At 37.1% G+C, this 63392-nt stretch overlaps 2 protein-coding genes across 3 annotated transcripts; both read right to left on the reverse strand.

The window, feature by feature from the left end:
• Positions 1–19193: 19193 nt before the first annotated feature.
• Positions 19194–24595, reverse strand: LOC132626846 (uncharacterized). Of its 2 annotated transcripts, none has more exons than XM_060341855.1 (5): positions 24269–24595; positions 23472–23626; positions 19831–19889; positions 19641–19739; positions 19194–19394 (listed from the first exon to the last, which is right to left on the reverse strand). In XM_060341855.1, exons 1-5 carry the CDS (start codon positions 24352–24354, stop codon positions 19323–19325), a joined length of 471 nt encoding a protein of 156 aa, XP_060197838.1. In that variant the 5' UTR covers positions 24355–24595; the 3' UTR covers positions 19194–19322. The 2 variants fall into 2 exon arrangements, with proteins under 2 accessions (XP_060197838.1, XP_060197839.1); XM_060341856.1 differs by having other exon boundaries at positions 19194–19564; positions 24269–24592.
• A 4432-nt stretch (positions 24596–29027) lies between these two features.
• Positions 29028–38666, reverse strand: LOC132626847 (sucrose nonfermenting 4-like protein). Its single transcript, XM_060341857.1, has 13 exons — positions 38052–38666; positions 37878–37962; positions 35849–36031; positions 35599–35733; positions 35446–35505; positions 34882–34971; positions 32655–32789; positions 31899–32043; positions 31654–31827; positions 31380–31443; positions 31209–31278; positions 29548–29662; positions 29028–29407 (listed from the first exon to the last, which is right to left on the reverse strand). Exons 1-13 carry the CDS (start codon positions 38150–38152, stop codon positions 29316–29318), a joined length of 1449 nt encoding a protein of 482 aa, XP_060197840.1. The 5' UTR covers positions 38153–38666; the 3' UTR covers positions 29028–29315.
• Between the last annotated feature and the right edge of the window lie 24726 nt (positions 38667–63392).

Consider the following 63392-nt stretch of genomic DNA (forward strand, 5'->3'; position numbering starts at 1 on the left):
CCTACATATGTGATTGCCCTTGAAATTTCACACAATCTTTTTATCGATTACACGTCACATGCTTTTGTTAAGCTGAGTGCTTTACCATGGAGACCTCCCGTTATCCCGTTGTTTTCTAGGTTTGAAAAAGACTGGGATGAGGAAGAGGAGCTTCGTAGTTGCGCACGTAGTGTGTCTACAACTGATTACATGAATGATCCATATCATAACTACTGTGCTGATGTGCTCGAGTATATCGACGCGTTAAGGGAATATACTGGTGAAGCTGGAATTTGCCCAACTAAACCACCTATTGCTGCAGATGTACCAAAAGGACTTGTGGAACTCAGAACCGCTCCTACGCTCCTACACTACCAACTCAATGAAGATAGCAGAGATCTAATGGACGAAACTTGCCCCGATTGCTATCAAGATTTTAAAGAAAAGAATCAGGTGATTACAACTAATTGTTTGCACGAATTTCATGCTAAGTGTCTACTATCATGGCTATCAAAGAAAAATACGTGCCCAACTTGTCGAGCTGTTTATCCTTTGCATTATTCGCCCTCTTCCAGCTGCCGTAAACGTCCTGACCACAACATATTGGAGGTTAGCAATAAACGTCATAAGCACGACATGTTGGAGGCTGGCATTTAAAGATTGTACTCTTCCAAGTCATTTAAACTATAAGAAAGGAAAAAAAAAGTCTTTCGGAACTTACTTATGTTCTTAATCAAATCATGAGATTTCTGTGGCTGTAAAATCAACCAATTGAAAAGGAAAGAGTGTTACATAAGATGTTCTATCTTTTTTATATTTTCTTGAATTCTTTGTTCTTTTATGGTATCATATTGCTTTCATGTGCTAGATAACATCTTGGAGATTGCGCTGGCTAATGTTTAGAATTTGCTGTCTTTTTAATTTCTCTTGTATAATTATTGCAGTTTGTGTTGGCTAGCCTTTAAAAATAACATCTTTTCCAATTTTTCTTGTATGCTTATTGCAGATTCTCTATAATGTCATCAAATATCAATTTCAATTTGAAAACGAAGTAATTTTTCATGTGCTGGAAAGCATTCAGTTGCTGGCTGTTTTGTTTCCCTGAAATTCTTAACTAGACAGTAGGGACAATGTCCGCACAGAATAATGGTATAAGCATTCTTCTTTACCTTTTCTCAAGTTCTAGTGAAGTTCTTCTCTACGTGTATCATAGGGGCCTGTGGATGTTATGAACATGAGCTGCAGTCTCCCATCTCCACGATTGCTCCGTACATAATGTACTCAATATTTTTTGTTTTGTACTCGACAGCTGCAAATACTTAAGACGTCCAATAGTAGGGTTGCATGAGTAATCTGAATTGTCTTGTCGTCAAGCGCTTTTATACTCAATTTTCTATTTGTACTTAGTAAAATGACGTCTCACAAAACAATAGTAGGAAAGGAGAAGGATTTTTTTAAAAGGAGAGAACATAGTTCCTAGATTTTGCTAGAGGAATTCATATATCCTTTAGCAATAATATGACAATTATGTTCTCTTTAATAAGTATTGCGCATCTATTCTGTTGTAACTAACAGTTTGACACATTTTTATCGTTGATTGAGTTTCCTTACTGTGGCTTATTCTGATATCATCCTCTTCTTCTCTCTCTCTCTCTCTCTCTCTATCTGTTTGGGCAGTTTCCAGATTCCATTGCCCTGCTTTTCTTTTTTCCTTCTCTGTGTCATGTCAACCAGCTTAGTTCGACTGTTGGTGCTACTTTATTTTCCTCTTCTGGATCCTAATATGGAACATTGCAATCCCGTGGGTAACTGATATTTCTTGAAAAGATTTGTATCAAAGCTGAGCCTCAGATTTATAAATCTGCATTTATTAGTTGGTAAAATGATTTGTTCATTTTCTTTTTGATGCCATTATGTTGCATTAATGCAGTGAAACAGCCCTCCATATTCCATCATTGTGCATTAAACAGAAGACTTGTCATTTCCTGGTGGATGTCACTTAGAGCGATTCTTTGTGGAGAGAAAACCAATCATCTTTTGGACTATCCTTTGGTGTTTAAAAAAAAAAGTAATCACTTCACTCGCGATTATTTTACCTCTTACATGGTTATTGATGGGTGGGTAGCAAGATGAATAAACAAAGAAATCAAAATAAGAAAGAGATGAGAAGATAGAGATAGAAACTAGACACAATATGGAATTTACTAGGCAATAATTGGTAAATAGAAACCAAACACCTCCTATTAAGAAATCCAATAAACCTATATGGAATCCTCAAAGAGGCATAAAATCCTCAAGCAAGCACCATTGAAGTTTGAAAGTCAACAAAGGCTTTCCACCTTTAATCTCACAAAGAGAAAAATAATTCATCAAAGTTAAATTGTAATGAAGAAAGACCTAATAAGACTATTTATACTAAGCATCTGAATGGGTTCAAACAAAGGCACAGAGGCGGATGGAGCACTATAACTTGGGGTTCAATTGAACCCCAAACTTTCAATGCGTGGTATAAATTTACTAAAATTATAATAAATAGTAGATGTGAATCCATAACTTTAGAAATATAATGGTTTAGTGCTAAAAATTTAAGCTGTTGAACCCTTAGAATTTAAATCCTAGATCCGTCTCTAGGGCATCCTATCCTACCCTCCCCAAACCTCATTTGTTGGATTACACTGAATATGTTGTTGTATCCTTAAAGTAGGGCCTAGAAACTAAATGGACCGAGTTGGAAAACACTAACAGAAATCTGGACATTCCGCAGAACCGCCGTCGCAATTCTGGGCTGGCACTTCCCTCTTAGGCTCTTTGAGCTTCTTGAACTCTTGAGTTTGACTTCCTTCTCTTGAACTTCCAATGTAGCATGTTGTCAACAGTAAAGCTTCATGGCTTCTTTCCTTAATCTTCTATCCCAATCTCTTTATGGACTTTATCAAAAAATCATCATAAATCATCGTCTTGTGATCTTAGCCAGTAACAGGTCAGCGACAATTTGATATTGTTTCGGGGATGATATTAGTTTAGTTTTTAAATGTTAGAACAACAATCGATACTGAGTAATTAATCAACATTGAATATATTTTTAAGTCTACAAACTGATGAAAATCCTTATATACTTCATTCTACTGTATTTTTAGGCCTATTTATCTCTTCTGGAGGGGATTGCATCTGTAGTTGGGCTGATTGCCATGATGACTGATCATTACTGCAACTCAATACGTAAGACTTAAGATATACTGAATAGAGTATACGAGGAATGTGGTGTACTAAATGTTTTTCCTTCTGGTTGTTACTACTTTTGTACTTGACAATTCTAAACAATATGAAAACTTGAAGAGAAAAACAATTTATGTGTCATTCTTAGGGACCACATAATGCGAAATTTGAAAACATATATATATATAAGCCATGTCATTATTTTTCTGGTTAAAAACTATTTAAAAAAAATGTAAAGATGGTTCTCTTTTGCGAAAGTTGTGGCAGCAAATAAGGGAAATTCTTTCAACCTTTGGATATAAATGTAACACATCTCTTCAATTTTAATTTAATGGAAAAAAAAAAAGGAAGACTTTGCTGGCCGCTACCCTGTGGCATATAATATTTGGAATGAAGTAAAGGATATAAAGGCCATTCTAGATACCATCAATAAAATCATTATAAGGCCTTGCTCTAATACTTTTATATAACATCTTTCAATGGTGTTCTTCATCAGTAGTGTGCGTATCTTTATAATAGTTTGTCATTCAAAGTGGAATTCTAAAACACACCTAGGATAATCTTGCAACAAAATTCTCTTGAAGATAAAAGTTATAATTAGGTAGAGATAGACTTTGAATTTTTTTTTTATTACTAATTAAGGAGGCAACAATAGAGAATGAAGCATGCAAACTCGAGAATCCTACTGGGAGTTAATTCCTATCCATCATATGTTTAAATGGTTTATAAACCTAATTGGATTTAATTTTAGTTACGTTGATTGATATGTTTAATTAATAAAAGTTGTTTTATTATTTCATTAAACTATGTTTTGCCAATTATTTGTAAATAAAAGAGATTATTTAATTAAGAGATAATTATTGAATCGACAAAAAGTTGAAAATATTTAAAATTAGTAAAATATTTATTATTTTGTGCGAGCATACCTGCGGTGGATCATTTTTTCATGTGATGTTAAGCAAAATTTCTTTTATACAAACTTTGATCCTTTTTTGTCGTGGAGTTGTAAGTACTTCTTCATCCTTAATTAGAGGTCTCGGGTTCGAATCTTCTTGGTTAGGGAGCGCTTTACCCCCAATGTGGGACTTTTTTATGCGAATTTAGATTTAGTCTGGCCCTAATGCGAATACCGTAAAGATTGGTGTTTTGTTTGTAATGTAGGATAACCTTTCAAATTCGTTTAAAGACAATTTTCTGTATGTTTATGTTTTAAAGCATAGGACCAAATGATTTTAAAATGTAGACAGGGCAAGTGTCTTTGAGTATCTCACTTTGCTCACAAAATAATCGCCGTTACTTAGGTGTTATGCTCTGCAAGTTGTGGTGTACTTTACTAACAAATCTTAGCAAAGACGAAAGAAAACATGAGTGTTTGTCCATCTTCTTAAGTCTTGTTGGATAGAATTACACGGTACCTTTGTTGGCGGGAGGTAGCAATAGATGCTTTAATTGAGCACTTAAATTATGAAATCACTGTTGTGTCGTGGCAAGCCACTGCCTTGAAAGCGATTTCGAACCGACCACGGTGCAAATCGTTTAGCCCGGTACGCTCTCCAAGGTTCCACAACAACTCTCGAACACCTGCACTAGTGGTTGGAAGTAAAGAGTTTGCACAAATTATTGCCCAGAAACCAGAAGAATATTAACTTTTATGTAGAAGAGAAGAAGTTTTTTTTGATGTAATTCTAAGAAACCTCTTTTTATAGGTAGATGACAATAGAGTCAGAACAGAAATACCGGTTAACCAAAAAGTAAATACGCCAATAAATCTGAATGATGGAGGAAAATAAATATTGGCATTAACTCTAGAATAATGGGTTAGAGGTTACAAATCCGCACAATAAAATCTATGGAATGGAGTGAATTTAGTTTAGGCCTCACGTATACCTCACACGCAAGAGGGCAAGGGGGGCAAATTCATCACTTTTGCCTCCGAAGCCCAATTCTCATGTGGGCCAGACCCATCTTTTGTTCTAGCCCATTTATTAACCCAACAACACACAATTCAATATAAGAAGAAAGGAAAGACTTTCCACCACATATGTGGGTCATTTGCACTTCATATAGGAGAAAAGATAAGTAAGAAAAAGAACTCACAAAGAAACTTTGGCTTTGCATTACAAATAAAGAATTAAGTAGAATAGCAATATTGACTCTCACATCTTTTACTACATAATATACATGTTTGTTGCTTTATATTATGTTGGTTAACATTTTTCCAGGTCTAGAAATGTCACATTTTAATTTTTAGGTATCTATGCATGTAAAGCAAAGAAATTGTATGGTAGACCGACACATTAATCATTTATCTGTCTAAATGCACCTTCCGAGTTCCAATATTACCTGTGTCTGTTTCAGGTATTTGGTTATGATCCAATTATTCTCATTTATTACTTGCCATTCGGCAAAGGGGTAAAAGAATAAACCAACATCCATCCCATTGTTGATGGGACCTAGACTTGATCTTATCCAATATCAAAAACCGGTCCCAGAATAAAAACGGATCTAGGACAAGTTTCATAGCTTCTAACTCTAAACCTATTGCTTTCGACTTAAATTATATATGCATAAATAAAAAATATTATTGCACATATAATAAGAGTATCACACTCATTCTTAACCCATTAACTTTAAATGTTGAATTGGGACATGTAATCTTCAAGTTTTTTGAAAAATAATTTACATATTTGAAAATTACATAAAAATACTATAAGTCACGATGATAGACAATTCAAAATATTTAAAAGATATATAAAAAATACGGTCAAGAAACACTTGTTTGAATCTCGAAATTCGAACCATGTCAAATAAATTGGGACATAGGGAGTAATAATTAATTTTGGGTCGGTCAGGTTGAACCTTTTTAATTAATTTTTTATTTATTAGATTTTTTTTTAAAAAAAAAAAAAGAGAGAGTAAAAGATGAGTTATTCACCGTAAAGTTGTTTAGTAACACCGGAAAGTGGTTTAGTGACTTTTGTGTTAGTATACTCATAGTTAAGTGACTTTTGTAGTAGAAACGATAATTAAGTGACTTTTGTGAGAAAAAATGATAGTCAAGTGACCACCTGTGAAATTTACCCTACCTTGTTCGAACCATTTATCTATTGACTTTATCCAACAAGTGACAAAACTGGTTGCAATAAACAAATTTGTTGTAGCAACTAAGTTACTTGTTGGGGTTTGTCCAACAAGTGACACGACTTATTACAGCAACTAGGTTGGTTGTTTGAGTTTTTCCAACAAGTGGAATGACTTGTTGCAGAAATTAAGTAACTTGTTGTGTTTTATCCTACAAGTGACATGTCTTGTTCAACAACTATGTTACTTGCTGCAACAGATACTGCAATTGTTGCAACAACTATGATATGATTCACTCATATTTAGTGATCAACAAAGAGAATCAATGATATTTAGTGATAAACAGAGAAAATTAATTATATTTAGTGATCAATGTATATATACTTAATCAATTTGCTGGTATTTTGAGTCATGACAGATGATCAACTGAGTCACTGTGCACTAAATCGAGTGATTAGTAAAGTGGTTTGATTTGAACTATTGATTCACCCATAGTTAATGATGAACAAAGGAAATCAATGATATTTAGTGATTAATATGTATACATAATCAATTTGATGGTATTTTGAGTCAGGACAGATAATCAACTAAGTCATTATGCACTAAATCGAGTGATTATTAGAGTGATTTGACGTAAACTACTTGATTCACCCATATTTAGTCATAAACAAAGGAAATCAATGATATTTAGTGATCAATATATATACTTAATCAATTTGATGGTGTTTTAAGTCAAAAATAGATGATCAACTAAGTCACTATGCACTAAATCGAGTGATCATTAGAGTGATTTGATGTGAACTACTCGATTCACCCATATTTAGTCATAAACAAAGGAAATCAATGATATTTAGTGATCAATATATATACTTAATCAATTTGATGGTGTTTTGAGTCAAAAACAGATGATCAACTAAGTCACTATGTACTAAATCGAGTGATCATTAGAGTGATTTGATGTAAACTACTTGATTCACCCATATTTAGTCATAAACAAAGGAAATCAATGATATTTAGTGATCAATATATATACTTAATCAATTTGATGTTATTTTGAGTCAGGACAGATGATCAACTAAGTCACTATGCACTAAATCGAGTGATCATTAGAGTGATTTTATGTGAACTACTTGATTCACCCATATTTAGTCATAAACAAAGGAAATCAATGATATTTAGTGATCAATATATATACTTAATCAATTTGATGTTATTTTGAGTCGGGACAGATGATCAGCTAAGTCATTATGCACTAAATCGAGTGATCATTAGAGTGATTTGATGTGAACTAATTGATTCACCCATAGTTAGTGATGAACAAAGGAAATCAATGATATTTAGTGATCAATATATATATATATATATATATATACACACACACACACACACTTAATCAATTTGATGGTATTTTGAGTCAGGACAGATGATCAACCAAGTCATTATGCTCTAAATTGAGTGATCATTAGAGTGATTTGATGTGAACTACTTGGTTCACCCATATTTAGTGATGAACTAAGAAAATCAATGATATGTAGTGATCAATAGAGTGAATGTTTTACAACAACTAAGTAGATTGTTGAAACAGATGAGCCATCTGTTGTAATAGATAAATAACTTGTTGCAACATTTGAGCCATCTGTTACAACATATTAGTAACTTGTTGCCAAAGTTTCAGCAACTGTATGATTTGTTGCAACAGCTGAGCCATATGTTGCAACAAATTACTCAGCAGTTGCAACAATTTACTCAGTTGTTTGATTTTTACCAACAAGGTCAAGAATCTGTTGCAACAGATTACTCAGTTGTTATAACCATTTATTCAAAGCAACTCTTTGATTATTCGCAACAGTTGTTTAATCTGTTGCAGCAGATGGAAAATCTGTTGCGACATCTGCAGCAATTGTTTCATTATTACCAACAGATTTGAAATCTGTTGCAACAGATTTGTAATTTGTTTGTAACAACTGAACATAATGTGAAAATCTAATGACATACTGAAAACTGTTGATTTTTATCCAAAAGTTACAGAAGATCTTGCAACAGATTATCAGCGACAGTTGTTGATTTTTACCAACAGATTTGTGACTTGTTGCAACAACTCTATGACTTGTTGCAACAACTCTATGACTTGTTGTTGCAGCATTTGTTTAAATTATTGCAACAACTATTTAAATCTAATATTTGCTAGAAATATATCATAATCCACCAAGAACATAAAATACAAACTTACAAGTAATTGTTCGTCAGCCCCCATTAGGGCTCCAAAAAGTACAAATTAAACATAATTGTCTTACGACCCCAAACAACATTATTTTGAAAAAACAGTTCTCAAGCTCACTTTAGGCCTCCAACATCTTATCAATCACACCCATAGTCCATCCCCATTGAGTTGTCGTTCATTAGAGTGTTGGAAGTTGTCACGCCCCAAAACCCACCCTAGACGTGACCGGCATCCGACGTCATGAATAACATCGGAGGAACCTAAACAACATGATAATAATACTTGAACCCGCCAGGTTCAACATTCGCCTCCAACAGTTTATAAAATGAATGTAACAAATCATGAATATATGAATTAAATCAGCGGAAGTCTTTACAATTTAAATAATTCACCCAAAACATGATAGTGTGCCCGAAAGAGTTAAACGACAACTCTTCTTCTACCCACATTCTAATGTATACTAAGGAGCTTCTAAGAATAAGGAATAAATGTCTAACCCATCAGGACGTAGCCCGGAAACTAGAATAAATAAAGGGAATTAAATAAATAGAGTGTCCCACGAATGAATGTGTGGGCTCACCAAATCAGCAGCAACAACAAGTCCTTCCTAAACGCCTGGAGTATCAAGAACCTGCTCTTCTCCGTTACCTAACATACCATAAAAAACAACAATGGTATGCCGGAGTACTTCTTACTCAGTGAGTGCCTCGGGGACAGTAAGTAATAAGAAAATAGAGTACATAATACATAAAGAAATTAGTCCAAAAAATCATGTGAACCCAATGTAAGAATAGTTATTCAGTTTATGTATCTCAATAATAAGTATCAAAACCAATTATAAAGCCTCTTGTCGAGTTACAACTTCAAATATGCCTTTTAAATCAATTAAGATAGTCATCAACAATTCCATAAGAGAATAAGAATGTCACACATGCCAATACAGGCTCAAGAATCAAGCATACCGCGCATAGCGCACCACACCGGAACATATAATTCTCGGTGGCTATCCTTCCTCCCGAATAGCTAGGCATAAATCACACCGGACTATGTAGTACGCGGTGGCTATCCTTCCTCCCGAATAGCTAGGCATAAATCACACCCCGGGTAGCGAACCCAGCGGTGGCCACTCTTCCTCCCGAATGGCTAGGCATAAATCACACCCCGGGTGGCGAACTTAGCGGTGGCCACTCTTCCTCCCGAATGGCTAGGCATAAATCACACCCCGGGTAGCGAACCCAGCGGTGGCCACTCTTCCTCCCGAATGGCTAGGCATTAACACACTAGGATCCATAGTGGCTACCCTTCCTCCCGAGTAGTTAGGCCAAACACAACAACAAAGTTCATAGCATAGAAGTCGATTCACAATTTGTCTCAAAGTAGTCACACCATCAAATAGCATTAAAGCTCATTATGCCATTACGAAAATCCATAATTTCATAGATAATCATGAAAACATTTCCACTTCTTTAAACAAGATTACTTTGTAATAGTTCCTTTGTAAAATCATCAATACCAACAATTAACCATCATCACTAGCATCTCTCATAGAGGAAAACATTCATAATACCTTATACATAAATAGGTTTTGTTACAATCTAGGTTTAATGTGGGCTTGTCCCCTCACGCACATTAACCATTAATCAAAGCATGTAATATATTTCAAGAATGTAAAACCAATTCATCATATCATTCAAAACATGCTTTTTATAAAGAATCAATCTTTCAAGAGGGTTTGTAAAAGAGACATATGAATGACCTTTATATTCAAAAAGGGTTTTATTTTTAAAATGACATACCTTAATCCCACTAAAAAGATACTAAATTGAATTCCCAAGGTTCAACAATCATAGACGAATTCCACACGCTCCTATCTTCTTCTTCTTGAAAATACAAGAACTTAGGGTTTTAGAGAGATGATTTGCTATCAAGAGGGGATGAATATGGTGTGGGAATGATCAATATTGAGTGAGAACTCACCTTAGGGTTAGAGAGACTTTTCTAGGGTTCTTTTCCTCAGAAATATTGATTTGAAACGAAGTGGGAAATAACACAATGAATTAGGATTTAAAGGAAATTCGAAATCAGAAAATAATTCCCGATCCGTGCTGAGTCCGCTTCACGGGTTCAGCACCTGATCATGTTTTTATTTTGGTCCACAGTTGGTCCATAGCTGAGTTCTTCGAGCCCAGCACATTTTTTTTCTTTTTCGATAATTGACCATTGCTCAGTAAAACGATCATAACTTTTTGTACAAAACTTTTCTTGGCTGGGCGACCTACCATTGGAAAGCTATTTCAAAGATATACAACTTTCATCAAGGAAGCTTTTCGAAATTTGAAACACATTTTCATGAAAATCGCCCAGAAGACAGACCTACCAAAACTTAGGCGAATTTAAGAGCCCTTAAGAACTTCAATTGTTGGTTTCGCTTCAAAACGACCATCTTCCACCCGAATTCATCAAGAATGGATTCATATAGGTATAATATCATCTTAACACTAGATTTTTACACATTCACACCTACCTCAAATTTACGGGATGTTACAGAAGTTGTCACATTAGTTCCGGCAAGCAGGTGCTCGATGCAGTAGTTGATTTCTATCTCTCCACTTGATGCATAGTTGATTTCTGATCTTTTCTTTTGGTTGGAGCCATTTTATTTGCACACAAGAGACAAATAAAAATCATCAATTAATCTGTGCATCATTTAAAGTAAACAGGGGAAAAAACTACAGCATACAAGTATTGAAGATGTTGCAACAACTGATGAAGAAATTGTTACAACATCTGAGGAGTTGTTGCAACAGATTCCTCAGTTGTTGGAAAAAATCAAACAATTGCACCAACTTCCTCAGCAACTGTTTGATTTTCTCCAATAGCTGAGGAATATGTTGCAACAACTTCTTTAGCTGTTGCAACAACCTGAGCAACTGCTTTTGATTTTTTCCAACGGCTAAGGAATCTGTTACAATAACTTCTTTGGTAGTTGGAAAAAATCAAAACAAATGTAACTCTCTTTTTCTTATACTATCGATTGACAACAACAACAACAACAACAACAACAACAACAACAACAAAAATATCTATTTCACTACCAGTGTACGCTATTTACAAACACACAACCATAACAAGTTAAACAAATACACCAAATAAGAGTTTCTTTAAGCATGCATTCTGAGCAACTGTTTTGATTTTTTCCAACAACTGAGGTCCTGATGAATCTGTTGCAAAATTGCTCAAAAGTCACTAAACCAAATAAGGGTTTTTTAAGTATGAAACAACATTGAAGAGGAACCCATGTTCTTCTTGTTCATCTTTAACCAAACCACCATTTTCCATGCTTGATTTCAAAATCCTAACTTTTTGAGCCACTGCTAGACTACTGAAAAAGAGAAAGAAAATCACCTTAGAAGTTGCAGAAGCAGTGAAGAGAGAGAAGGACGAGACAAATGCTTCTTCTTCGAGCAGCAGCAAAAATAGCAAAATTTGAGAGGGGGAGTTGTGAAATTTTGATGAAGAACTGAGAGATGAAGAAGAGAGGAGAGACGGTTGAGGTCTTTTGATTTTGAAAAGAAGTGGGTCTCCAAACGTGGGGTTGTGTATTTGTATAATGTGGGTATTTTTGTATTTTATAAAAGATTAAGAAGTTTTTAAAATTACATTCAGACCCTATTTAACTTAATTAAAATTTTAAGTGGGCTTTGACCTTAGCTGGTCAAAGTTGTCACCTTTTCTAATTTGTAGACTTGAAAGGTACCTTTAGTTTATTTTTCTCCAACTCAACATCAAATAGAAAACTAACTAGATAAAATTTAATACTAAGTATAAACCTAGCATTTACCCCTAAATCTGCAAGGATAAGTAAGTTAAGGTCAACCAATAATGAAATAAACGATGCTATAACTCGTTGTATAGAAAGTAGTCTTAAATAAAATGCAAATAATTGAGAACTATATAATGGAATGAACAAAGTAAATAATGCTTATTGATATGGCTCAGGGATTGCTGACTGGCAACATCTCTGGGTTACGACTACTGAAAGAGAGCCTGAGGGCAAAAAGACTACAATGGAGCAAAAATTATAACTGTATTCTCTGATTGTATATCCAATGCTCACAAATGAGGGGAAGAGGTATTTTTATACCCTAAAAGTAACGTTACACCGGTCTTATCACCCCACTTCGTCAATCAGAAGAAGAAAAAAAAGAAAAAAAAAACCACCTTTAGGCGGAGCAGGTATGGGTTATTAGGTGGATCGGGGTTTTGGGTTGAGATTTACTTAGTTAGGTTAATTTTAACAATAACCAATAGGAATGTGCCACGTAATAAATAAAGGGAAAAGGGTCAAATTTACCCCCGTACTTTGAGTAAAGGTTTACATTTACCCCTCGTAAGTTATTCTAATAACCCGTATCCTTACCGTTAATATTTTATTAACATTTATCCTCAGCCCTAATGGCTCACCACTGTGGCATCGCTACATCATTAAAATTTTCCAAAATCCTAGTCACCATTTTTCATTAATTTACCAGTGAATTAAATTGACCCCACCCCACCCCCCACCCCCCAAAAAAAAACCCCATTACCCAGCAAATTAAACCCAAAACCCATCTCTCCGACCTTCATTGACATTAGGTGCAATTTATAGGCAAAAGGTAGACGGAGGGCATTTTTATACAAATTTAATAGTTCAAGGGCATTTTTGGTTCTTTTCCGTATTGAATTTTAGATATATACAAAGTGACACCAAGAGAATAAAAATTTGTCATTTTGATATGAGTTTTTAAACCATTGATGGAGAACATAGACATATAAACTATTTCATCCGTTCCATTTTATATGAGGGCGTTTGACTGGGCACGAAGTTTAAGAAATAAATGAAGACTTTTAAATCTTTGTGGTCTAAAGAAATTTGTGTGGCTAGAAATCATTTCATTTAGGGTAAAACGGTAAATTTAAAGTTAAATTGTTACTAAATAGATAAATGTGTCATTTTTTTTTTGTATAGAATAAAAATAATTGGACGCAGGGAGTAGTAACATTGATAAAAATGCGAAAAGGACCGAACTTTCACTATACGTGTCTTATATTTTTGGTAAAGGGAAAGTCATGCAAATACAACTTTTTCAAATGGTAATTAAAAAGATTACAACTACTTTAAAAAAATTACATAAATACAACATATTCAAAATTTTAACTTTTTAATTACAAAAATACAACTTTTTATATTTCTAAAATATCAATGATACTTAATTTTAGGAGTTACTACCATTAATGCATATCCACTTTTTACTTTCTCTTTCTTTCAAAATCATCCCCTTCCCTTCTCCAACACCTCCCCCCCCCCCCCCCCCCCTCCCAAAAAAAATCTATGAAAAGGGCATGAGAGACAATGGAATTTTTCAAATAAACAAAACAAAATCAATTTCAAATCCCATATTCCATCTACTGTTTTAAAAAGATTGCTTTTTCTTTCGTTTCCTCCTCTTTATTCTTCTTTTTTTTATTTTCACTTGATGACTAATACAATTATTTTTTTGTGACTAAAAGAAATTATTTCAATGTATTAATATTAAGAAAAGTACACGAAAATATATGGTATATTGTATAGCAAAAGTACATGAATATATTATCGTAGAATATATGGTATATTGTATAACAAAAGTACATGAATATATGGTATATTCAAATTGGTAAATTTAACTGAAAAGATGATGACAAAATATATGTGAATATAATCGTAGAAATTAGTATATCTAAGTTTGTAAATTATACATAGTTTAATATTACAATATACTTAATATATGAATATATTACTCTACGTGACAACCAATTGTACTCTACAATAACATATCGAGTAACAATATACGATATATAGATAGAATAATATATATAACATATACTACAATAATATACTTGTTCATGAATTAGTTTTATTTTATTTTTTTGGTTAAAATTTATGAAGTAGATTGCTAGTAGATTGTGATGGAGCCTTTTCAGGTAAGCACTTAGTGTTTTATATGCATTTAATTATGTTATGACTAATATAGGGAATCTCCTTGTTTTTAGATTTTTATTCACACCAATAATCTCCTTGTTTTTAGCTTTAAATTGCGCAATTTGTAATATCTATATTAGTTGTAGATTATATAGTTAACTCTTATATATCTTGTATTTATGAAAGTTCCCTTAGATAAAAGCCTTCCAAATTTCAGTATATTGGATCCACTCTTTAAATTCCGTCGAATTTCTTTCTTAGAAGTAGCTAGATGAAAATTTTCCTTTTCAATTTAGCCCAAAAGTTAAATAGCGGAAAGATCATTTGTGCAAATGGCCCCTATCAAGTCAGTCCATGGAAAAGTTTTCCTAATTAGAACATAATTAGGTAGCACGTTTTCCTAATTAGAACAGAATTTAGTAACACGTTAATAATTTAGGAAACTTCAGAGTTACAATAGGATTAGGATAACGTGTCCCAACCTATATACATAAGTACATTGTTCTTAATTTAGAAGGTTATTATTTGTTAGCATTGTGGAGAAGAGAATTTAGGATGGTGAAGGTGAAGGTTAAAGAGCAAACTAGGTGCACTTGGTTGAGGCTTTTCTTATGGAACGAGAAGCTGACGAGGAATCAAATATCAGAATCGGAAGGGTTGTGCGTGGTTATAATTCGTAGGAAATACATGAGGCTTCATCCTTGTCAATGCGGCAGTTCTTATTGCAACACTTTGGAGGATAGCTGTTGCTCTACCGTCATACCCTTTGAACTCTCAAGGCTACTGAACAAGGATCCATCGTTGTTTCGCATGCTTTTATCTGCTACTCTTCAGTTTTTCCCTGAAAATATCATAAAAATGACGAATTACATGTCTTCTCGTTTTTTCACTCGATTTCAGTTTTCTCAACCACCACTGCCACCATCACGACCCACATACGTGATTGCCCTTGAAATCTCCCACACCCTTTTTACCGATAGTTTAACATGGAGGCCTCCCCCTATCCCGTCGTTTTGTAGGTTTAAAAAGGATTGGGACAAGGAAGAGAAGCTTTTCAGTTGCGCACGTAGTCTATCTAAACCTGATTACATGAATGATCCATATCATCGCTACTGCGGTGAAGTCCTCCAGTGTATCAACGCATTAAGGGAATATATTGGTGAAGCTGGAATTTGCCCAACAAAACCACCCATTGCCGCAGATGTACCAAAAGGACTTGTGGTAGTCAAACCCTCTCCTAAGCCCATACACTACCAACTCGATGAAGCCAGCAGAGATTTAATGGACGACACTTGCCCTGTTTGCTATCAAGATTTTAAAGACAAAAATGAGGTGATAACAACTAATTATTTGCACGACTTTCATACGGAGTGTCTCCTATCATGGCTAACAAGGAAAAACACATGCCTAACTTGCCGAGCTGTCTATCCTTTGCATTATTCGCCTTTTTCCAACTGCCGTAAACTTCCCGAGCACAACATATTGGAGGCTAGCGTTTAAAATTGCATCTTTTCCTCTTTTTCTTGTATACTTATTGCAGATTCTTTATTCTTTTGGTATCATCAAATATCAATTTGAATTTGAGAACAAACTAATTTTTCATGTGCAATAGAATGCAGTTGCTGGCTGTTTTGTAGTATCTCTCAAATTCCTTACTTATGTTCCGAATAAAGTAAAGTGAGCATTCTCATAATTCTTTCTTTGCCTTTTCTCAAGGTCTAGTGAAGTTCCTGTGGATGTTATATACCCTTAATTATTTCATTAATTTGGAAACAATATACAAGGAAAGGACACAATTGGATTAGTGCATGTTAGGACAAAAAATTGTAGGAGACTAGGAGTTTAACTCACGGTAATAAACTCTAATTGTATTAGGAACTTAACTCACGTCAATAGCAACTCAATTCAGAAAGAATATTACACTAATACAATTCTAACCTAAATTTCTCTGTGCAAATTCAACTAGGTTGCTGATTTCATTCTCATCAATATACCGGTGATGTAATTATTATGACAAAAAAGTCAGTGATCTAATAGGTGAAAAGTGATTCTTATGGCAAAAAAGTCAGTGATCTAATAGGTGAAAAGTGATTCTTATGGCTAATAGAAATTGCAAAATAATTAGTTAATGTAGTTAGCTTTAAATACCAGAATCACTCTTTAATTTAACTGGAATAAATCATTCTGGGAGTAAATTTAAGACATTAATTATAATTATTATATATTGGTAAGTACTGAGTATATAAAGAATTAAAGACTAATTGTAAGCTAACTAGAATTTAAATAGTAAAACATTCACATTGAAAACGTAATATCAAGAACTATATATTCAATTAGGTCTCTAATTGTTTAATCACTGTATTATTAGTAATCATCTCAAACTATTTTTGTATGTTGGTCTAAACTATGAAACAAGTTTTACTTATTCCAGATGTTTGGTGTTTTTATAAAGATTTAGCATAACCTGAATTTGCAGAAGATGGAAGGCTACTGAACAAGGATCCATCGTTGTTTTGCATGCTTTTATCTGCTACTCTTCAGTTTCTCCCCGAAAATATAATACTTCACAAACTCTCTTTATCGATAATTTAAAATGGAGGCCTCCTCCTATCCCGTCCTTTTGTAGGTTTGAAAATGACTGGGATGAGGAAGAGGGGCTTTTCAGTTGCGCACGCAGTGTGTCTAAAACTGATTACATGAATGATCCATATCACTGCTACTACGCTGAAGTCCTTGAGTGTCTCTATGCGTTAAGGGAATATACTGGTGAAGCTGGAATTTGCCCAACAAAACCACCCATTGCCGCAGATGTACCAAAAGGACTTGTGGAAGTTGAACCCTCTCTTAAGCCCATACATTACCAACTCGATGACAGTAGAGATCTAATGGACGACACGAAGATTTCAAGGACAAGAATGAGGTGATAACAACTAATTGTTTGCACGACTTTCGTAGTCTCCTATCATGGCTATCAAAGAAAGACACATGCCCAACTTGTCGAGCTGTCTATCCTTTGCATTACTCGCCCTCTTCCAACTGCCGTAAACGTCGTCAGCACAACATATTGGAGGCTAAGGTTTAAACATCGTACTCTCCCATTTCATTGATGCAGCAGTAAAGTCTAAGAAAGGAAAAAAAAAAAAAGACTTTTGGAACTTACTTATGTTCTTAAACAAGTCATGAGATTTCTGTGGCTGTAAAATCAACCAATTTCCTATCTTTCTCATCTTTCTCGAATTCTTTATTCTTTTTGGGTATCATATTGCAAAGAAGTAACTTTCATGTGCTAGTTAACATCTTGTAGAATGTGTTGGCTAATGTTCAAAATTTGCCGTCTTTTTCAATTCTCTTGTATAGTAATTGCAGATTGTGTTGGCTAACCTTTATAAATTGCATCTTTTCCAATTTTTCTTGTATATTTATTGTATCTATTCTTTTGGTATCATCAAATATAAATTTCAATTTGAAAATGAAGTAATTTTTACATGTGCAAAAACATTCAGTTGCTGGCTATTTTATTTCTCTCAAATTCTTTAGTAGACAGTGGGACAAGATCTGCCAGAATAAAGTATAAGCATTCTTATTTATTCTTCTTTGCCTTTTTCTCAAGGTCTAGTGAAGTTCTTCTCTACGTATATCATAGAGGCCTGTGGATGTTATGAACATGAGTACTCTGTACATAATCAGGTAATCAATTGTTACTCAAGGTTTGTTGTTTTGTACTCACCAGCTGCACATATTCGAGAGTCCAATATTAAGGTTCCATGAGTACTCTGAATTGTCCTGTAGTCAAGTACTTTGATGCACAATTTTCTGTTTATACCTTGTAAAAATGACGTCTCCAAAAGGAATAGTAGGACAGTGAAGAATTGTGTTAAAATGAAAGGACATAGTTCCAAGATTTTACAAGAGGATATCATATGTCCGTTAGCAATAATATGACGCTTATGTTCTTTTCTTTGTTTGTTTCTTTAAGTTGAAATTTCTGTTCTGTTGTAACTAGCAATTTAACACATTTTTATCGTTGATTGAGACATTGAGTTTCAGTACTGTAGCTTATTTTAATAATAAGTATACCATATCTCTCCCTTTCTGTCTGTTTGGGCAGTTTCCAGGTCCCATTGCTATTTTTTCTCTCCCTGTGCGTCTCTGTGTCATCTCGACCAGCTTTAGTTCGACTTTTAGTGCTTTTTTATTTTCCTTTTCTGGATCCTGATATGCGACAATGTAATCCGTGGGTAATTGATATTTCTTTAAAAGATTTGCATCAAAACTGAGCCTCAGATCATCTGCATTTATCAGATGTTAAATGATTTGTTCAATTTCCTTTTGATGCTATCATGACGCATCAACACTGTCATTTCCTAGTGGATCACATATTCACATGTCACTTTGCAAGAGCCATCTCTTTCTGGAGAGCATACCAATCATCTTTTGGACTAACCTTTTGGTGTAAAACAGGAGTAGTCACTTCAATTGCGATCATTTTTACCCCTTACATGGGTTATTGATAGCAAGACAAAGACAAACAAAACAAGGAAATCAAAATAAGATAAGCTAGAACTAATATTGAATCTTGAGCCTCTTTTCCCAGATGTCGTTGACTTGTTGGCAGGACATCTTTCTTCTTGTCAAAACTTACTCTATTTGACTAAAGCATTGCAGTTTTAAACCACCAAGTGACAACCTTAAGCAATCTCATCAAGAAATATTTCCTTCAACCATGAATGTCATTAAAGTTTATAACTTTGACAATGAACTCAGAGCCCAAAGTAAAATGCTACAAGAATGAAATAACTGCACGAATGGCAAGCAAGAAATATTAGTTCAATTTGAGAATATTAGTTCAATTTGAGAAGACCGAGATTGAAGATGGAACATGGCGATTAGCCTCTGCAACTGTAAAATCTCGAAGAAGTCAGGAAGCTGGTGGCTCTTATCATGCCATCTATCTATTTAAAGCTCCAATAATCTATCTAACTACATCAAAGCGTGAAAGCTCATGTAAATCATAGTTTCAGCTTCTTTTTAGGTTTTTTGGCCATTCCATTTGAAGATTCCTCCAGTTTCTGGCAAAAACCACATTCATGACAAAATTGGAAGGCAAAAGATAAATGATAGAAGATGTGCATACTGATAGAATACCTTGCGCTGTTTCTCCTTCTTCAACTTCTTCTTCCTCTTTTTGTTTTTCTTACTTTTCTTTGGGACGGATATTTTTATCTCTTCATCTTCAGCAGATTCCTGAAAAGATTGCGCCAGTTTAGTCAGGCTTGAGTACTTAATAGCTATTTGACTTGCAAAAAAATCTTCAGAGAAATCACAAATCAAGAACCTCAGAATCTCCAAAAGAATCCACATGCTGAACGATTCTTCCTCTACTTGATGTCCCACCTGTTCCATTTCCAAATTGTAAGAGAATAGTTATGCTCTATCACAATGCCTGAATTTTACACCAACTAAAAGCATGCAAATGAATGGCACTTCTATAAGATGAATACAATCACTCATTTACTGACAACTAATGAGCAACTTCATATACCATTACAAACTACAATCATACTCCCTCCATCCCAATTTGTGTGACATAGTTTGACTAGGCACGGAGTTTAAGAAAGAAAGGAAGACTTTTGACACTTGTGGTCTAAAACAAGCCATAGATATTTGTGTGGCTCTAAATCATTTCATTAAGGGTAAGAGGGGAAATTTTAAGTTAAATTATTTCTAAATATAGAAATATATCATTCTTTTTGGGACAGACTAAAAAGGAAAGTGTATCACATAAATTGGGACAGAGGGAGTAATTGGTTAGGTTCCAGCACTAAACCTCAAATGGATGTTAAGTATAAAATGCCTAATCAAGTAACAAAACTGGAAGCTTGGGAGAATCAATGATTTTTTTTCTACTTTGGAAGCTTCAAAGGTCTCAAGGAGGAAGAAGACTCTTCACTGGAATAAAAACAAGAATGGGGTTTACACTGTTAAATCTGCCTACCTTACCCTTTCACAGAAAGGTCAGACCATTGAGAATTGGCCATAGAAGAGCATTTGGAAAGCTAAAGTCCCTACCAAGGTTGTGCGCTTTGCATGGTTGCTTGCTAGAGAAGCTTGTTTAAGTCAAGAAAACTAAAAAAGAAGGGGCTTTCAGTTATGTTCAAGGTGTATTTTATGTGGGAGAGCTTTGGAGTCCAACAGTCATCTGTTTATACATTGTCCTTTCACTACTCAATTGTGGCTTTTGTTCCTAAACATGGTGGGGTTTAGATGGACTATGCCTCCTAATTCTGCTGATCCGTTAAGAGCTTGGAACAACAATGGGGACATAGGGAGACAGAAAGAGTGGTGAAGGTTGGTCTCTGCTTGCATATGGTGGTCAGTATGGAAAGAGAGGAATTCAAGAGTTTTTGAAGATAGATACAATTCATTACAGAAAGTTAAGATGAATTGTATCCTTTTGTTTCATTTTTGGTGTAAAGAAAGTCATGTAGAGTAGAGTACAGAATCACTGGCTGATATGTTAGTATTTCTGTAAGCATCATAGATCACATTTGATCTATTCTTTTGCTGTAAATGTGGTTTAACACTACCTTAGTGCTTTTTATAATAAACTGCTAGCATTCTCAAAAAGTAATATAACTTTTGACTGAAAAATTCTATTGAAATATAGAGAAACATGTAACATGTATAATCTACCTCATCTGACACTTATTGGTCAGTTCGGTTTTGTATGTCATCGGTTTGGTTTATCAGTTATCGGTTTGTAAACATGATTACAGACAGCAAAACCAATAAGATATTTGTTATAGGTTTGTAAACATGCTAACTGAGTAACTACTGACAGGGTTTTTTCCAAAAACATGTCAAAGTTGTGAGATCGCATGTTTATTATTTCGGAAGAGTACCTAAGTTTGAAATTTATGTCAGCTTTTGGAAAATAAATGGCACTTAGTGACAGCAGAATAAAGTATATGATGTACCAAATGGATCTCGAAAAACAAGGAGACGGACACAACCAAAAGTAAGATAAACCGAATGCTAATTTATCAGCATAAGATAAATCGAATGCTAATTTATCAGCATCAAATTAGGTGCCCAGGTTTCTATTTAGAGCTTTCTTTTTCACCAAAGATTCCTTTGCCCAGAGGAATTCACGGCATCATTTACAAACCAACTTGGGAACTTAGTTTCCTGAAATACTCCATGCTCTAAGGAGACAGAAAACTTAGCTAGACTATGATCTAGGTATTATAGAAAATCTACTTTCTCCAAGTTGAACCACTGTATTGTCCAGCTACCTACCTAAAACTGAATTATTTACCTTGCAGGAGATGCGTGATGCCATCAGAAATCCACTAACATATCGAATATTTCAATCTTAAAAGATTCATGTAAAACTCAAAAGGGTATTCAAGACTCTGTAGCACAGTTGAACTGACAAACAAACCGGCAGAAAATTTCAAGTGTTGAAATGGGAGTAAGAAGCGATGATGGAATGAAAAATAGTAGCAGTGGATAAAATGGTTAACCAATAGCTGGTTCCACACATCATTGTGCATAATTTAATATGTGGAAATCATGTAAACAACAAAACGATATTCAAGATTCTGTAGCACAGTTAATGTGATTAAGATACCAGCAGAAAATGTCAAGTTAAAGGGCAAAAGGGAGCAGCCGTGATGATCGAACAAACAAAGAGCAGAAGTAAACAGCAGTACTGATAGTCATAGAGCATCATATAAAGGGCAGCCTGGTGCACTAAGCTCCCGCTATGCGCGTGGTCTGGGGAAGGGCCACATTGGGTCTTATAACACAGCGTTACTTTGCATTTTTACAAGAGGCTAGTTTCGCGACTTAAAGTCGTGACCCCCTGATCACACGGCGTCTAACTTTTACCATTGCGCCAAAACTCCCCTTCTCGTAGTGCATCATTTTCTCTTAATAAATCATGTAAAACTTTGTTATCAAAATAAAATCAAGATTCTGTAGCACAGTTAAACCTTGGTAATCAAAATGGTGTACACAGGGATGATTAAACAAAAAGGAGTTGAAGTAAATGTCAGTACAGGACTGTCATAGTGCATAATTTAATATTAAGAAATCCCGCAACACCAAAGGATATTCAAGATTATGCAGCCATGGAAGTGGTAAAGAAACTTTCAAGTGATTAAATAGGTATGACAAGTGATGATGATAGAATGAAAGAGAGCAAGTAAACAGCACTACTGGATGTCATAGTTCAGAATTCATAGTTCAGAAGTTAATCATAAGAAATTAGGCAAAAATCAAAGGCTATTCAAGGTCATTACAACAACAACATACCCAGTGTAATCCCACAAGTGGGGGGTCTGGGGAGGGTAAGATGTATGCAGACTTTACCCCTACCTTTGTGGGGTAGAGCAGTGGCGGAGCTAGGAATTTTACTAAGGGGTTAAAAAATATAAATAAGTAAACACACGAAGGTGCCAAGGGGATTCAACATCTACTGTATATACATAAAATACAATTTTAACCTTTTATATACAGTGTAAACTTTCGCCGAGGGGTTTGGATGAACCCCCTGGCCCCTTACTGGCTCTGCCCCTGGTAGAGAGGCTGTTTCAGATAGACCCTTGGCTCAAAAGAAGTAATCAAAGCAGTGTTGAAAGGATATAACGAGAGCAAAAGGCAAGATAAACAAGCAAATGAAGCAACAGTATAGTAAGAAATGAAGAATACGATACTACGAGAATACTAAATAATACTACTAAATAAGGATGAGCTGAGTATAGGAGACTAGCCCCCTGCCTCTCCCACGTAAGAGTATCACAACACTCGGCTACCCACTACCCTTCTACCCTAATTATCGACTTCCATACCCTCCTATCTAGGGTCATGTCCTCAGTAGCACAATTAAAGAAATATAACAAAGAAGCTGAGTACAATAAGAGTTAGAGAAATTCTGAAACATTGTATGGAGTAGTGGTAAATAATAGTTACTGGATTGAACAGTGTCTTTAGCATTATTGACGGCGAGTTCAATGAGACGGGGATCAAGAGAGGACAAGCCATTAGGGTCTTGCAATTTCCTCTCTAGGAATTTTGCTAAAGCTGCTGCCTTATTCGTCTTCATTGGTCCTCCTGGATGAGCCAGCCTGCCAATTAATCAATCACAAACTAGTTGGGATCCGCTACAATATGAATCAACAAGAGCAACATACCCAGTGTATGGGGAGAAAAAAGTGTGCGCAAACCTCACCCCTACCTTAGATGTAGAGAGGCTATTCCGATATCGGAAAAAGAAATAACAGAAATGAAGAAGTCATGGCAAAAATACTATAGAAAGAATGACAAAGCATTCTGAACAGTAAATCGACGTACAAGAAGCAGCATACAGTAATAGAAATCGAAGGACAAGAAACTACTAACTAACAAGAAACTACTGACTAATGCTACGACTACTAGTATGGAAGGATAAGTAAAACAACACTCTACTACCTACTATCCTAATCTGTGACTCTATGTTGCTAAGACTCTTCAAAAATTTCAACGGGTGCATATCGGATTCTCCAAAAGTAGTGTATTTTTTTAGAATCCGACAAGGGTGGGGCATCGAAAGTGAAGAGTCTGTGCAACTTAGGTGTCCTCCACAAGTTAGACTTTTATTTCTTAAATTCCGTATCCAACCAAACTACATCACATAAATTGGGACAGAGGGAGTATATCTTCTCTACATATATACACCAAAATCTGGAATTCTAAAAAAAAAAAAAAAAAGAAGTTGTAAATGATTATACCTGGGTTGAGAACGAGAAGAAGAAGGGAGAGGTGCGAATTTGCTTCCACGAAGTGCTTTTTCCTCATCTTCACTTAGTTGTTCCATCTCTTCCCCAAATTATTCTTTCTTTCTTCCCCCACAGGAAAAAGGGACGCCAGTTCTAGCTTAAGACGACGCCGTTTTATGAGGCTTAATAAAACTGGATATTTGCACTCCAACAGCCACCTTCCAGTTGTCCGCTTATTATTTTCAAAAAGAGATGACGGTCCAAAAAAAACAATCTCAAGTGTCACTCTTTTGCAAATTTCATTTCGACTAGTTTGCGTTTCTTATCTTAACTATTCGTCAACAATATATCAAAAATAACTTAGATTTTAAAGACAAATCTTAAAAGTGGAACTTTGCACTCCAATATCTTATTTTTGCGAACATTGTCCTTCATTTGGTGTGTTCTTTAATTTTTATTCTTCAAATTGGTGGTCTTTAAGTTTTGTCCTTCACCTAATAATTCAAGGTTGCGGGTTCGAATTCCAGCTCAGTAAAAAAAAAAATCACAAATTCTGCCTTAATTTGTGCCTTAAGGGCAAAAGTTAAAGACCACCAATTTGAGGTCCTAAAATTAAAAAACACCCCCAGCGAAGGGCAATCCTGCAAATTGCCCCTCCAATATTCACTTTCGAATTGTTACTATTTTCTTCAAAAGAGACGGTGGTCAAAAACAAATCTAAAGTGTCACTATTTGCGAGTTTTCTACTTGAACTATCAGGTGTTTGTGTTTCTCATCTTAACTATTATCAACTATTATTCAAAACGATTAGATTTTAAAGACAAATCCTAAAAAGTGGATACACCATGTTATATTTTCGCAATAAAAAGTCGCTAGGATTTTGTGAAACACTTATCTTGTTAAGTTGAAGAATATCTTTACAAAAATTATTTTTACTTTCTGTTAAGTATATTCGGCACACGAAATCCACTAACTCAACTGATCTGAATTAATATTGTGTAAGGCTCACTAAGGGAGAAACACTCCTTACCAAAAGTTTCTGCATTCTAGAGGCTTGAACTCGAAATTTCTGATAAAAGATAGAGGAATCCCATCCATCTCACTACATTTTTTAGTGCTAAGATTACTTATCTTGGTGAGTTGAAAAGATATTTTGAAATTTTATTTCCAGAAGTTTTAAACAACCAATATTTGGGTGCTTAATTCTCATTATATATTGGTGTGTTTAATGCAAGGTCTTTAATTGTTTTACAATAATTTCATATGCTTCCTGCTTTTAATGAAGTGATCGCACGATTTGCCCTTAAAATGGAATAGTCTTTAATTTTTGCTATTCAAAATCGAACTTATGTTTAGCGGGACATAAGTTCTTTAAGGACGCTGGTATAATTTGTAGATATTGTGATGCGTAACTTATGCTCCTCTAGGCATAAGTTTGATTTTGAAAGGCAACATTAAAGACCGACACAAAATAGGGACAAAAGTGCAAACGACCGGTTTTTAATTGATACAATTGGTATTAAGGGATACTTTAAGGGGTCGTTTGGTTTGAAACAAGTCATCCCAGGATAACTTCTCCTGGGATTAGTTATCCCACCCTCCCATAGAGATAAAATAACACTACAATCCCGAGATAACTAATCTCATGATTAGTTATACCACGATTTTACCCAACCAAACGTGGGATAAACTCATCTCAAATATAATCCCGGGATTATTTATCCTTATTCCTTGTACCAAACAAGCCGTAAGTTTTTTAGGTCAAATACATATCCCGTCCCAGTGTTAGGGTGTATTTGCACGATTACCCTTCAAAGGCACTGGTCTTTAATTTTTGTCCCTCAAATTGGTGGTATTTAATTTTTTTTCCTTCGCCTAATACCATGAGGTTTGGGATTCGAACCCCGGCTTAATAAAAAAAAAAATTGCAAGGCAGAGTTTCGTAGCAAAGTTAGGCCTAAGGCAGAGTTTTGAATGCAAAACTCTACCTCAGGCAGAGTAGCAGAGTTTCTTTAAGGTAGAGTTTTGCATTCAAAACTCTACATTGCGAATTCAAACCTTTGCTTTGCGAATTTTTTTTTTTTTTTTTTTTACTGAGCTGGGGTTCAAACCAGAACCTCGGGGTAATAGGCGAAGATCAAAAATTAAAGACCACCAATTTGAGGGGCAAAAAGTAAAGACCATTGCCTTTGAAGGGCAATCAGCACAAAAAAAAAATGACTAGTAAACTACTCCCTCAGTTTACTTTTATTTGTCCACTGTGGACTTCGCATGCCCCTTAAAAGAATAATAGATAAAGTGCGTAATTTACCATGAGACGTTATTAATTGATGTATAGTTTTAATGAACTTGAAAAATAATTTGAAATGAGTAATTAATACTATGGTAAAATAGAATAAAGAAATTATCTTCTCATGATATGCTAAAAGTGAAAAAGTATTTTTAGAATGTTGGACAAGTAAAAGTAAACGGAGGGAGTAGCTTGGTCATAAAATTGGGAAAAGATCTACAATGGCCAATAGGCCAAAGTAATCCCACATTTGAGACTAATACCATGAGCTGGCAGGCTGGCCCAAACTATTCCCAAGCGCTGGCCTGCCTAGTAGCCCAAACGCCTTTAAAAAAAAGACCAAAAAAAAAAAAAAAAAATCAAAGTCCGCTGCAATAAAAAAAAATGGACTATTTATGGCGACTTTAGTCGCCACTAAAGGTCAACTTTTAATTATTTTTTTTAAAGTGGCAATTAAAAAGGTCTTCACTAAAGGTTAAAATTCATATTGAGCCTTCAACAAATGTTTCAAAACATGTATAATATGTGTATACTTATACAGTGATTGAACTTTCAAAACATGTATAATATGTGTATATTTATACGTTGATTGAGCCTTCAAGAAATATCTCAAAACATGTATAATAATAATTATAATACACTTTCTACACATATACAGTAGGGATACCTATTCTATACAACAGTGATACATTTTATATACTAAAGTAACCATCATAAAAAATTTAACAAACTAAAATATATCAACTACAAACTAATAAAATTAGTAAGTATACATTCATTAAACATAAATTATATGTTAATTATACATTAATTATACATTTATTAAACACATATTGCACAATAATGATACAGTTTCTATACGTATGATACATTTTCTATACATATACAGTAGTGATACATATTCTATACAACAATGATACGGTTTCTATACGTATATGTATGATATATTTTTTATACGTATGATACTCTTTCTATACAAGAATGATACAGTTTATATACATATGCTGGAATTATATATACACTTTCTATACAAGAAAGATACAATTTATATACACCTTCTATACAAGAATGATACAGTTTATATACATAAGCTGGAATTATATATACACTTTCTATACAGGAATGATACAGTTTATATACACTTTCTATACAAGAACGATACAGTTTATCTATTGTATATGTATGATACATTGTCTAGACGTATGATACACTTTCTATACAAGAATGATACAGTTTATACATAAATTATACAACAATGATACATTTTCTATACTTATGTATGGAATATGTATAATATGTGAATCATTAGTGTATAATCAATGTATAACTAGTGTATAATACATGTATGATTAGTGACTATACGTTGATGATACATTTATTATACACAAATTACACGACAATGATACAAACCTATGATACATTTTCTATAGATATACGGTAGAGATACATATTCTATACAACAATGATACTTTTTTATACGTATGATACATTTTCTATACATAGTTGATCTTTAGTGGCTTTTACGAGAGAAAAAATGATCTTTAGTCGCCACAAATAGTCCTCTTTTTTTGCAGCGGACTTTTAGTCGCCACAAAAGGTCGCGCTGGCTACACTAGCGGACTTTTAGTTGCCACAAAAGGTCGCGCTAGCTACACTTTGGGTTTGGAGAAACATGGGCCATCCGGTGGGAATAGTTTGGGCCGGATGGCCCATTATGTCCTTTTCCCCATAAAATTTTCATCATTTGCGGCCTTTGTTCTTTTCTCCTTTTGTGCTCTATTTGTTCTCAACTACTAGTGTTCGTTTTCCTCGCAGTGATTTTCTGTTCCTTCTTTTTCGTTTGGTTCAGTTGTCCGACTTCTATTTAAAATTTAAAAGTTGTTATATACTTTGTCGGTTTGTCCAATATAATTTTTTCTAAATATTTCTCTAAGAGCAAGTCCAAGTAATTTGGCTAAAACATGCTATACCGTATTATCAGCAACCTAAACTCACCAACACTCGATTTTGACATCTAGCAGACTACCTCTTATTTCAATTCTTGAATTTATGACAATTTTAACTCTTTAAATTCCCACAAAGAAAATGTCAATCATTCAATCTATAAAAGAATTAGATATTAACATCAAATCACTTCATTATCTATTCTTCCATTTATAACAAATTACACTCTCACAAACTATCTTATTCATTTATAATTCTAATACTGCATTTGCTAATCTAAATGAATGCAGAATCCAAAACTCCAAAACGAGATTCATGGGGAACGTGGTTCCATACCACTAATAATATGTTATGAATTCATATTAGGAGAACTCAGTTCATAGTAGCCCCTAAAAAAGCCAAAACAAAAGAGAGATCATTATTGGAAGCAACTCTTTCTTTCTCACTTCTCTCTTTTCATTTTTCACAATAACTGCATGATAAACTATTAACAAGTACTATGATGTCTACTGTACTTATCAATTTGCAACAACTATATTGACTGCATAACCTGACTAATCATACTTATTAAGGAAAAGATGGACAACTGATCTTAATCCTTTAGTAACTGTGAAAGGAGGGAAACAATTGTGAAAATTTACATGCCTCAATTCTTTAGCCTAACATCCTAAAAGACACAGGCCATTATACTTGAGGCCAATCAATTGTATACACGAAAGAATCGGGATCAAATCCCCATGAATATGGGGTGCACCATGAGCTATGACCAACACAGATTAAGCAACCGGCATCAAAATCACGTCTGTTGTCAACTGTTTGATTCATCTACCCAAGCAAGAACTTGAAAATGTCACTGAGTGATATGATACCTTCTACACGTTTGCTTCCCGCTTCCACGACAACAAGTCGCCTGACCCCTGCAAACGATATCAAAACGTTACTAGGCCAAAGAAGATTTAATACTGTGAGTAAACAACATACCCCGTAAACAGATAACAAAACTTAGTAGGTGATGTAATAAGTTATTTCTATAGTAAGAAGAGGACAAAGGCTTAACCAGGTCTGGCCAATCTTTCCATCACTTCATGCAATGGATCAGACCGTAAACACATGTGACATTTTTTATTGCTCAACCCATAAGATGCATATGGTTCTTCTGCAAGTTGCAATGCCTACACAAACACATACAAATGAATGGAGATTAACCACACAAAAAAACACTAGAATAAAATACAAATGTAGCTTTAAACATAAAAATGTGTTCACGTCTATAAGAAGCAAATTATAAGCTCCACGGTGAATTTCTTAATGAAATTAGTTTCTTTCCGTATCTAAACAAAACAAACTAAAAGAGATGTTTCATCGTTAAGCCAAAACATGAATAACTATGGAGTTGACAAAATGAATCAATTTTTGTCCCAAAAATAAAAAACACACTCTCTCTCCATCTTTACAGGATTTTATATATATATATATATATTGAATGAATAAAAAAATATCAATTTAAACATAGATATAAGATAGATGTGGAATTTCCACCCAGAGAAGTATTCCAGTTGTTAGGCGTTTGTTGACCATAGCAATACAGACCACCAAAATATTTAGAATCTATAAGAAGCAAATTATAAGCTCCACGGTGAATTTCTTAATGAAATTGGTTTCTTTCCGTATCTAAGCAAAACAAACTAAAAGAGATGTTTCATCGTTAAGCCAAAATATGAATAACTATGGAGTTGACAAAATGAATCAATTTTTGTCCCAAAAATAAAAAACACACTCTCTCTCCCTCTTTACAGGATTATATACAGATTATATATTGAATGAATAAAAATATATCAATTTAAACATAGATATAAGATAGATGTGGAATTTCCACCCAGAGAAGTATTCCAGTTGTTAGGTGTTTGTTGACCACAGCAATACAGTTAGAATCTCCCCCCCCCCCCCCCCCGGTTGGGTAAAAAGCTATGTTGCTTGGACTCTTCAAAAATGCCACGTGGTGCGTGTCGGATCCTCCAAAAGTAGTGCATTTTTGGAGGATCGGACATGGGTCCGACATCATTTTTGAGGAGTCCGAGCAACATAGGTAAAAAGTAACTTTATTGAAATACCAGCAAAAGTGATTGCTGGGAGAAGTTACACCCAACAGAGAGCCAGTACAGATTATCCAATGCACTGAGAACATCAACAGTGGCCATGCAATCATTTACCACCTAAACTTAGAATGAATCTTTATGACGGGTTCTGGTATCCACAAATTCGAAGACTCTCACGCAACTAATTTGTTATCCATAAAATATAGTTGGCATACCTATCCAACCAAATATGCAAGATACATGCGCTGATTTTCTAATTTTATTGTGTGTCGTTTATTGACAAATAGTAACTGTGCCTATGTGAATAGCAATGCCGGTCTCAACAGGAGGAGGGATGTGGAGGGTTAACAGCCAGCATAAATAGCCAAGTCATGGTGAATCCTCTGAGGATACAGAGATCATACAGCCAATCCAAAAGGTGGGACTGAAGCGCAGTAGCATTGAGAATGGTTAGGAGGAAACCGAGATTCCACCTTTCTGAGAAGGGATCCTCACCACGCCGGTGAGAGGAAAGGTACCAAAGCCCAGGCCCAGCAGTCATACCTCTGAACCACACATTGAAGCTAGAAATATACTTAAATGTAAACAGACTTCGATACCATATGAACTCAGGGCACACTACCTGATGAATACTCATTTCTTCAAGATTAATGTGCGTATAGATCTTGTCCTTGGCCAAAGCTGTAATATCACTGCCAGCCATAGATTCAGCAAATTAATCCAATGAAAGTCTACATGCACTACAAAATCTACAAGTTTGAATTATGGAGAAAAAGCTAATGACTTATAAAACCTTCGGGAGTATATGTCCATCAGGGAGTCATTATCATCAACAATGGGAATTGCACTAACTTGAGCTGCAAAGGGAACAAAAACATGCATAAGAGATGCAGCCAGTTCATTGACTCACTAGCCAAAACTTATGCACCATGTGAGCAAATAACTTAAAGCTTCTAAAGATTTTCGTCTCTTCAGCAATAATAATGGGCAAGTAATTTTTTTTAGTGGGGAAATATATTACTAGCAACCATACTTGATCTTAGCCAAAAGACTGAGAAATGTATAACCTTGCACTAACAAATTCAATGCTGCACTTAGAGAATTAGTAGGCCTCAACATTGCCAGGGGTTGTCGATTTGGCTCTCCAATTTTTGGAACCCATGTGCCCAACGGAATTGCACCAATTGGTAACTGAAGTACTGGCAAAGACTCTGGAGAGTGCTTGAAATACCTGCAAATATCTGCAAATTAACAAAGCTGTGAGCCACGATAGCAAGATTCAGTGAACACCCAAGAAAAATTTATAACTCACGTTTTAGTATTTCTGAGAGAGAAGCAAGATATAATAGCTGAGGATATGATCCATCCTGAGCCGGTGAATGAATTATAGGTACCGTAGCCACCCCATTTTGCAAAATTTGCAATGTCACATCCTTCAAGTTGTCATCTGGCCCTGCCTGCATTGAATAGTGAAAATCAAGGCATGTAAAAGAAGTAAATGACTAGCAATAGGTCCTAAATACACCACAGAAGTCTCTGATTCACAAATAATTACAGGCGACTAACAGAAGTAAAAGAAAGAGTCAAGGGGCATCATTTTCATTGAGATTAAATAGGCACAGGCGATGCTATTCCCTCTTGCAAAGTACAAAATGTATGCAATTCATAGCAACAAGATTGAGATGATCTCAGTAGGCTTCATCAAACTCATGATTGATTCCAAGATATAGGATACGATAACAAGATGATATAAACTATTTTAGTCTAATTATCTACTCTAAAAGAACCATGAAAGTGCAAGATATTATTCCCCAGGCTATCCGCCCTTAATCGTGTCCTATCAATTATAATAAAATGTGGTTCAAAATGCTTGAAGATTTCATTCAACCAAAATCTGTAAGTTGCAGTTCCAGATATGGATGGCAACACTACAGCGACAGAGAACATTAATAGGGATTTTAAGTGTTTAACAATAACTGAATAAGTCCATCAGAACTGAAAGGCGAAAAGATAAAGTTAAATCTGCACTTTGCACACTGACATTCTCAAGTAGGCCAAATCAACTCACCCAGACAAGTCGTCGTGGAGCTGATTTACCATGCTCATTGGCTTGTCTGCTCAAGTAAGATTTTGCCTCTTTCCATGCAGATATAGTATGTGTCTCAAGCTCTTCTTCTGTCAGATTGGAACCATGATTCCCTAGCTGCAACAGGTCAGGGGATTTTTTACATTCAGTTATAGGAGCAAAGAATTAAAGATACACAATGTCTTTCTCAGAAACATATTAATATGGGAAAATGCACCATAGATTCTCACGATATGTGTTGCACGAAGAATTCATCATTAACAACACAATTAAACTATAACTACAATGGGAAAATTGCAAGCAATTCTACAACTTCCAGTGGCAAGTTAGCAGTAGATGTATCATGGCACGGTGACATAAAAGATTAACCAAAAACATGGCAAGCAGCCAGAAGATAAACTGAACGCCCTCATAAGCCTATCAGGTGTATTCAACTAATTGACCATTGATATTGAAATGAAGTGTGGCTGCAAGACCACAGAAGCTAGGGAAAATCAAAATACATAAACTTAGCTATATCCCACCCCATAAACCGACATTTTGATGGAATGCAAGAGCACAGTATCAGCAAGAGAACATGATGCCAACAAGGGAAACTTTCAACATAGGAATCACACAAAAAATAACGACATAGGTACACAGACATTAAGTCTAGTTTTAAGTAAATTGGCTAGATTAGCAAAATTGCATAATTACAACACTTGCTAAGTGATCATGTAAAAAAACTTTTGGGGATCATCTATTTCGTTTTTGGTAATTTCCTCCTTTCTTAGTTTGGAGGTGGTCAAGTTCCAACATGGTCAGCTTAAAAAGAGGGAAAAATTATTTCTGTAGAGTTTTGAGACAATAGATGCGAGACAAAGCCAAGCCCGCCCAAACATCTTAATATCAAATAAAAGCATTGGTATATCCAACATGCACTGTGGATCATATTACGATAGGAAGCAAGCGTAAAATCAAACCAAAGGGCTACCTTAAAATGTCACTTTACACATACTTCACCTTCAGCACAATAACTGTCTATGGATAACTAGGGGTTGTTCATGGTCCAGTTTGACTCGGTTTTTTATTAAAACCAAACCAAACCAATTAAGTCGGTTTTTTTAATATTCAAACCAAACCAAACCATTATAGTATAAATTCTATCGGTTTCAGTTTTATCGGTTTGGTTCGGTTTTTGCGGTTTTTTTCGGATTTTAAGAATGTATTAATACAAAGAACCTTTGAACTAAATTGTAACTAAATACGGCTTTGACCGTGATCCTTTCAAATCTAAGAATCTTCTTAATTAATTCATTAAGTTTATTTAGGTATAGGCCTATGGTTATGGGTATAGGAATTACAGAAACACAACATCTACTTTTCATGATTCTAGTTACCTCCCTACATATAGCCTTTTGATATCTCGCAGCCCTCTGGAATTTTTGTTATCTAGACTCATCATGTTGATGAAGCATTGAGAAGAAAGCACAGAAGTTAAAATGAAAAATGATAAACAGAAAGACAAAGTCATCTACCAAATCTTTTTAAATTCCAATTGCCATTTTCTCCCCTTTAATTTGTTACGGATAAAATGCTAGCTTATTAGTAGTAATTCAGATGGCATGTAAAAGAGGGAACCTAAAACAGGATAAGAGGAAAAAATTTATTTTACCTTTAGCAAATTTCTTTTTATTTTACCTTAAACTTAAATGGGCTACACTTTCCTTTCTAATTATTTGAATTTGTATTGGACTTGGAATGAGCCAAAATTTTGAAGAAGATATATATATAATATTTTAAATACGTATGTATCTATCGGTTCGGTTCGGTTTTGGTTCGGGTTTTTTTGGTTTAACACTAAACCAAACCAAATGTTATCGGTTTTTTAAATTTAAAACCAAATCAAGTCAAACCAAGCCGGTTTTCGGTTTATTAAGTCGGTTTGACTTGGTTTACCGGTTCGGATCGGTTTTTCGGTCTCATTTGAACACCCCTAAGATAAGACTGATCCAAGGGCACCTCCAAAACAGTAAGAAGTGTAAAACCACAAAGGGGTCCAGCCAGACCACATTGTAAGCCAAAAAAAGGACCAGTCTCACTTAATTCATACCAAATAGAAGCCGCACAAGATGTTGGAAGAAACACAAATAAGGATAACAGCATATTACTGCTAAAAGAATAGGTTAGTTGAAAGACATAACCAAAACTTGCCAAGAGCTCTGTGTACCTCTCTCATGATTAAAATAAAATCCAAAGCACTAAGGACTCCAACAAATTGTGCCCTGCTGAAATCCCATAAAGGAGCCATAGGAATACCCTGAAAATAACATGGCTCAGAAACAGATTTTGCAAAAAAAAATTATATGTAGAAGTATAAACAGCATAATGAAGAGGGCAATGCCTAATCTTATTTTTAAAATTCAAAGTATGCTAATAAACTGAGTGTAGCTGCAGAAAAAGGCTACTTAAGTAGTGTAACTAACAAGTCACTCTATTCCCAACTCTAGAAAATGAGCAAGGTTCATACAATAATGCATGAGAAATCACAAAAGACAAAATATGATTCTATAAAAGAGATAGAAGGTGATTGATTAGCACTAAATTACGCGTATTTGGATTGTTGACATCCATACGCTTCTGTTTAATGAGCATCCTGGCTTTTTTTCTTTTTAATGGAAATGAGGCTTCAAGCATGGCCTCAAGGGAAGAACAGTTCTCAAATGTGACAAAATCTGAAAGTACCATATAAATCATGATACAAATAGGACATCTAGCACGACAGAAGATATACCTGCTCATGAAGAATATGAAATGCTTGCTTTACAGGTAAGTCAACATCCAAAGCAATGACCTGAGAAATAGGCTTAATCAAAAAAGGCAACAAAAACTCGTACTCATAACCCATCACATCATCTAGAGAGAATACAGGATAAATAGATCAAACCTTGCTTGACCCTGGAAGCAACTCATAAGCTGAATGTGTTGATAGGACTGCAGATATACGGTGACGGGAAATATCTAAATCTGTCTGTGATATCCTGGAAGAATCATCTGGCAAGGCACCATCCGACACTCTTACCTGCAACAGATATAAAAGAAAAGCTTTAGATACACCAAGGAAGTCTCTAAGTATCTGAAGCATTCATGACCGACTTGCAAGTTCAGCAATTTGCACGAGTAGAACATTCACTTACCAAACGCTGAAAGGCCTGGTTATCCACATCCATGTTGGAATTAGGAGCTATTCCAGCAGTTAGTACTGCTGGAAGGTAGTCAGAATCTCTGGCCAAGAGGACAGTATTAACTGTTCCATAGCTTCCACTCACAAAAGGTTGGTTCTCATCATGTCGCCATTCACCATCGACAATGAACTTGTACTGCAAGTAAAGTACGTAACAATAGATCCTTCATCAGTTCATATAAGGAAGCTGAATGCCAAATCTAATGACGAAAAGAAGCAAAAAGATAAAAAATAAAATAAAATTGTTAGTGCTGCATCAAGAGAAGGAAAATGGTAAACTCAAAATCATGACAGAGACAAAAATGATTACCACTTCCGAGACACAGGTAAGATGCAAGAGTTTCAGGAGGCAGTCGAAGGTTTCTCTCGTCATGAAAGAGAAAGGGAAGTAGGAAATGCTGGCAAGATCTCACACTTTTTTATTAGAGTGGCAAGATCTCACACTTACAAAAGGCTCTTTGTTATTTTTCCTTGATAATTCTGAAACAAAGTTTTGGCTAGGCTGAACATCAACTATCTTCTCAGTGCAGTTATCTAGAACAACTAATTAACCATTTCAGGAAGCTCAGACATCTGTTTTTGAATTTATATAGACTAAAATAAGGGAGATGCCCGCACCAGCAAAGGACATGCTTCTATGCTGGTCCAGAAAGAAAATCAGCAAAGAATGTAGAAGTGCTGGATCAACTATACCAGTTAGCGTTTTAGGGCAATGGGGAAGGAAAGAAATCATCGTTAAGGCAAAGTAGCAGCAGTAAATGGACTTACCTACAAAAAGTTTGTACCTTATGGCAACTTGGTGCAACCTAATGAATATGTATTATCTACACTAGATACCCAGCTAGATTTCCTCAGCTCCCCTTCATGCTTAATGGCATTGCGGGAGGGAGAGTTTCCATAACTGTATATACTTCAGCAGCTCCTAGGTGCTGGTTTAAGTGAATAAAATGGCTTACCCCAAAAAAGGGCCTCCTAGCATATCCCCCTCCAGCACCACCCAGATGATTCATTATGTAACATCTTTATCCCTATATCAAGCAAGCATTAAATACCAATATCCTACGACTGCCACGTACTTGCTGTAATGAGAGGCATATCTAGTCTTGTAGATAGGGGTTCAATTGGACCTCCAACTTTCAACGCGGAGCATCAATTTTTTTGTAAGAAACTACTAAAGTTGTAATAGTAGATATGAACCCATAACTTTAAAAATATAATGCGTTCAATGCTAAGAATCTTAAGATTGAACCCATAGAGTTTAAATCCTGGATCCACCTCTGGTTGTAATAAGTTTAATAAACATCTAATGACTATTTAAGTAGGTCAGCACCAAGTTTACGCACTGCTCAAGGCTGTTAATGGTCTCGGCAAATAGCAGCAAGGCTTACAAAATCAGAGACTCCATAATTGGGAAAAGTGTCTTCTAACTTGGCTCTAGATTGAAGTTAGCTCACCCGACTATATCTACAATAACTAAATGATGACTCACAATAGATAGCATGACAACCTAAGACGATAATCGAACATATGAAAACTAGTTATACTGCTATCCCATAGTAGCAGCTTCAAGTATGACCAACTACTTACTAATTAAACCATTTAGAATAAAACTCATACTCCCTCCGTTACAATTTGTTTGTCCGGTTTTGACTTGACACGGAGTTTAACAAAGTAAAGAAAACTTTTGAATCTTGTGCTCTTGAAGTAAAGATACGTAAAATGTACCAATATACCCTTTAATCTTCTGGTCTTAACCATGCCATGTGAAACGTTGGAATTAAAGAGTTGCCAAAAAAGGCAAGAGACATTCTTTTTTAACGGACTAAAAAGGAAAATACGACAAACAAATTGAAACGAAGGGAGTCATTGATTGCTATACACTAGCAAGACCTCAACTCTACAACTACAGACACTCATAGTACTACCTTTTACTAGTAACTAAACCAAAACTTCATAAAATCAATCCATACAACAAAACAAACCTGGTGATAACCAGGTGGTATGCTGCAAACAGTCTGAAATACAGTTGGACATCCTTCGACAGGCGCCATCGGAAACTGAGCCCACCTTCAAAAACCAACACTTCCCATAAGAAACACAACACGCTAGCGACGAAAAAAACCCGTTATACAATAAATGTGCAAACTTATGTTTACCCAGTAAATGTGCCACTCAAGTATACACTTCTTCCACCATAAGGCCAAACAAAACGTGTAGGAATCAAAGCAGTACCACCATCCATAGTTGAAGGATACATTCACTCTTTAATTTATTAAAACACAACCCCAAATAGTATACTACTCTAATTTATATATACTCTGATAAATGCAGTTCAAACAAATTAATAATAATAATAATAATAAACAAACCCAATAATCATGGTTGACCCATGACAAGAAAAAAGACTCAAACTTTAATAATACTAACAAGCAAAGCCCCAAATTCAATGAAATTAAAATAACACAACAAACAAAAATTTAAGCAAATACCCAAATTTATGGATGAAATGATAAATATAATTGAACGACAAAATTGTGAAAAAAGCTTCGATCTTGAAACTACATAAAGAAAAGAAAGTCGATCAAGAAAATGAAAACCCTAGAAATGTGAAAACTTTTTGAAGAGAAAGTCAAGAATATGGAGAATTGAGTAAAATAATAATTTTTATTTTTTTTAAAAGAAAAAAAGAAAAAGACCCAAAGGTAGAGAAATGAAGGATTTTTTTCTAGAGAGAGGAGCAAACCCTAATCTTATAAAATTATGGATTTTTTCCCAATTCCTTTTTCTTGAATTGAAAATATATTATTATGAGGAAATACTGTGTTCTTTTTCTTGAAAAAAAAAAATCAAAATGGCCACGTATGAGAGATGAAGCAAAACGGGGCAAGCACAGACCCGAAAGTGACAATTCGTATAGTGTATGTACTGCTTACTAGTGTTAGTCTTGTGTTCTTTGGTTAATTTGGACTTTGAAGGGTAGCCTTAAGTAGAGAAATGGAGATATATGAGTGGAATTATGATGGAAATGTTGAGTAATTGTATGTTGTCAAACGAAAATCATAAGTAGATTGAGTCAAATGGCTCTTTTTCATGATGGCGTGAAGTGATTTGTGAATATGAACACTGATAAAAGTATAAATTATATTGTTCATTTTCTCAGTAACGTTACATTGTGTGGGATTTCTCTGAATATGTTGTTGTTGCTATTGTTGTTGTGATAACATTTTCTTAATGAAGATAATTTATAAATAGTTGAAGATAAAAAGATAGAAAAGGATAATGTTTGAATGTATATTGTAAATTTCAATCTTAAGTAGCATTTAATGATGTGCTTCTTTTGCAAAATCTTAGGCTTCCACAAAGAATCCAAGAGTTCTTCAAGACCAAAACCTAGAGTTTTGTGAGAGTATCATTTGAAGTAATTTTTCTTATTCCATATCATAAGAATTAGACTCTTCTGATCGTATTACGATTGTAGAATGCACGATTGGTGGATTTGAGAATGGAAGCAACTAAAAATCTCAAAAGATTATGATTGAACTCAATGGAGAAAGTTGGTCGAGTGAGATAGTTTGAGTTGACGATTTGAATTTCTCATGTGTAGATTATGAGCGGGGAGTATTTAGAATTAGCTGAAGAAGGTGAAGTGGGAAAATTGCTTAAGGTAAGTTGAGATTTATTGTTAAGTACTTGACTAGAAAATGCATGCTACATGTTTGATGGACTACCTGAGTATAAAAATCCAGTCCTATAGGTGTTTATATTCTAATAAGCATCTGAATTCTAGTGCTTAAACGGGTAGCTTTTCATTTCATAATGAATTACATAAAGAACCCAGTCATGTTTGTACGCTTAATTAATTATTTCAGAATGTCAGAAAGTGATTAAATTGCATAATTTGATTGAATTACTTATGGTGTATGCATTTGTTAGTATTGCTCAAAGTTAGATCAAATTTAGATAACGCGATCACATACAACATGAGAGAAGTAGTCAACCTCCTAAGCGTGAGTGCCATGACGACCAAAGTTAACTACTCGATCCAAACTTGCAGGTGCTAACGTGTTTATATTCCAACTTGGAAGAATGACTAACCTTCCCATGAGTGAATACCACCTCAACTAGGTCTATGTCAACCATTTCCACTTACAGGTGTCCTTGTTTATCGGCTCGTTTTAAAATAATTGTTTCCACTAATTCAGCTTCAGTGCATATATTATGTTTCATGATTCAGATTCAATTTATAAATTACAATGTTAGTTAAAATAATTACTTAGTTTACTTCACTGCATTTTATTACAATTATTTAGCTAGGATAAAAAAATTTGGTAATTAACTCAACTTTTCTTAATCACCAAAGTGAAAACATAAGAAATCCACAGCTAGATAAACACAACCAACTGCCTCAAAAAGTATAACTATCTAAACACATCCCGCTAACAATAGCGAAGAAACTAGGCACAACTCCTAAGGAGGGTTTCCTAGAACTTACACCAAATGGGATAAATAAAGTAAGACATAAGAACACTGAATCATCAGCTAGAATGGGCACATTTGTAGCAAAGTTCTGATGCCAAGAGAGGTTCTAACATTGCAGGTAGAAGTTATGTCCTTAGCTATACTCTCTGATGGTATGACAGTTCCTTCAAACACTCTTTAGTTTCTTTCTAACGATATAGCATGAACAACTTTAGTATAAACTTGAACACATAGCCTTCTAGGATTTTCCCTTAGCCTGTTGAATGCTCCAGTTCAGATGTTGTTCCCAGTTTGAGGCAATATAGTTCTTCCTTTGGATCTATTACTGCATTTTGTTCCACAAATTCTGAGCAAACACACATGTGACAAAGAGATGATCTCTAGACTTCGAAAAGGATGGACAGAAAGCACAGTCAGCATCAATATCCAATACCCAATTCAATTGCCTATCACTTGTAAGTAACATGTCCTGAAAATGCAACCATAGAGTGAATTGTGCTTTGTTTCAGCCATGGTAGTTTTGTTCCTCCACTTACACTTTGTTTGGATGGTTGTTACATCTTGTTTCATAATATATCGTATTATATTGTATTGTGTTGTATTGTATTCTATTGTATTGTTTTGATGAATACAACGTCTAGATATATTGAATTGTTTCCCGTTGTTACATAATATCATACACCAACAATTTGAAGGATAAACCTACAAGAAAAATAGAGTACGAGGTAAAGCTATTATAAAAAGGTAGGGTAAAGAATTGACTAAGATTATTAGATAATAAGCAAAAACAAAATGAGGGGGAAAAAGTGACGACGCGATCACACCAAATTGGTCGTTACATAAAATGGAACTTTACACCATTACGTAACAATGGATTTAACGTTACGATATAATAAAATTTAAGTAAAAATTAAAATAAATTTTGTATTTAAACTAACACAATACAATATGATAGGTAACAACCATCCAGACAAGCTATTAGGGATTGTCTATGAGACTTGTTGGATACCCTATTTGTGGTACTTAGCTTGTTTGGGCCTGCTACACCACATGACAGGTGTAGAGAATGTAGGCGGCGAGGTTAGTCATTAGTTGTTAACTTTGTCTATTCAGCTGCCAGACTCGGTTCATTCTCTCTAACGGTAGTGAATTCTTTCCAACTTTTACATTTATTTTTAGACATTCTTACTATTCAAGGAGAATCCGACATGGTCTATGTATTTACAATTTTATCAAATCCTAAAGGCTAACAACTTCTTAGTGGATTAGTGGTCAAATTTTTTGGGATTGATCTTATATTTATCACCTTATCAAACAACTTGGAATTATTGTAATAACTTGTTTGGTCGTTATGTGCGTTTTGACCCTTTTACCCCTATTGACCCTTCTTCTAGCCCTGTTAGAGTACTTTTGATCCTTGGGGATGGGCGACACCGTTCCCGAGGTCATCGGGCGAGTCTTGGTGAGATTTGAGGAACTTAGAATCTTAAAGTGAAAAATATTTGACGAACAGTTGACTTTTGGATAATCGGACCTTTTTAGAAATTCCGTCAATTACATGAGGTCTGAGGGTTGATTATGACTTGGTGGAATGTTTGGTTCGGTTCTCGAGGCATTCGGGAGCATTTTGTACCCTTGTTTGGGAACTTAGTTTTGACCGCTTGGGGGTTGATCGGGTCAAGGTGACCTCTGTTAGGAATTCCGAGGCCACAGTTAAGTTTGTAAAGCCTTTTACGAGTGTCTGCATGTTTGGTTTGTATCTGAGAGGTCTCGAATGGATGTTGGGATTTTGGGTGGAACTTGGTGAAGTTTTCTGCTGTCCCTTCTCTGCGGGTAAGAGTCCGCCTCTGCGGTACTTGGCCCACAAACATGAGATGTTGAGTGTCAAGTGACTCCGCTGATGCGGGTCCTTGTTCGCGTAGGCAAGTCCGCATCTGTTTGATGCGAAAATCGTTGAGTCAGAAGTTATAATTTTCGAATTTTGAACCATTCTTTCCATTTCTCAAATTCTAAACCTAGAGAGTGTTTGTGTGGGAGATTTGCAGAGCTTTTGGGATAAATTCTTCCTTGGGTAAGTTTCTATTTCTCCCTTTGTGATTTATTTATGTTTAAGAATGGAATCCATGGTAGTTTTAATGAGCTATTTAGGGAAAATGGGTTCATGAACCCTAGGATGATAATCATAAATCCCTTTCAATCTAATTGAGTTTTATTGGTAAATTTACTGAATTTTACCATCTAATCATTGGGTAATTAGTTCCTAGGCTTGAATCTTCCATTTATTTAAAGAATCAAAGTAATGGAAATTAGGGTTCTTCTCTAATTTGGGGGTTTTCGATCTAATGTTGGAATTGATGATAAATTGGGCTTAATTAGTAATTGAAGGATAGCACTGGAATTCCTAAACGTTGATTAACCGATTGTAAACTTAAAATTCCTATTTTGCCCTTATGGGTCTGGTTTCTTCTTTAAAAGGGTTATTTTCTATTCGAACAGTATTGTAGCAATATCGGTATCGTTAGTCTTCGTTTTTAATGTAGATTACGTTGTTGAATAGACTTTGAATGTTCAGAAGCTCGTCGTAAGGGCAAGGCTCTCGTAGGATAGTTCGTGGCACCCGCTCAGCATCGAGGTAGGTTACGGTTTACCTTTCGGTTAATCTCCAATTTTTGAAACATATTAGGAGTTAGATATTGACGGGGAAATCATGTTAGGCCTTCGGGTATGGTGTGGAGGTGAAATCCTATTAGCTTGGTTCTGTTGTTGTTTGTAGGCTTGTCGCCTTATTGTTATGATTGGACTTGTCGCTTTGTTTGTTATGTTATGACTCGTGTGTGCATTCATCACTCTCTTGTTATGTCACTTATCATCGGAAAAAAGAAGAATAATGAGATTAGGCTTGAATCGTGATGTGAACTTATGATGAGACACAAATGAGATCTTGATTATGATTTACTGTTGTTTGAGATACCATGTATGGCATACATTCTCATTTCATATGATGCATTGATATGAACTGTGACTTGGTACTAAATGATGATAAGTGAGAAAGTGGAACATCCGAGGTATTTGCCGGATCGCATAAAAGAGAGATGAGAATCCGTGATCCGAGTTTGTTACCAAAGCGGAATGTGTTATACTCGTTGCCTGAGCTTTTTTACCGGGACAAGGGTGTACATGGACTTCACGGGTCCCCCACAGGTTATGACTATTGAGAGGTGGAGGTTTCCGTCCTCAGCATGTGTCACGATCCAAATCGATGAGCCGCGACGAGCACCTAACCACTACTGATCGAGCACCCCTAAAGTCACTCCCACTCTGTACTTAACAACTTGGTGGCCCACTTTGACTGATATTCCACTGGTACCGTTCGCGGTAGCATTTATACGATAGATCTTATCTCAGAATTCTACGAAACATGCCTAGGGATATGTATATGTAAACATACTAGCAGAGGATGACAACGCAGACCAACTTGGTCACCGTATATATTGTTCAAAAAATTAAGGGACAACTGAAAGCACATAATGACCCCCACTATATATACACTGTCTATAGACCTCTATGGAATATAAACTACAAAACGGACAGGACAAGGCCCTACCATACCCATATATCCGCATACCAGAAATAGTATACCAAAAGGCTGTAACTCTGGATCGAGTGGAGTGCTCGAACTGTGGCTGAGAGGAGATCCTACTGGTCTGGCTCGTCCGGGTGACTACCTAAACCTGCGAGCATGAACGCAGAGTCCACAAGAAAGGACGTCAGTACGAGTAATGTACTGAATATGTAAGGCATGTATGATACATAATAAGGAAGTATATAAGACATAGGAAGAAAGTATAACTGTAACTGCTTGCCTCTTAAGGCGAAATCATGCATGCTCACCTTTACCTTTTACACATATTACACATACATACATAAGCTATCTGAATCAAATAACATCATTAGCCCGCGTCCAGGCCTCCCGCATCCGGGCCTCCCATGTCCGGGGTAATCATCTCATACCGCCCACTAGTGGTGCTGCCCGTGCCATATAGACACGGTGTTACTATTATTATCCATAAGCCACCCACTACGCCCACCGTAGTGGTGCTGCCCGGCCATATAGGCGCGGTGTAATCGTCATACCATAAGCATGCATAAGAGCCCAATCAAAAGCCATGACTCTATCGGAGTGACGTAAGGTCGGTAACATCCGATTATATTATGGAATAATCGTGAACGTCATGTCTCACCTTGAAGGAACTAGCATTATAAGGTGAGACTATCAATGAAGAGTAACATCAAGGGAAGGCATAGAATATGATCATAATTCTCATAAAACGTCAAAGTATACACTTTGAAACCTTTTGAATAGGAGTCATTATCAATAAATAAAATTGAGGATCAAGAAATAGTTCAACATTCTCATATTCATATTCACATTGAAACCATAAGTTTGGAACCCTTAAACATGAAATCGTCATCATAATCATCATAGAAAACATCTCTTCTTTGGTATCATAAGAAACTTATTAAGAATCACGAACGTCTAACTTTCAGAAGTAGGAAGGTTATGGAAACATTTACGGAATCATAACATAGGAATCATGCCTTTGAAAGAAAGGACGAGCCTTAACATACCTGAAAATTCATGTCTCGGATCTTCCACCTATTTCCGGTCTCACAATCTACATATAAGACCATTCATGCTATAATTAGGTCCATTGTCATATACTTATCTTAAGCCTCCAAATAAATCTTTCTAGAATCTGCCAAAATTTAGGCAGCATCTCCTCTGTTTATATGCCTAGCCCAAAATCGTAATTCAGCAACCAACAAAAACAATATCAATACCAACATTAACAACATCACTTCCAAAACCAACATGTGCCATAAAACAGCCCACACGTTGTTTTCCAACTTCCATAACTAACCAACTTACTATACAGTTATCCAACGACTTATCTTCGTAAATAAGCCTTAAATAATACCAAAAGAAAAAGATTCATACCTTTTTCTTGTCAAAACAATAATATCTTCAAGATTCCACCTTGAATCCAAGCCAAATCCAACATAAAATAATGCCGTGATCATAACAACGCACTATCTGAGCCTTGATTAACTAAAATCACTCAATTCTCTTAACTTTTATGACCAAAATACCCCTATATGTGCTGAGCTCTAAAATCTGATCTTTGGTGAAAATAATGGGGTTTTGCCCCTTTTTTAAGGTTCAAATTCGGGTTGCGTCACTGTAGCAGTATTGTAGCAGGTCGGTACTGTAGCAGTTACTGTAGCACGCGTTTCTGCTCTGTCAGCCGAACTTGTAACATCCATAATTCTCTACTCCGATGTCCTATCAACGAGCCGTTTATTGTGTTGGAAACTAGACTCGACGAAATTCATTTTAGGCTTTTGAAACACCTTAAAACACTTCATATGCTAAGATATATTCTTCTCTCAACTTGGACCAAAATTTTCACACGAAACTTTAACCATCCTTTCTCCAAAGTCATACTACTCCATTTCTTCCACTCATTTCCTTATAAAACCTTCCGGTATACCTTATATACATCCTTCACTCATTAAATACACTTAATAATGCTTGCTTATATTCCAAAGTGGTTTTACTTAATCATAACTCAACGTACTTATATTTCAAATTTGATAAGTGCTTCTTCGAAGATACGTGGTGTGACAGCATGTGTGTACGGTATGGACAGTTGGCCAGTGCATTGCATTGCATGTGCGTTCATACTTACATCCATTCTTTATTGTTTGACTTGTATATGGCACTTGATATCTGGTTTGATCTTACGTTGAGTTGGTTCGTGAGTGTGCTTGATTACTTATATATCTACTTGTTGATTTCTTTCTTCATATATGTGAGCTATATGTTGTCGACCTATGATACCTCCCAGTACATAGTGTTTGTACTGATACTACCTTGTTGTGCTCTTTTCTGAGTGCAGATTTTGCTATAGGATCCACGACAGGCCCTAGCGAGTGATTCCTGGGGTTTCTTTTTTGAGTTTCCAAGGCGAGCATCGTTCCAACCCGCCGCCCGGAAAACTTTTCTATTTATATCTGTCATTTCTATCTCGAGACAGTATTCAAACTTTGATGTATTTCCATTTAGACTTACGTATTATGTAGTGGCTCTTGTACTATGCCTTGACCAAATTCTTGTGGTTATATTGTATTTTCGCACTTAGTTATTTACTTATGATATTGAGACTGCTTAAATAATTCTATTTCCTTTCGTATGCTTAAATGAATGTTGAATGAGGGGAGGGTTTGCCCACCAGGGGATTAGCGTGGGTGCCCGTTTGACCCACGAGTTGGGTCGTGAAAATTATAATATGATAAAAATTGATTAGCTAATTACTTCTGTCATTATGAAATAGTAAGTTACTAGTTTACTCGACTATTATTCAGGTTGGGTGTCAATCACGTCTAACTCAGTTTGGGGATGTGACACTTTTCATGAGAAATTTTCTTCCAACAAGAAGGTTGTGTGGGTCTATTAAGATGTTAACATCAAAACGTAATTCTCCAATACAAAAAAATCTCAATTAAGAAGTACAAATTGTATTGCGCCTAGGGATGGACATGGTACAGTATATACCGAATACCATACCGAAATCGAAAATTTTAATACCCTGGTTTCGATATTACGGTATTTGGTATGCATTTTAATATTATTTGGTATTCAGTACGACATTATTTATAAAAAGAATACCGAGATACCGTACCGAACTTTATACTACATATACAATCCACATATCTTTTAATACCCCGGTTTCGATATTACGGTATTTGGTATGCATTTTAATACTATTTGGTATTCAGTACGGTATTATTTATAAAAAGAATACCGAGATACTGTACCGAAGTTTATACTACATATACGATACCCCCCCCCCCAACACACACACACACACACACACACACATATATATATATATATATATATATATATATATATATTATATTTAATACTATTAAATATATAGTCTAGTTTTTGTACAAAGAAATACATCTCATTTAAGTTAGATTTTGGATGTCACTGAATGGAATTTTTGGTGCAAAATTGTACAAGACTAAGGATTATGCTTAATTTTGGTTAATGTTGGTTAGACTTTGTAACTTCGACTACTCTATCGTGATTCAAATGTCATTTTTGTGTAATTGAATAACAAAGAAAATTGGTTGTACTTTCTTTTGAATATGTCTACATGTGTAAGGTGTTAGTTTAATATAATTAAGACGTTTCTTGTAAAGTCGAAGTCATAATCCTTTATTATATGAGTATATATGTAAGTTGAAGCCAAAAAAAAACTACGGTTACCGAATTACCGTAATGAAAAATACAGAAATCGAACTTAGAAATACCGAACCATATCGAATTATTTTGGTATGGTAATAGCATAGTATTTTTAGAAACCGAAAATCGAAGTTTTAAATACCGTACCATACCGTACCAAGCCCACTCCTAATTGCGGCAACAAAGGGTTGATTTTCTTGTTTACTAGTTTTCTTTGATTGGTAGTTAAGAAGCACTTAATGAAATTAAATTCATGTTAACTTTATACATGATTTCAATATGGTAGAGAAGATTTCGATATACCTTCAGCTATTGACAAGTGTACATTGAAAATAAAAGATATTGCAAATATAACTCAAACTCCAATTCTGAGAGTTGAATATTCTTGAGATATCACCTTATACAAAAAGTTGCAGATTCTTATTAATTTCTAATCTTTGTAATGATAAGAAGATGGAGATGATAAATTAAACGAATTTCAAATTGTAACAAAACCAAGCTGTGACAAAGGGAAAAAAAAAAGTCAGAACAAATGTTGGCGCCTTCTATAAAGCCACGCGTTCAAAATCATGAATACATGTAAAAATAATCTTTAGAAAAATGCTTAAACTAGAAATTATTGCATCTAAAGAAAAGACTAAAGAAGTTTTATACGAAAAAACTGTTAGAATGAATATGTCAATCCATTTAGACAAAGGTAGATTAGTCTTTAAATTTAGCTCGGGATATATATAGAGAGAGATAGAGAAACTTTATAACCACTCACCTCTCCCATACATCTCCAATCTCTAAATCATTATAACAATAAATAAACTATAAGAACAATAACTGTACTCAGTCCCGAAAAAGTTGGGTCAGCTATATGAGTCTTCACTTCTTCATTGAAGCTTATTTCATATGATCATCATACTTAGGAATGTTCACGGCTTGGTTAAAACCGATCCAAACCGCAAATCCAACTAAACCGATTACATAAATAGATAGTTGTTTGGGTTTGGTTTGGTTCTAAATTTTAAAAAATCGATAATATTTGGTTTGGTTTGGTTTTATTAAAAAACAAATCGAAGAAAAAATTGAACCAAACAAATAAATAATATAACGATTTTTATAATTATATATGCAATATATTAATTTTATAAATAATTTTAAATACTTTGTTTAATTTTTCATCAAAATCTATTAGGCTAATGAACTTTACTCCTTAAGCCCATTTATTAAAAGAAATCCATGAATCAAAACTCATTTATTTAAAGAAACAACTATGAGATTTACCTACAAAAAAAAAGACATATTTCTTATAAATTTATTCACTTGATCAAAACTTATAGATCTTAAGACATTTTCTCCATAATTCAAGAAAATTATAGGTCCCACACTAAAAAGGTAATGACAGACTATAAGTTGGAAAAAGATAGTAAAGTCTTTCATAATCGTAGGAAAAAAATGAAAGCGAGAAATACCATTAGATTTCTTAAAAACTGAAAAACCGATCAAACCGACAACAACCAAACTAATGGATATGTATAATATTTGGTTTGGTTTTAATAATTAAAAAACCGATTAAGTTGGTTTAGTTTTGGTTTTAACCAAAACCGACCCGAATCAACCTGTGAACATCCCTAATCATCCTAAATAAGACAAAAGTGATATGGATCCTTTTATCCTTAACTAGTAACTATCACCGATATGGATCTTTTTCGTCCACTTTGCGCCATGTTTAGCTAAGTCTGTATTGACCGATCATTTTTAGGTCTTTCGAGACAACTTCTTTCCATATGATTTTAGGACTAACTCGTTCCTTTTTAACACCTTCACTTGCTATAGTTTCACACCTACAAATGGGTGCATCTGTAGATCGACAAAGAACAAATGAATGTCCAAATCATCTGAAATGACCTTTTCGTATTTTATCATTAATGTGTGCTACTTGAGCCATTACAACAAATGATTTCTGAAATAAGAAGTTGACTCATACAAAGAAAAAACTTTACATATGTTCATCAGAGAGATACTAACTGCACGACCGCAAATTTAATTAGACTATTTATTTCTCTGACGTCAGATCACATAATGAAATTGATAATTTGTCATGACCCAAAATTTTCCTTAGTCGTGATCGCACCTACATCCAACTCGGTGTAGAAGAACCAATTTCAGTTTTAGCCATTTATTTCTTATTAGCAGATATAATGAAAGCATACGAGAATAGCGTGATAATAAAGTCTCAAGTTTGAGTATAACAAATACGCGGTCCAACCAAAACACCCCAAAGACTTCGTGATATGAATCAAGAGCGCCTAAGACTGAAAGTAAATAATACAAAAATATGAAACAACAAACTGTCTAGGAATAGAAAGAAATATACGCAAAAGAAAAATGGTCAAAGTCTAGTGTTGCGGATCAACCTGAAGCTTACCCCGAAACTCAAAGTAGCTGGACTCTAAAACACCTTTGCTCCGCTAGTACTCATATCCAAATCTGCACATAAAAATGCAATAAGAGCAACATGAGTACAAAAACAATAATGTAATCCCACGAGTGGAGTTCGAAGGGGGTAGAATGTACGCAGACCTTATCCCTATCTTCGTGGGGTAGAGAGGATGTTTTTGATAGACCATCGACACCGTTGAGCAAGTGCATTTATAAATTTACAAATTTGTAAATATGAAGGAAATATATGTGTATATATATATATATATATATATATATAGAGAGAGAGAGAGAGAGAGAGAGATGTGTTGTTATTAATCTTGCAAATTGAGAAAGTACACTTATAAACTTGTGCATGTGTATTTTGAAAGAAATAAAAAAAAAATAGAAAAACATACAGTTAACCTCTTCGTTATTTTTCATGGAAAATGATAGAGCAGTATTTTAAATTAAATGCAAATAGATTCACTAAACAACATAATTGAATTATATAGGATTGACATAATTCTTGTTTGGATTATGTACTTATACGGTTGTAGTTTTGATAGTCTTATGACGAAAAATATCAAACTAATGAAGTGTTAGCTAACACTCGCTCCAGTCAATTTCTTATGTTATCTATTTTTTTGGTGATCTCAAACAAAATTATTTAGTAGTATTAATCATGAAAGATGTTTAACTAAATTATTCTTATCTTTTCTTCAAACGAGTAATTGATAATTACATGTCTACTTGGAATAGTTAGAGCGGTAATGGAAAAAATTTACTAATCTTTCTTGTTACCTAAAATGATAAGTATTTCGGACCAAATTTATTTTGGCCAAAATGACATATAAGAAAGACAAAAATAATTTCCTCACATCTAAAACTAAAATCACTTTTAGTTGATCTTGTGTTAACAATATATACTTGAAAGGATAAAAGTTACCGCACCTGGTGTCTATACCAGATCATACTAATTTAATATAGTTAAGTGATAAATCTATATTATATTAAAGGAGGGTAGTCAAGCTTGATATTAAGTCAAGTGGTGTATTGAGCAAAAGCTACTTGACACTTTTAAGACATAATCTAAAAATATGTTAGACAAATCTAAAGGATTAGAAAATTAATTAGACAAGAGAGATTGAGGAATTAATTAGATATGAGGAAGATTAGAGAATTAACTAGATAAGAGACTGAGTTTGAATTATTCAATAGGATAACATAAGACTATTCTATATTATCAAGAGAATTACGCTTATAGGATATATCAATTATGATTGATCCCGTCTTAAGTAATAAAATGTATCTAATATTACTATCTAAAGATTGTAAACTTTCTTTGCTTACAAGTATCATTGTTAAAATTGTGATATTAAATATCAGTTGAAGTCCGTTATTTGAGTCAAGAGTCTATCAGAAACAACCTCTCTATCCTACAAAGGTAGAGATAAGGTCTGCGTACATCCTACCCTCCCCAGATCCCACTTGTGAGATCACACTGGGTATGTTGTTGTTGTTGTTATATGTCGTTCCTCTTTTTCTTTACAAGGAACTTTAAAATTTATAATTGTTTGCACCATATTTAAGATTATTTTAGTTATTCTAACAAAGTAAAGCTTACAACACTTTTTTATCAAATACATCAACAACTTATTATCAATTTCAGCACTTCTATCTAAACACATAACTGCTTATTTATAAAATCAGCTTCAACACTTAAAAATGTTCTTACGCACTTAAAACTTCTCGGCTATTTACAATCAGCTAATTCAAGCAGGCTCTTACATTGCATTTGATAGCTCTTGCTTTTGATGTTTGCTCAACTCATCTTCAACACCACTTTATTTAAGACAAGAATGTTTTTTTCATGTCCTTGGTGTCTATAATATTTGTAGTTTTCAGGGAGGTTTCAAATTCAATGTACTAACAGTTTCCAACCTCATCGTTATTCTTGTTTACCCCGAATTCGGATAATCAATTAAATTTGTGGGTGAGGTATAGGATATGTGGTTGTGCCTTGAATCTATTTGATAGAGAAAAGAAATATACGAATATACTATGAAGAAGCAACTAATAATCGGTGGTTTGCTATAACTTGTATGTTTACTAAAATATGAGTGTTACTTGATTGAAGAAATGTAAGAGATAAACACAACAAATGTGGACCGAAATCAGATATTTGAGAGAGAGATTCTATATAATTTTTGCTATTACAAGAGTTCTTGATATGAGGGAGCCAACCCCTTAAAAGTGGGCAATGACCCTTATTTATAGTGTTGCCTCATGGGCTCCATACAATAAGAGAAAACTAAAAATAAAGAAAAACTCTTACTTGGATTAGGTTGGGTTAGGTTGGCCGTACGGTCTGACACCCGTACGATTGGCAGTTGAACATGGCAGGACGTTATCGATGCGTGGCAATCGCGCAACGGATCTCCCGGACCAACGGCCATGAATAAACGGACTAACGGCCACGACCAAACAGACCAACGGCAACGACCAACTCGGCCATGAAGAAACCGAATCAAATGATGCCCTTCCTTGGCTTCGGTCCAAGCGTTCCTCTGGTTCAGAATGAAAGTCCTCGTGCATGTTCTTGTCCCCTTCTTCCTTCGGTTCCTGGTCTCACCGATTTAACGCATATCCGATTTTTACCGTATACAGCTAGTCCCCACACTTCCCGGACCGTAGATTTATCGGAGTAACGGGAAGTGGATGAATCAAGAAATCGGCGACTCCGTTTGTCCGTTGTTATCTTCTCATTTTGGCGGGAACAATTGCGTCACGTCCCCTTTTCATTGGCCACGTGTCTTATTCCGGATGGTCAACTCTGACAACCGCCATAACGCACGTCGCTTCAGGTCATTCCTCATTAATTATGGGACACGTGGCTCCTCCTGGTTGGCTGACATCGGTAACCGTTCCGCTCCTATGCCTATATAAGGCTCTTCACCTCTCCATTCAAACATTTTCGACTCTTCCATTCATTTTCTCTCTTATGAAGTTCTTCACTTCTCCACTTCTCATCTTTCAACTCTCATTATTTGTTGATTCGCTATTTGTACTACGCAAAAAGGAAATGATTTTACCAACTTCTTCAATAGTTGTTGCTTCTTCCTCTCGTTCTTCACCCCTCTTTTGGAATTTCTGACTGTTTCCTTTACCCTTTTAACTTCTTTTTCGCATTCTCCCAATCTCTCTATCCCATATTTTCAAATGTCTGCCAATACTGAAACTACTTCCCATGATGTCCTCTCAGTTTCTTCCCAAGGAACCGAGCCACCTTCTCCAGCTAAGGCAAAGAGCACCTACGAGCCCACTGCCTCGGACATCATACCGGCCAAGCCTAATTTCAACAAGGATTTCGAGGTCGAAAAGCCTTCTCCGGTATCCGATAGAGGATTTGACGTGAGATGATATCCCTCATCCATTACCGAGGGAAAGCTCAACTTAGTCCGAGCCGATTGCGGGTGGGACACCCGTCCAGTTCAAGTTTTCGCCCCCGGGCCAACCGAATCAGTCATCGACCACCGGGAAGGTTTCTTATATGTGTATACTTACCCATTCACTCTCAAGCTCGACCCCCCGGTTGATCCGGTCATCTTAGACATGTGTCGGACCTATAATGTGACCCTGGCATAGATTGGTCCGATCGTTTGGAGGGTCGTGGCCTGCCTCCGGCTGCTGGCCAATAATGCCGGGAAAGAGCTCACGCTGGCCCACCTGATACGCCTATATTCCCCGAGGTTGTTCCGGGGTGGCGTAATAAAACTCGCTAAACGTAGCCGGAATCCATTTTTCTCAAAAATGGACGAAGATAGAGACAGGGGCTGGTTGGAGCGATATGTTCGGGTACGGACCTCGGACATCATCCCGGACGACTACATGACTTCCCCCGAAAGGTAGAATAATAATCGTAAGTCTGCGTCCTTTTAATAATTGCTTGCGTGCTTTGTTGAACTGCAACTTATCTACCTTCTCACTACTCTCTATGTTAGCCGTAGGTTGGATTCCTCCGGTCGTCCGGGATCTAAACGAATGGGTCGTTGCTCTCCTCGGCCAACATGCCCACGATGATCGGTCATGGGGTCACCTGTCACGTGGCCGGTGGGTCACCCAGAACCATGGTAATACCCGATTTATATCTGCATTCATTGCATCTTCTATCTTTTTATAACATATTCGATTTTCAGGTTTACCTAAGGGCTCGGTGGATCCAAGGCCGGCGCCAGCAGCAAAACCAGCAACGTCGGCACCCGAGTTTGATTCGGCGGGTGCCTCTGGAATCCTTGCTGCCGCCGCCAAGAGAAAAAGGCCCTCGGACAAAGGGCAGAAACCAAAGAAACGGGCGAGGAGCGTCGTTAGGACTTTGAGGGATGAGGCAGAGCCCGAGCTCCTCGTTCGAAGTATTAGTGCGGCCCCTTCCGTGGCTGCCATTCCAGAGGAAGGTATCATCGCTTCACCCCTTCCTTCAGCCGGGGAAAGACCTTCGGTCCCGGCATTACCCATAGGTGCGGAAGAAATTCTTTACCCGACTCCTCTACGGTCGATTGAATTCGTCGATATTTCAGGTGAAGCTTCTTCCGAGGAAACCCCCTTACAAAGTACAAAGAGATCCGGGGGGGGCAGCTGCTGCCGAAGCTGTTCAAAGAGCTGGGCTAGTCCCGGAGACCGAAGTCCCCACGGATGTGGGTCCGCTGACCGATTATAAAGCTGCTGTGACTACGGAGACCCCTGCTTTTGCTGAAGCTGCTGAGGCCGTTCCAAGTTCTCCGACTCCGGCTTCAAGGTCAGATGAGTTTGAGGACATGTTCTCGGGCACTCCTCCCGCTACCGACGAGGCTGCTGGATTCGGACATCTCCCGATCCCTCGGGCCACGAGGGCGGCTAGCCGAACCTCCGAATCTGGTGCCAGGGAAAGCTTGGTGCGCATCTTTCCGGCCCCAAGTGTGGAGCTGAGGAGGACAAGATCGGCTACGATCACCGTCCCCGAGGATTGCAGCTTTCTTTCTCGCCCGGTGGGCATAGCAAGCTATCTGAGGCCTCTTATGTCTCGGACTCCGACAAGCGAAAGATGAACGGGGTCTCTTAGCAGTGCCTCATTAACGAGGGTATGCACGCGGGCAACCGGGTAGGTTTATCAGCCATCCTTGCATAATTTCATCGATAATTCTAGTCTCGTTTGTTCAAGTTTTTAACTTGCTTCATTTGCAGAGTGTGGTGCTCGTCAACGAGGCCTTCGTCTTTTCCCAGCAAGAGGTGGACGACCTCAAGGGCCAGCTGGATGCCCAAAGCCGAGAGACCAAAAAGTTTTTGCAACTTCTGCGGGTGAAGGAGGATGAGTTGAATCAAGCAGCTACTCTCTCCAACCTCCGACCCGAGCTCGATGCAACAAAGGCCGAGAATCGTCAGTTAAAGGGTGAGCTGGCCGCGATGGTCGAATATAATCGAAGTCTTGAAGCTGACAAGATCGGCCTTAGCCGAGACAATACTAATTTATCCTCAAGGCTCGGTGAGTTTGAAACCACCATCGCTCAACTCCAGGAGGAGCTGGACTCTGTCAAGTCCGATGCTACGAGCATGGCCGAGAGGCATCGGCAGCTCGAATCCGAGAATGCCCGGTACAAAGAGCGCATGAAGGTGCTCGAGGAGAAGGCGGAAAAAAGGGGCCAGATATGTGTTGATCTAATAGCCAAGCTCGAAGAGACATCCGATGCCAATGGCACTCTCAAGGCCGAGCTCGAGTCGGCCATCCAAATGCAGAATGTCCTCGGAGAGGATCGGGATGTTTTGGTGGCAAAGTTAGCCCAGGCCGAGGCCTATTTGGAAGAGGCTCTGAAAAGCGTAGAGGCCGCCGAGGCTCATGCTACTATTGCTGCCGAATATGAGAAATGGAAGTCTCGGAGAATCACCCTCGAGCAAGCTGAGCACGGCTTTACGGATCTTCCGGCCCTAATTCTCGAGGCTAAAAGAGTCGAGGAAGAGGCTAAGGGTGCCCTCGGGTCTGACTCCGACGACTCTGAGCGGACAGTGTCCGAATCCTCCGGATCCAGCCATGCCGGATAGATTAGGGCCTGTACTTAGCCTTTTTACTTTTTTGCCTTTGTAGGAGTCTCCGATGTAAAATCCTTTGTATAAATAGAACATGTATTTTCCTTGACTCTTTACTTTGTTTGAATGTTTGTTGTGACTTCCAACCGAATTGCCGGTCTGCTTTAAAGAATCATTATTTCTGACTATGCCTGAATATCGGCTTCTTACTTCATCCGGTACATTTTGTCCGAGAATTTTATTGAGTTTTTGCCCGTGGGACTTATTTTATGCTTTGTGAATTCAGACGTCTCCGAATCACGACGGACATTTTTAGGGCCGGAATTTTTCGGCTATTTTTATCTTTTAGGGTCGGTATTTTTCGGACACATGAATCTCATCCTTAGCTAGATTTTGATGTAAAAGTCCCCATTCGTGGGATTAATGACTTTGGCTCGAATCACTATGACCTTGCTGCCTTTGTCGAATTTCGACCGTAGTGCCCGGTATCGGGTATATGAATGAAGTAGTGCCGAAATACGGCAGTAATCATCGGGGTGAAGTGTTTTACCAGTAAGACATCTTGAGATAGTGTTGTCCAAACTTTCGATAATTTTTGCATTGCAAGTATTTATATACATGAGAATGAACTTTTTCCTTTTGCCTTTGCCGTAGCAAATACTAAATGGACACGATTCATTCTGATCGTTTGGTCCTTACATCGGAACCTAATGCAGAAGGTCCGATTTTTGGTTTTGCCATAGCAAATATTGCGTGGACACGATTCATTCTGATCGTTTTGGTCCTTACATCGAAACCTGATATTTTAGATCCGGTTTTGCTTGTTGAGCTCCTTCGATTTCCGCTAATCGGGGTAAACTTCGAAGTGGGTATTATAGTCCCCTAGCGCTCATCTGAGCTGCAAGATCGGGTGAGTGCTATTCAGTCCCCACTAGTAGGGTGCGACCCCGAGTATCCGGACGTTTGTCTTTTATCTTCGTCGAGTAACACGTTGTACTTGTTGCCTCATTAAAAACCTTGTCGGAAAACCCATTTTGGGACAAAACCGTACTAAGGAAAAAAGTGCAACACGTGTTTTCAGATTTAGATTCTTTTCTTTGCCCGGTACTTGACTCCCTGCAAAAAAGAGAGGTCAAAAATAGAAAAACACGGGGTGTCCATACCTTAGCAGTAGTATCTTTTCAGATGAGCCACATTCCAGTTATTGCGCAACCGTTGCCCGTCTATGGACTCCAGCTGGTACGATCCTTTACCCGTTACCTCAGTTATCTTGTACGGTCCTTCCCAGTTCGGACCCAGTTTTCCTTCGTTGGGATTCTTGGTGTTCAAGGAAACCTTTCGAAGCACCAAGTCCCCAACTTGGAAATGATGAAAATTGTCTCTCCGATTGTAGTACCTTTCCACTCTCTGTTTCTGGGCAGCAATACCGACCAACGCATTTTCGCGAAGTTCATCTGTGAGGTCTAGTTTTACGGCCATGGCCTTCTCGTTCAACTCTTTGGTCGTATATCTGAACCGGAGGTTCGGTTCACCAACTTCCACGGGGATAAGGGCTTCAGCCCCGTAGACCAATGAGAAAGGAGTTTCCCCCGTGCTTGATTTCGATGTGGTTCTGTAAGCCCACAACACCTCCGGTAATATTTCCTTCCAGTGATGCTTTGATGCTTCAAGTCTTTCCCTCAAATTTTGGATTATTGTCTTGTTCGTGGATTCCGCCTGTCCGTTTTCACACGGGTGATACGGGGTTGATACAATTTTCTTGATCTTCAATCTCTCAAGAAAATCATTGACTTTGCCACCCACGAACTGGGGTCCGTTATCACAGGTTATCTCAACAGGGATGCCGAAGCGACAGATAATGTGGTCCCATACGAAGTCAGTGACTTCCTTCTCTCTGATTTTTTCAAAGGCCTACGCTTCAACCCACTTAGAGAAATAATCAGTCATAAACAGAATGAATCGGGGCTTTACCTGGTGCCCATGGTAATGGACCGATAATATCCATTCCCCACTTCATGAAAGGCCAAGGTGAAACCACCGAATGCAGCAACTCCCCGGGCTGGTGAATCATCGGAGCATGTCTCTGACACCCGTCACATTTTCGGACAAAATTTTTCGAATCTTCGTCCATCCGGTTCCAGTAATAACCGACCCTGATGATCTTTCGGACCAGAGCTTCAGCACCGAAGTGGTTGCCATAGGTTCCTTCGTCTACCTCTCTCATCACATACTCCGTCTCTCCAGGACCCAAACACTTAACCAGGGGGCCGAAGAAAGATCGTCGATACAATTGGCCGTCTACCAAGCAAAAACGCGCAGCTTTGGTCCTTAATGACCGTGATTCTTTTAGGTCATTCGGGAGCTTTCCATCACGCAAGTAGTCGATGTACTTGTTGCGCCAATCCCAAGTTAAACCCATGTGTTTATTTCGGCATGTCCGTTTTCTATCGCCGTGTTCAACAAGTGCACCGTAGTCCCGGGGTTGATTTCTTCCCCTTCGACCGAAGATCCTAAATTTGCCAATGTATCGGCTTCGCTGTTCTGCTCCCTCGGTATATGCTGCATGGTCCATTCTTTAAACCGATGTAGTATCACTTGGATTTTTTCAAGATACCTCTGCATCCGTTCGTCCTTGACCTCGAAGGCGCCGTTCACCTGGTTTACGACCAAGAGCGAATCGCACTTTGCCTCGATTATTTCGGCCCCCATACTTCGGGCCAATTCCAAACCTGCAATCATAGCCTCATACTCGGCTTCATTGTTAGTCAGTTTAGCAGTTCTGATAGACTGTCGAACGACGTCCCCGGCCGAGGTTCTAAGGACGATTCCTAGCTCGGAACCTTTGAGGTTCGAGGCTCCGTCCGTATGTAGCGACCAAATACCCGAGGATTTCCATGAGGTTAGCAAAAGTTCTTTCTTAACTTCGGGGACCATAACCGGGGTGAAATCTGCCACAAAATCGGCCAAGATCTGGGACTTGACGGCCGTTCGAGGTTTGTACTCGATATCATATCCGCTAATTTCTACTGCCCATTTAGTCAGTCTACCCGATAATTCCGGTTTATGCATAATGTTTTTCAGGGGGTAAGTAGTCACTACACATATAGGGTGGCATTGAAAGTAGGGCTTGAGCTTCCTAGAAGCACTTACCAATGCCAATGCCAATTTTTCCAAGTGGGGATACCAGGTCTCCGCATCCACCAAAGTTCTACTTACATAATAGATAGGGAATTGCGCACCTGATTCTTCTCGAACCAAAACGCCACTTACCGCTATCTCGGAGACAGCAAGGTAGAGAAAGAGCTGCTCGTCCGCCTTTGGTGTGTGCAACAGCGGCGGGCTGGATAGGTATCTCTTTAATTCTTGTAAAGCTCTTTGGCACTCCGGTGTCCAAACGAAGTCGTTCTTATTCCTCAGTAAGGAGAAGTAGCGATGACTCTTGTCCGAGGACCTCGATATGAAGCGACTCAACGCCGCTATCCTCCCGGTGAGCCTTTGTACTCCTTTGACATTATTCACCACCTCGATATCCTCGATGGCCTTGATCTTGTCCCGGTTGATCTCGATCCCCCGGTTTGACACCATGAAACCCAAAATTTTGCCGGACCAGACCCCGAAGGCATATTTTTTCCGGGTTGAGCTTCATGTTATACTTGCGGAGCACATCGAAGGTTTCCTTCAAATGTTTTAAATGGTCCTCTGTTTCCAGGGACTTGACCACCATGTCGTCAATGTAAACTTCTATTGTTTTCCCTATTTGTTCTTTGAACATCCTATTAACTAGGCGTTGGTAAGTTACACCGGCATTTTTTAGTCCAAAAGGCATGACATTATAACAGTAAGTTCCATATCGGGTAATGAAGGATGTTTTCTCTTGATCCTCCGGGTGCATCCGAATCTGGTTATACCCGGAGTAGGCATCGAGAAAACTTAACATCTCATGCCCGGCCGTCGCATCGATCATTTTATCGATGTGAGGCAACGGGAATGAATCCTTCGGGCATGCTTTATTTAAATCCTTGTAATCAACACACATTCGAAATTTATTACCTTTCTTGGGCATCACTACCACGTTAACTAGCCAGTCCGGGTACTTTACCTCCCAGATAGAACCTATTTTTAAAAGCTTTGTTACCTCGTCTTTTACGAAGGCGTGTTTTGCTTCCGCCATGGGCCTTTTCTTCTGCTTCACCGGGGGAAACTTCCCGTCTAACCTGAGCTTGTGAGTTGCTACTTCCGGTGATATACCTGTCATATCTATATGGGACCATGCGAAGCAATCTGCGTTAGCTCGAAGAAATTCAATTAACTTGTTCCTGAGCTCCGGGGTTAACCCCGTGCCCAGGTATACCTTTCTGTCCGGTAGGTATTCGAACAAGATGATCTGCTCCAGCTCCTCTACTGTCGACTTGGTTGCATCCGAGTCATCCGGCATGACGAATGATCTGGGTATATCGAAATCATCCTCTTCATACCCCGGGTCCAACCCCGTGCGCTTTGATTGCTATTTGGTGTCCGCTCCTCCGTTTCGATCCTCTTCCCTGTGAACCGATATTTTGGGTTGAGGTGTCGCTTCCTCGACCGCGAACATCTCCCTTGCAGCGGGTTGTTCACCTCGGATGGTTTTTATCCCCTCCGGGGTTGGGAATTTCAGTAGCTGATGCAATGTTGAGGGCACAGCTCTCATGCTATGTATCCAAGGTCTACCCAGCAATGCATTGTACTTCATGTCCCCTTCGATTACATAGAACACCGTCTGCTGGATAGTGCCGTCGATGTTCACCGGCAACGAGATCTCCCCCTTTGTGGTTTCGCTGGCCATGTTGAACCCGCTGAGTACCCGGGCTACCGGTACGATCTGATCGAGCAACCCTAGTTGTTCGACCACTCTCTACCGGATGATGTTGGCCGAGCTACCTGGGTCAATCAAAATACGTTTAACCTGAGTTTAAAAAATAAGTACAGAAATTACCAATGCATCATTGTGCGGTTGAATGATGCCTTTTGCATCCTCGTTGCTGAAAGAGATAGAACCCTCGGGTAAATAATCCCGGCTGCGCTTTTCGCGAACAACCGAAACCTTGGCCAGTTTCATCACCGGCCCTCGAGGGGCATCGGTACCCCCAACTATCGTGTTGATTATATGCTGGGGTTCTACTAGCTCGTCCCTTCGATGAGTCTCCCTTTCCTTGTAGTGACTTTTGGCTCGTTCACTTAGCAATTCTCGGAGATGACCATTCTTTAGTAACCGGGCTACCTCCTCTCTTAGCTGGCGACAATCCTCGGTTCTGTGACCATGAGTTCCATGGTATTCACACACCATGCTCGGGTCCCGTTGACCCGGATCCGACCTTAGAGGTCTTGGCCATCTTACATCCGGGACACGGCCAATAGCCGAGACGAGGCCCGAGGTACTGACATTGAAGTTGTACTCCGATATCTTTGGTAAATCCTTGTTGCCGGCAGAGCTTCCGGCTTCGCTCCTGAATGAGAGACCCCGACTGTTCGACAGGCGCTCGACCCGTTTATTACCCCGACCGGAGAAATGGCTTGGGCTAACCCTTGATTTCTCCGACCTAAAGCTTGGCTTCTCCGAATGGGAGTATGGCCGATACCTTTCCCTCGACGATTCGACCTTCGTTTCGTAACCTTTCCTTAGTCTCTCAAAACTTTTGTTCACATTTATTGGCCCCGGGGGAAGCTCGAATTGATCATCCTCCACCCGAATCTTCGACTCGTATCGGTTATGGACATCAGCCCATGTCACAGCCTCGTACTCCAACAAGCTTTGCCGTTGAGCTCTGATCATTGAACCCCTTTGTGAAAGCTTGTGCAGCCCCTTCTTCTGGAACCGGGGGGACTCCATTCGTTCCCTTTGGAATCGGTTGAAAAATTCACGCAGTAATTCATCATCTCTCTGGGTTATACGGACAATATCTGCCTTACGAGCCTGCACCTTCTTGGCACCTGCGTGAGCTTTTATGAAGGCATCGGCGAGCATTTCGAATGAAGTGATCGAATGCTCGGGCAGATGGTCGTACCAAGTCAATGCTCCTTTTGACAAAGTTTCCCCGAACTTTTTCAAAAATATCGATTCAATTTCGTCTTCCTCCATATTATTGCCTTTTATAGCGCAGGTGTATGAGGTCACGTGTTCGTGCGGGTCCGTTGTGCCGTCATATTTCTGGATATCCGGCATTTTGAACCTCTTTGGGATTAGTTTCGGAGCTGCACTCGGAGGAAAAGGTCTTTGGATGTACCTCTTCGAATCCGGCCCTTTCAGTAAAGGCGGAACCCCCCGGGATTTGGTCCACCCGAGAGTTGTATGTTTCCACCCTCTTTTCGGTCGAGTCTACCCGCTTTGCAAAGGTCTCGAGCATTTTCAGAACCTCGGTGGAGGAACCAGCTCCGGACCCATTGCTCTCGACCATCTGTGCCTCATCTCTTCCGGGTTCGGCAACACCCTTCGCCTCCTCCGAGGTCGTTTTATCCTTTCCGTTTTGCAACCGGGCTATCGCGATTCCCTGTTCGGCAATCACCGCTCTCTGTTGCTGCAACATTTCAAAAATTAAACGTAAGTCAATATTATCATTCGGGGTATCTGGTTCTTTCCGCCCCTGTGTCCGGTACAAAGTAATTGAATTGTGTGTATTTAAAAGGTCAGTGGTCGGCTGGGCGGCATTCTCCTGGTCCACGGTGTTTTGATGGTTGAGGCCTTCCCTCGAATTAATGGGGTTAGGATCATCGGGGTTTGGTAATCCTCGTGGACCGTTGCCTTCGTTTTCAACCACGATCTCGTTGTTGTTGACGTGACCAGATTGCCCACTGTCAGCCATTTAGTCCGTTTTTTCAGTGACGAACAGAAGATGTTTTCGATTTTGATGGGTAAGTTAGAGATCAAGATAAAAGACCACTATTATCCTAGCCCCACGGTGGGCGCCAAATTGTTTACCCCAAATTCGGATAATCAATTAAATTTGTGGGTGAGGTATAGGATATGTGGTTGTGCCTTGAATCTATTTGATAGAGAAAAGAAATATATGAATATACTATGAAGAAGCAACTAATAATCGGTGGTTTGCTATATACTTGTATGTTTACTAATATATGAGTGTTACTTGATTGAAGAAATGTAAGAGATAAACACAACAAATGTGGACCGAAATCAGATATTTGAGAGAGAGATTCTATATAATTTTTGCTATTACAAGAGTTCTTGATATGAGGGAGCCAACCC

This window comes from Lycium barbarum, chromosome 2 (assembly GCF_019175385.1).
Source record: "Lycium barbarum isolate Lr01 chromosome 2, ASM1917538v2, whole genome shotgun sequence".
NCBI classification, from domain to species: Eukaryota; Viridiplantae; Streptophyta; class Magnoliopsida; order Solanales; family Solanaceae; genus Lycium; species Lycium barbarum.

What these genes read in the sequence shown, in the direction of transcription:
- LOC132626846 (XM_060341855.1), bottom strand. Translation starts at nt 24,354, where the DNA reads ATGGAACAACTAAGTGAAGATGAGGAAAAAGCACTTCGTGGAAGCAAA. An exon ending in TAAAGACACTGTTCAATCCA is followed by an intron (nt 19,890 to 23,471) that starts GTAACTATTATT and finishes GAAATGGAACAG; the next exon opens with GTGGGACATCAAGTAGAGGA. An exon ending in AGAAGGAGAAACAGCGCAAG is followed by an intron (nt 19,395 to 19,640) that starts GTATTCTATCAG and finishes GAGATTTTACAG; the next exon opens with TTGCAGAGGCTAATCGCCAT.
- LOC132626847 (XM_060341857.1), bottom strand. Translation starts at nt 38,152, where the DNA reads ATGTATCCTTCAACTATGGATGGTGGTACTGCTTTGATTCCTACACGT. An exon ending in TTCATATTCTTCATGAGCAG is followed by an intron (nt 34,972 to 35,445) that starts GTATATCTTCTG and finishes TGTTATTTTCAG; the next exon opens with GGTATTCCTATGGCTCCTTT. An exon ending in TTATTTTAATCATGAGAGAG is followed by an intron (nt 32,790 to 34,881) that starts GTACACAGAGCT and finishes GACCTGTTGCAG; the next exon opens with CTAGGGAATCATGGTTCCAA.